Source organism: Nicotiana sylvestris, chromosome 3 (genome assembly GCF_000393655.2).
Source record: "Nicotiana sylvestris chromosome 3, ASM39365v2, whole genome shotgun sequence".
In the NCBI taxonomy this organism is placed as follows: Eukaryota; Viridiplantae; Streptophyta; class Magnoliopsida; order Solanales; family Solanaceae; genus Nicotiana; species Nicotiana sylvestris.
In genome coordinates this window covers 212364048-212436136 of record NC_091059.1, presented here as the reverse complement: position 1 = coordinate 212436136, position 72089 = coordinate 212364048, and the positions used below count along the sequence as shown (strand labels likewise).

Sequence of the window (72089 nt, the reverse complement as noted above, 5' to 3'; positions counted from 1 at the left end):
CAAGGTCCAGCACAATGATGCCAGATATATGACTATTGGTGATGACGGTGTATTGAGGATGTAGGGTCAGATTTGTGTACCCAATGTTGATGGGATTTGGGAGTTGATTCTGGAGGAGGCCCATAGTTTGCAGTATTCTATTCATCCGGGTGCCGCGAAGATGTATCAGGATTTAAGGCAGCACTATTGGTGGAGGCGGATGAAGAAAGATATAGTTGGATTTGTAGCTCGGTGCCTCAACTGTCAGCAGGTGAAGTATGAGCACCAGAGACTGGGTGGGTTGCTTCAGCAGATAGAGATTCTGGAGTGGAAGTGGGAGTGGATCACCATGGACTTTGTAGTTGGGCTCCCACGGACTTTGAGAAAGTTCGATGCTATTTGGGTGATTGTGGATCGACTGACCAAGTTCGCGCACTTCATTCCTGTGTGTACTACCTATTCTTCGGAGCGCCTAGCGGAAATTTATATCCAGGAGATTGTTCGTCTGCATGGTATTCCAGTTTCTATCATTTCAGATAGAGGTACTCAGTTCACATCACGATTCTGGAGGGTCGTTCAGCATGAGTTGGGTACTCGAGTGGAGTTGAGTATGATATTTCACCCTCAGATAGACGAACAGTCCGAGCGCACTGTTCAGATTCTTGAGGATATGCTCTGTGTGTGTGTGATTGAGTTTGGAGGGTCTTAGGATCAATTCTTGTCATTGGCGGAGTTTGCTTACAATAACAACTAATAGTCCATCATTCAAATAGCACCGTATGAGGCTTTATATGGTAGGCGGTGTAGATCCCCGATGGGTTGGTTTGAGCCGGGTGAGGCCAAATTATTGGGCACAGACTTGGTCCAGGATACTTTGGAGAAGGTTAAGGTGATTCAGGATAGACTCCGTACAGCCCAGTCCAGACTGAAGAGCTACGCGGACCGGAAGGTTCGTGATGTTTCCTATATGGTTGGAGAGCGGGTTCTACTTCGGGTTTCACCTATGAAGGCGTTATGAGATTTGGGAAGAAAGAGAAGTTGAGTCCGAGGTTTATTGGCCATTTTGAGATATTGAGGCATGTTTGGGAGGTTGATTATGAGCTTGCCTTACCTCCCAGCTTGGTAGGAGTTCATCCGGTATTTCATGTTTCGATGCTCTGGAGGTATCACGGTGATCTGTCGCACGTGTTGGATTTCAGTTCAGTCCAGTTGGAAAAGGATATATCCTATGTTGAGCAGTCAGTGGCAATATTGGACAGACAGATTAGAAAGCTGAGGTCAAAGAACATTGCATCAGTGAAGGTTCAGTGGCGGGGTTAGTCGGTCGTGGAGGCGACCTGGGAGACCGAGCAGGATATGCATAGCCGTTACCCTCATCTTTTCACTACTTTAGGTATGTCTCTATGCTCGTTCGAGGATGAACGAATGTTTAAGTGTAGGAGGATCTTAAGAATTAATACCCCGATCCCCTATTAACTGCTTTTCCATGTTTATTTCTGCTATTATGATTTGTCGGGATGTTCGGTTTTGAGTTTCGGAGAGTTTTGGGACACTTAGTCCCTAAATGAGAGCTTAAGTGTTGGAAATTTAACCGTAGTCAGAACAATGTGAAGATGACCTCAAAATGGAATTCCGATGGTTTCGTTAGCTCCGTTGGGTAATTTCGGGCTTAGGGACGGGTTCGGATTGTGTTTTGGAGGTCTGTAGCTAATTTAGGCTTGAAATGCCGAAAGTTCAAATTTTGAAGTTTTCGGTTCGATAGTGAGATTTTGATCTGAAGGTCGGAATGGAATTCCGGAAGTTGGAGTAGCTCCGTAGTGTTGAATGTGACGTGTGTGCAAATTTTTAGGTCATTCGGACGAGGGTTGGTAGAATTTTTGATCGAAAGTGTATTTTTAGAGTTTTGGAGTTCTTAGGCTTGAATTAGTGGTTGATTCATCGTTTCAATGTTGTTTTAGGTGTTTTAAGGATTGGTATAAATTTGGACAGGGGTGGACTTGTTGGTGCCTTTGGTTGAGGTCTCGGGATGATTTCGGATGGGTGACGGAAAGATTTTGAGTTTGGAGTTGCAGTTGAAGCTGTTGATCCACCCGCAGGTGCGTAGCCGCAGAAGAGGCATTTGTCATCGCAAAAGTGGAATTGGGCAGGAGCAGCAGGTTCCGCAGATGCGGGAAATTTACCGCAGAAGCGATACTGCATCTGCGAATGGGGAATCGCAGGTGCGGAAACAAGATGGGTTAGTAATGGTCACATATGTGACCGTTGGTCCACAAAAGCGGGACCGCAGGTGCGGTCCCATGACCGCAGAAGTGGATTAACTGGGCAGAAACATTTAAATTCTTGCCTTCGCGAATTTGAGCTATTTTTCACTTCTTTTCAAACGGGAAGAAGGTTTGGGGGAGTATTTTCAAGAGAGATTTTCAGAGGAGTTCATTTGGGGTAAGGTCTTTGGTCCCTAAACTCGTTATTTGAGTGATTTTATCATTATAAGCATGAAAATTTAAGGAAATCAGTGGTAATTTGGGGGTTAGGGCTTGATTAATTATAGACTTTTGAGTGATGATTTGAGGGACTATTTCAGGTTCGATTTTGGTACTTTGGTATGACTGAACTCGTGAGAGTGTGAGGATTCTGTAAATATAAATTTTACTTGATTCCGAAATGTGGGCTCGAGGGGCATTTTGGTCATTTTACCTAATTTTGCGTACTAGCTTAGAATTTCTTTGTAGAATCAATTACTTGAAGTGTTATTTACATTATGAAATTGAATTGAATAGATTTGGGTCATTTGGAGTCGAGTACTCGTGGCAAGAACGTGGTCTCGGGTTGATTTTTGAGCCGGTTCGAGGTAAGTGACTTGCCTAACCTTGTGTCTGGGACCTTCCCCTTAGGATTTGGTATTACTGTTAATTGAAATGCCTTGTACGTGAGGTGATAAGTGCGTACTTGTGCTAATTGTTGAAAAATCTGATTTTTCATTAAGTAATTACTAGTATGTTTCTTTTCCTGTTTATATTACCTGCACTTAAAGCCTGTTGTTAGCTTAGGAAATCATGTCTAAGTTTTTAATTGCCTTATTTGTTCAAACTACTTTACGTGAATTCCGTGCAGCATGCTAGGCTAGAATTACTTGTTTGCCTTGTAAGCACGTGATTTTTGCCCTATATGAGAATTACTCCCAAGAAATCCAAAATAAAACAATTTTCCTTTGTGTGCAATTTTAGAATTTTTGTGACATTTTTGATAATTATTTGTATTTCTGTCTGTGCATGTTTATTTGTTAAATTAATAAAAAAATACAAAAATATGTCGCATTTTGCATGTAGGATTTTATTCTACAATTGTTAGTAATTAAGTTTGTTTTACAAAAATTGAAAATTACAAAAAAACAGGCATCTTTTGCATTTTTAGCATTTAATGTCCAATTGTACAATTTTATGCTTAATTATTACTTAATTGTGCGTTAATTGTTATTGGGAGTTAATTTGAGCTTTTATAACTTAATTTACTTCTATATAATAATTTAAGAATTTTTAGAATTTAGTTTTAGAAAATAAAAGAAGAAAAAAGAGTAAAAATATAAAGAAAATCGGAATTGGGCCTCTTCTTCAATTTCAAACCACAAGCCCAAAAAATTGCCCAACCTTCCCCATGACCCGGTCCATTTTAAACCGGGTCGACCCGGTCCATAACCCAAATACCCAACACCCCATATCTTACATTTGACAAAAAAACAAACAAAACAAAAAAAAGAAAACAAAACCCTAAACCTACACTACCCATCTGTCCCCTTCCTCTCTTTCCTTCTTCTTCCTCAAGCTTCAAGCAAGCAACCATGGCTTCCCCCCCCCCCTTGTTGCTACCCTGCTGCCCAACGTCGACCACCCTCACACGATCTCCCCCTCCTCATCGTCCAAACAAACCCTCGAGACTCCAGCTTCACCATCGCCCAACGACAGCCATGAACGACCCCAAGAACCATGGTTGCTGCTGCATCGTCTATTTTTGGTTCTTGCTGCTGCCCGCAGCTGCTCCATCCAAACGACCAGCTGCTACTTCTTCTTCGCTATGTCCAAACAGACCCCATAGTTGCTACTGTTTCGTCGAGCTCGAACCTGAGCTAACATGGCTGCTGCCCGCGTCCAGCATGACGAGCAGCAATGTCACCAACGTTGCTGCCTCACTTCATCGTATACACGACCAGCTGCTTCTGCCTTCTGCTTCATCTTCTCCATAGCTGTTGCGTTTTCACTGTCCGCCATGGATGTCGTCGCTGCTGCATCGTCCAGCTGAGTCTAAAACAAACCTTCATCGCTGCCATGACTATGTTCTTCTGCTTCACCTCCTTCGTTTGCTTCTTAGGTTCGTCTTCGTCGTCGTTTGTTCGAGTTTTGGTTGGGGTCGTCAAAACAGTCCATACAAGTTCGTCGTTGGTCAATCATTGTTCGTCGTTTCAATCCGGTTAGTGGGTTTTGAGTTTTATTTTGTCCGTATTTCGTTTTGATATTCTCGAATCTAAAAACGGTAAATGTTTGATTTTTGTTTTGTTCGTGTTCATTGTTTTGTTACTTTTTCAGTTTGTTCATGTGAAATTGTTAGTTTAATGTTTGTTAGATTCAAATTGAAATTTAATTAATTATTTCTTCAGTTTGTTTCATGTGTTTTATGTATTTTTTAGAAATTGTTTATGTTGTTAGATTCAAGTTTAAATTCATAATTGTTTCTTCTTAGGTTTTGTTTTGTTATTTGCCTAAAAGAATTTAGTTGTAATAGGGAAATATGTTGGTTTAATCATTTGAATCCGTCATGTTTTGTTGTTTAAAATAGATTTAATTCATGTTCATCTTTGTTTGAAGTTCGTTTTTAATCCAGTGATTTTATGTGAGTTTGTTTGGGTTTTTTGATTTGTTGATTTAGTTTGAATCATGTTGTTAATATTGTTGTCTCTTTTGCTCATTCATTTTTGGTTTAAGTTAACCAGGATTGGTTCCCAATATGGTTAATTCATTCACATTAATTTGATGTTGTTCATCTGTGTTCATATGAGTTGTTGTTGAATGCGTTTAGAAATTGGTCATATTGGATATATTTTGGTTAAGATTGATTAGTTGAATTGGTTATAGTTGATGGGGTAGTTTGGTAAAATGCAGTACGTTCAGGGGTAAAATGGTAATTGTAATAAGGTCGGAGGGGTAGTTTTGGAATTGAACATTTTGAATAATTCTTTATGTTTGGCATGAGGGACAAAATGTAATGGGGTGTGAGTGATATAATTGTTTAATATAATGGGGGACAAGACATAATGTGGTGGAGGGGAATATGGTAATTGTTTATGTTAGGCATGGGGGACAAGATATAATGGGGTGGGGTTGATATATTTGTTTAATGTAGTGGGGGATGAGTGAGAAGGTAGTGGGGTTGGTAGGAGAAAGTGGTTGATTTATTAATTGATTAAAGGGTTTTGGGATGGGATATAAATAAAAGAACTTGATCAGATTTTTGGGGGGCACAGAGAGAGAAACAGAATACTGAAGAAAATTTTAAGAGAGAGGAAATTCCGAAAAATACTAAGACTTCAGAAAATAAAAAGAAAAACATTCTGGAAATTCAAAAGAAGAATAGTATACACCTGATATACAATCCAAATATTCTGATATACGGATTCAGAAATTAAGGGTTAAACACTAACTAGTCTTTCAAAATCTGAAAAGATTCCCTTTGCTTCTGTCCGTTGATTGTTGTTGGTGTTTCTGGATTTTTGTCTTGATTTTAAAATCTGTCACTAAGTTTCTCGTTGCTGGTTGTTACTGGTTGCTGGGGTTGCTGTTGTTGTGTGCTACTGAATTTCTGCTGATCTCCCTTTTCTTTTGCTTCCAATATCAGGTACACGACTGTAACACTAGCTATTGCAAGCTAATAATGTGGAAGCATGAATACATATGAAGAATTGAATTTTGAAGTTTTAATGTCGCTTTTCTTTGTTCCTTTTACTGATTGTATTTAGGCTATTTCATGTATTACTGAATAATAATTGGAATAAGAGAAAATAACGTAAGTTAGTCTTTAATGAATCAGTTTGGCAAAACGGGTTAATTCACTAGTTATGAAGATTTTAAGATTATCAACAGTAGGTTAATCGTGAACAAGTAGCTAAATTTAGCTAAGGTATGAATTTAAATTGAATTTCGTGAATTAGGCATTAAGACACGATTTGAGTTCAAACAAGATTAGAAGAACGTTTAAGTTTAATAAACTTTCTAATAAGCATTAATAATTATGGTTAAATCTAGTTTCAAATGGTTGTGAATAATTAATCTCAATAGTTTTTATATATATAATAATGAGAGTTTTAATCTAGCTATATTTGATTCTTTTGAATATTATTTGTCGAATTTTTATTTTATTTATAATTTCGAATTTTTGAGTAAAATTCCTTTTCATCAATATTTGTATTAATCTAGCAATTAGTATGCCATGCTTTTCTTAAATAAATAAATAAAATAAAAAGCTCGTAATTAATTAGGATTTTCTTTCTTTATTTTAGAGACTAATTTTAATAGAAAAATGTAGTCGCTTTAAGATTTGTCCATTTAAAAATAAATGAGACGAGCCTCGCCAAATAAAACGCACAGATTGCGGGGCCCTCACAAAATGTATGCTTTAATTATTTAGAACTCGGGATCGGTCGCTTAGCGAACTCCACGGCCTTACCCAAAATAATAAATACGCTAATCGCTTTTGGCGCGCACTTTAATAATCTTACCTTCTTAAACTCGGGTGTGCATTTCATGCGACCCAAATCCAAATCCCAAAACATTGAATAAAAATGTGTTCCGGATTGTGGGTGCATTTCATGTGACGCAATCCAAAGACATGTTTTTAAACGATGTTCACATTCTTTTAAAAATATAATGATAAAAGCGGTAAAGAGTTAAAACTTGCACATGAGCGCATAATTGTATAAAATCAGATAAACAAGCCGAATATGACAGTTGAGCGACCGTGCTAGAACCACAGAACTCGGGAATGCCTAACACCTTCTCCCGGGTTAATAGAACTCCTTATCCGGATTTCTGGTTCGCGGACAGTAATACAGAGTCATTCTTTTCGTCGATTCAGGATTAAAATAGGTGACTTGGGACACCCTAAATCTCCCAAGTGGCGACTCTGAAATAAACAAACAAATCCCGATTCGATTGTCCTTTAATTGGAAAAAACTCCCTAGGCCCCTCGCGGGGGCGGAAAAAGGAGGTGTGACAGCTCTGGCGACTTTGCTGGGGATAAAACCCATAATCTCTGGTTCAGGGTTCAAGAATTCGAGCTTAAAATAACTGTTATAGTTGGCTTTATTTATTATCTGATTTTTACATGTTTATGCTTAATGTGCTAAATGTTGCTTTTTACCGCTTTAATATTATCTGAATTGTGTATATAAAACTGCTACGAAACCCTTCTTCTTTCTGAGTCTTCTGAATTTATGGTGCACACGTGCGCGTGGCCCACCTTTCTATTAGACGTCATACCAAATAGAACGAAGTTAGGACAAGTAACTAGGCCGGGTTGACTTTCGTGCTCCCGGTACGTTGCCCCCACTTCGGCTCAAGCTGTCCACTTGGGTAAGCCAGGGCTAGAACAGTATACCACAGGTTTTTCACTTAGAATAACTCAGCTTCATGCTGGATCCCTAGTAGGAACGTTTGTTTGCATCATGTGCATTTGACTTAGGAGACTCAACACAGGGGTTGGGTCCGTCTAGGACTAGCAACCTGAAATGAAAAGACCCTCCTGATGCATCCTATCTGTTTTCCGTGCATTTATTTATCTCACGCCTGCATGCTGACTAGTTTTTGAATATCAGGAATATTGTGAAATTGAAAAAAAAAAGAAATAGCGGTTAGGGAGTTATTAGTTTATTTTTGAAAAACCCAATGCCCAAATACTGCCGAAACCCTGCCGAAATTTTGAGAAAATGAAAAAAAAAATGGTTTTATTAGTTTGTTTTACTAAAATCAAAGGAAAAATAAAATAATAAAAAAAAAGTCGTTGTTGTGTCTCGTTTTCAAAAATAGAAAAGGAAAATAGTTTGCCTTCCCATGAAAAATGAAAATGAAAAATGGTCTTGTTTTTTTTTTTTAAAAAAAAAATATAGTTTGTTTTATGTCCGAACTACGCAAGGTCTGATTCATGCGGGGTCATGATACGTAGGCAATCTCCATAAGATTCGACCACAAAAAAAATTGAAAAAAAAATCGAAAAAAGGGAAAAAGATGTTGCTAGTAATAAGAACTGACTGAGTCCATTCTAACATGTTTTATTTTGAATTGTGAAGAAAGTTGAGTTGGTCGGTTTGTGGTAAGATGAAAACACAAGATCCCAAGAAAATGATAACTGACATCAAAGTTGTTACAAATGCTCAAGAGACTCAGAGTTAGAGGGTTCAACAAGAGTCTATTGTGCCGGAGAAAAATAGAATACTGAAACAGCAAATGATCGGAGTGTGTCAAGCATGGGCCAGTGGGCAAGGACAACCTCGTCATGAGTCACAATTTGCGACACAACAAGAGCAGTACCACTCTCCTAAGTACCACTCGTACTCGTTTGATCTTCCTGCAAAGATTGAAGAGCCTGCCCGAAAGATGGTACAAGAAGAAATGACCCAAAGTGTGAAAAACTTAGAACAATGGTTGAAAAACAGGCAAGGGTTGTCTGGTCAAAAGAGTGTTGCCTTCAAAGATCTATGTATGTTCCCCGATGTCCACTTGCCGCCTGGTTTCAAGACTCCCAAATTTGAAAAGTACGATGGACATGGAGATCCCATTGCCCACCTGAAAAGGTATTGCAATCAACTGAGAGGTGCGGGAAGAAATGAAGAATTGTTGATGGCTTATTTTGTGGAAAGCCTTACGGGAGTAGCTTCCGAATGGTTTATGGATCAAGACACGTCTCGCTGGTATGTCTGGGACGACATGGCACAAGCATTTGTCAAACAGTTCCAATACAGCATCGACATTGCCCCAGACCGCATTTCCCTTTCAAACCTGAAGAAGAAACCAAGTGAAAGTTTCAGGGAATATGCCATTAAATGGAGAGAGCAAGCAGCTCGAGTTAAGCCACCCATGGATGACCACGAGCTAATAACTGTCTTCCTTCAAGCGCAAGAGCCAGATTACTTTCAGAACATGATGTCCGCAGTTGGCAAATCCTTCTCGGAAGCAATCAAAATGGGAGAAATGATAGAGAATGGTCTTAAGACAGGAAAAATTATAAGTCAAGCAGTTTTTAAAGCTGCAACTCACGCTGTCCGGGTTGAGTCTGATAATTTTTGCGACACAAATGAGAAGATTGAAGAAATCATGATGACATCAGGGTCAAGAAGAGGTCCTAGGAGAACATCTCGAAGGTATGAGCAGCCTCCTTAAGTTTTCTATGAATCCCCTGAGCAATATTATCCCCCTCATAACCCACAACACTCTATTGTTCCACCTCAGTATGTTGCCCGGCCACCAAAACACCCTATAAGGCAAGCACGAGCGTCACAAAATCTCCAGAAGCCTCCACATAACTTTCAGGTGCCCTATAACCCACATCCAAGCCAGAGGTATAAAGGGGAACGAAGGTTGAAAGATAATTTTACACCAATAGGAGAGTCCTATGAAAGCTTATTTGAGAGGTTAAAGCATCACGACATGATTGCATCTATTCCTCCAAATCATGTGGACCCACGTGCAAGAAGCTTTGACCCTTCTAAAAGGTGTGAATACCATTCCAATGCCCAGGGGCACAATGTTGAAAGTTGTTCGGGATTTGAAAAGAGAAATAGAAAGGATGATCCAGGAAAATCTGATTGTGATCCAAGATAGTGACACCCAGAATATCGCGCAAAATCCTTTACCTGCACATCATGATGCACACTTTATGGGGAGGATGCCTGGTGACATGGAGTTTGAGAGTCATCCCGGGAAGCTGATAACTGATGATAATGATATTGAAGTTGGTAATGGTCTTGGCAATGATGATGCAGAACTCAATGGCTAAAACACCGTGTTTGGCAATTAGAAAGGCGCTCCATCTCCTGGTCAGCCAGAGAGGAGTTTTGGTGGTTTATTTTGTTGTCATTTCTGTCGTCCGGATTATTTCAGGGTTGTAATCCGGATATTGTCTTGTGGTCAAACCCCATTATCCTTTTATTTGTCTAGTCCCTAATGTGGTGTTATCTGGTTTGGTTTTAGGGTTGTAACTATTTATTTTGTTGTTTAAACAGTTCTACCGTTTGTCTAAATGCAAATTCCGGTCTTTTATTTTCTCCAGTCATCTTCTTTGTTTAGTTTTCTTTACCCTTTTGTTTTGCTTTTGTTCAACGCCGATTCTAGTGACATGACATGCACGCACAGTTTAGGCCTAATCTTAAAAGTTGATCGTAAAGCCATTTGGGGATGATCGGGACCCCTTTGAAAATAAGAACAGTTTGAGATCATTTGAAGCCCGAATCGTGTGAAACTGGGGTGAGGTAAAACATAAAGAAAATCGTAAAAGCAAATTATCCATATTGACAAGGGGCCGTTCGTGGTGATGAAAGTGAGAGTATTGCCCGGCGTTGTTTTAAAAATGACAAATAAAAAGGTGAATTCGTGGATATTTAATGTTGCGATGTTTAATTGTGTTGTTTGCACTTGGCATGTTTTGAAGACTGGAATGACGAAGGCATTTTGTTCTGCTACCTAAACACTTTATCCTTCGTTACCCCTTTTGAGCTTTATTTATTTTTCTTTCATACCCCTCATTCAGAATCGGTAACAACAGGTTAGAAACACAAAACATGGAAGATAAAAAGAAGAAAAAAGAGAAAGAAAAGAAAACAACAAAACGAAAAAATAGAAAAGAGAAAAAAGAGAAAAGAAAAGAAAAATGCTAACAAAAAACAAAAACAAAAGAAAGTTAGAAGAAAACAGAGGAATTGGGAACTATGTTTGACCTAATTCCTCAAAGAGGATACGTAGGCGCTTCACGGCTCGGTCATAGGGTGCATAGTATGCATAGTGTGCATGGTGTGCATGGTGTAATAAAAAGTAAAATAATAATAATAATAATAAATAAATAATCCCCAAGCAAGAAACTGGGGCAAGGGTTGCGCTTGTTGTAAACAAATATGGTTCCGAAGGTTGTAATTTTGAACCCCAAATTGATTTGTTTTTTGAGCCTTTAATACCCTTTCTTTCTAGTCTATCCAAAAAACCACATTACGGTCCAAAGAAAGACCTTCTGATCAGTCTTCAAAAGATGCCAAGTCAGATAAATGAAAGTCTTACCGGTGAACATAACACTCTGTTCCACAGCAGAAAGGACTCTAATCCCCAACAGAAAGAGTCATACCGACAACACTCCAAATCCCCAGCTGGAAAGTGATACAAATGAGAGAGTCTTATCGGTGAAAGTCTTTACGGACACCATAAGGCGATGAAAACTGAGAGAAAAAAACAAAATGAGAGAGGCTTGATAGTGAAAACCCTTCGGGCACTACAAGTCGAATAAAATTAAAAATCAGATGGGGAATCTCCAAGTGAAGATTGAAAGACGATTGACGACAGAGGATAGGCCACATGTGCATGTCATGATTATTAGAGTCGGTATCGGCGTTTGATATGCTTTTATTTATAGTTTCTTTTGTTAAAGAGTCATCTTTTTCCTTTGTCTTTTATTCGGTTCCCCTTTTGTTTATCTTTCTCCTTTCATGGAAAAATTCCCCAGTAGAGTCTGTTTGGTCAGAACCAGTGGGAAATGACTTCAAAATAGGCCATCAACTTTCCAATTATGCAAGATGAGATCTAACTAGTACATCCAAGTGGTATAGTCAGCAAGGAACAAGCCTGCCAGTAGTCATATGCTTGTCTCAAAGATTAAGCCATGCATGTGTAATGTTACGCAACGCCTTCCTGATGATCTTTGGAAGGGCAACGTAAGGCTAAGCAACCGATGTCAGTGCGGTTGCTGTCCGCCAATGAGGTCCTCGCCGCACGCTAGACTAGATTGTCAGTGCCGTGCGGGAAAACCAATGTCGTGAGCAATTGCGGAAGCTGAGAGAGAATTGGGTTTTGAATGCTGATGATGATTTTATTGATGACTGAAAATGATGATTACAATGATGTGGTGTCGAGGGGGAGAGACACCAGAAAATGCTGATTGAAATGTTTGATTGTTTGGTCCCCCTTAATAATGCTTAAAAAAAATAAACCAACATTACAAGACTAGTCCTAATAAAGCTGTAGAAGCACACTGAAATGAAAATGATGAAAACTAGTCTATGATTACAATGAAAAGGACTTAGATTATTACAAGGTAAAACTAAGTCCGATGGCAGCATCTTTGTCTTGCGGGTCAGGGTCTGCGCGCGCGTTGTTGTGGGCGCGCGCGACACTTGATGTGCTGGCCTGAGGCTGGGCACTGGTGCTTGGCATCAGGGTCTGGCGAGCCGCTGTTGGAATGGGCCTGCAGCTTGGCGCTAGCGAGGCATCAGGATCTGCGTGCGCGACATTGTCAAGGCGCGCGGCGCTGTTGTCATTGGCCAGCCCTTAGGCGCTGGCGAGAGGCATCAGTGGGGCGACAGGGGCGCATGCGCGCTTGTCACTTGGCGCATCCAAGACCACGGGGCCGACCATGGCGCTAGGCATTGTGAGGCTTGCTAGGCCGCCATGGGGCGCGGCCAAGGGGTCATGGGGCGTGTCTGGAAAGCAGCCCATGACATTCTCCCCCACCTGAGTTGGCGCCGTCCTCGGAGCCTTATGATGATGATGATGATGATGATGATGATGATTGTTGGATGGGAGGTCTGCGCCCCTCTGCTCTGTGAGCTTGATGTTATGGCGACGCAATGATTTCATGCGGCTGACATGGAAGACTGGATGGATCTTCCACCAGGATGGAGTTTTTACCTGGTATGTGGACTTCCCAATGCGTTTTTCAATGGGCAGGGGCCCGATGTATTTTTGTTGCAGGCGAGGGTCATGGGTCCTTTCTGCAAACAAGTACCGCTTTGGGATGCATAGCATTACTTTGTCCCCTGGTTGATGTTGGGCAAAGCAAAGCTTTTGTTCGGTGAACCTTTTTGCCCGCTCTTGGGCCCTGATGAGATAGCTCCGCACTATCTCCATGTTGCGCTCCCATTCGCTCGAGAAGTTGGCAGCTCGAGGAGATTTCGGCATGGTTGATGCATTCACCGTTTGCGGGAGAAGCGGTTGCTGTCCGGTAACAATTTCAAAAGGGCTCTTTGTTTGTATGATGGCTCTTTTGAGAATTGAAACACAGTTGAGCAGCATCCAGGAGCTTCACCCAATGCTTCTGTGATCCGGTTGCGAAGTTGCGGAGATATTCCTCCAGCATGTCATCGAACCGGTCTGTCTGGCCATCCGATGGTGGATGGATGTCTGAGTTGTGACTCAATGTTGACCCAAAGCACCTGAAGAGATGGGTCCAAAAGTTGCTAGTGAAGCGTGAGTCGCGCCTACTAACAATGTTTTTGGGCAGGCCCCAATGTTTGACAATGTGCGAGAAGAAGAGTCGAGCTGTATCTTCTGCTGAGATGTTTTGCGGGGCTGCTATGAAAGTTGCATAGTCTGAGAACTGATCTATGACAACCATGATGGATGCAAGATTGCCGACTTGGGGCAATCCCGTGATGAATCTGAGGGAAACACTTTCCCATGGTCTCTGAGGGACATGTAATGGCTGCGAGGGTCCCGGCTGTGATGAGTGATCCGACTTGTCCTTGTGGCATGGCTGACAAGTCTTCACACGATGATGAGCGTCACCAGTCTTTTGAGGCCGATGACATGATGACTGATTGTTGCTGCGAAGGGTAGCCTGAACCTGAGGTTCATGTCTGTTGACTACCTTCTCCAACTGCATGGCCGAGATGTTTTCAGCGGCCATCTTTATGGGAAAGCATGGTATGGTGCAGGGCTTGGCCCCGTTTTCTCCCATCATCAGGAGCATGTTGGCAAATGGTACTGGAATGGTGTTGGTTTGCCTCATGAACTCCAAATCCACTATGATGTCGAAGTCATCTATGATTGCGATGCGCAGGTCGATGCTTCCTTCGTATGGGCCAAGTTTCACTGGGACATTTTTAGTTGTTCCACCCAATGTCTGGGGTGGTGAGTTGATAGCCTTGACGCGGCCTTTGCTCTTTTGCACAACAAGACCTAGGCGCTCTACTTGCGTTGATGACAAGTAGTTGTGGGTGGCACCCGTGTCTATCAAGGCGTGAAGGGGCTTGCCGTTCACTTTCAATTCGACGAACATTAGGGTCCTCGCTTATTTAGGAGGTCTCTCGTCCATCTTTTCTTTCCCTTTCTTGGTGATAGGGACTGATGTTTTCTTAGGAGGACATGCACTGGTCCTCGCTAAGGCATGTGGGATAGAGCCAACAATTGCATTGAAGGCGCCTACCTGGTCGTCTTCTGATGTGTCTGATGCGTCTAACTCATCCTCGACCGTCTGATAAGCATTGACCTTGATGTTTGGGCATTCATTGTTCCAATGTGCCCCGCCGCAATGACGGCATTCTGAAGGAGGCTTTCTCCCCTGATTGTTGTTGATGGATGCAGCACTGTTGCTGTTGGAGGGAGGAGTCTTAGTTTTGGATGCACTCCGATCTCCCCCACTTTTGCTTGGGCCACCATTGCTGGGATGGTGCCCGTTGAATCCCCCTCGGACAGACGGCTGGGGCCTGTCGTTCTGAGTTCCCAAATGATAATCGCCAAGGCATTCTGCAGCTTGAATGGCCTTGGGCAGGGTGTCTACCCGTTGTCGCTGTAGTTCCATACGGGCATGAGGTTTCAAACCTTCTATGAATGCGAAGAGTTTGTCTTTGTCCCCCATGTCGCGTATGTTTAGCATGAGTGCGGAGAATTCGCGCACGTACTCCCTCACTGATCTGGTGTGGCGGAGGTCCCGTAGCTTTCTCCTTGCATTGTATTCCACATTTTCGGGGAAGAATTGCAGGTGTATGGCTACCTTCAATTCGTCCCATATCTGAAGAGTATCTTCACCGGCCTTGATGGCTTCGTATTTGACCCGCCACCAAAGTTTGGCATCGCCCTGAAGATACATGGCAGCAGTCGCTACCTTTTTGGATTCCTCCAAATGGCCCACGGCATCGAAGTATTGTTCGATGTCGAAGATGAAGTTTTCCACTTCTTTAGCATCCCGGGATCCGTCGTATGGCTTTGGCTCCGGTATCTTAAGCTTTTGTGGAATGGGGGTGAGGTTTGCTGCACCCCTGATGTGATGGTCGCCTTCTCGAAGTAGGCTCTGTAAGGCAGCATTGACAACGTTGAGCTTGTCTGTCAAGTCGTTTATGGTATGCTGCATGGCAGTTAGTTTGTCTGCCTCCTGTTGCTGATGGGCTAAATCGTCGGCACGCTCCTGTTGGAGGTCCTCAAATTTGCCATGAATATTAGCAGTTTCGATGGCTGCCGTTTGTCGGTCGTCGTCAGAGTCACGACTGATGTTTGCAATGTCATTTTCGGCCTGCCGCATTCGGCGGTCCAGGTCGTCCAACCTTTGCACTAGGTTGTTGTTTTGATCAGGCACCGTATCCACGATGGGTCGTAATCGGTCAACCGTCTCTTCTAGGGATGCTAGACGCTCCCCATGATTCACCATGGTCAGAAATGGTGATGATGACAAATGTTCCCTCGTCCGATGTCGAGCCTAAGCTCTGATACCAACTGTTACGCAACGCCTTCCTGATGATCTTTGGAAGGGCAACGTAAGGCTAAGCAACCGATGTCAGTGCGGTTGCTGTCCGCCAATGAGGTCCTCGCCGCACGCTAGACTAGATTGTCAGTGCCGTGCGGGAAAACCAATGTCGTGGGCAATTGCGGAAGCTTGAGAGAGAATTGGGTTTTGAATGATGATGATGATTTTATTGATGAATGAAAATGCTGATTACAATGATGCGGTGTCGAGGGGGAGAGACACCAGAAAATGCTTGCTTGAAAATGTTTGATTGTTTGGTCCCCCTTAATAATGCTTAAAAAAAATAAACCAACATTACAAGACTAGTCCTAATAAAGCTGTAGAAGCACACTGAAATGAAAATGATGAAAACTAGTCTATGATTACAATGAAAAGGACTTAGATTATTACAAGGAAAAACTAAGTCCGATGGCAGCATCTTTGTCTTGCGGGTCAGGGTCTGCGCGCGCGTTGCTGTGGGCGCGCGCGACACTTGATGTGCTGGCCTGAGGCTGGGCACTGGTGCTTGGCATCAGGGTCTGTGCGCGAGGCGCTGTTGGAATGGGCCTGCAGCTGGGCGCTGGCGAGGCATCAGGATCTGCGCGCGCGGCATTGTCAGGGCGCGCGGCGCTGTTGTCAATGACCAGCCCTTGGGCGCTGGCGAGAGGCATCGGTGGGGCGACAGAGGCACATGCGCGCTTGTCACTTGGCGCAGCCAAGACCACGGGGCCGACCATGGCGCTAGGCATTGTGAGGCTTGCTAGGCCGCCATGGGGCGCGGCCAAGGGGTCATGGGGCATGTCTGGAAAGCAGCCCATGACATTACACATGCATGGCTTAATCTTTGAGACAAGCATATGACTACTGGCAGGATCAACCAGGTAGCATTCCTTATTGACGCCGGCATCGCATGAGCATGGCCGACCCAAAGGGCACCGCCAAGTCCAAGACGAGCACGACCGTCATTCGTAAGGAGCATTCTTTGGGCAAATAGGAGCCAATGAAGGCCCCATGCCCATTGCGTTTACCGAATCCGAGAGTCCGAGCATACTAGTCATGGACCAAGCCATCGCAAGGCAAAGCAAGGACAACCTGGGACACAACTACAGCTTTTGGTTCACCCCGCACGTCGAACGCGAGGGGTGAAAGGCAACCGATTGCGCTTGATAATGCCTTGGCATTAGGTATGCAACACAGAAAACCGACACCGAACAAGCCTAATTTGCGCTTGTGCCATGATTGAGATGGCATGCGGGCAAGGACGTCGCTGTTCAAGCAGGGATCCAACCTAGCCACACAAACCGAACACCACTCATGTGCCGCACGTACACTTGCCTCGCCGATACAAGCCAACAACAGCCCCAACACGCGACGCGCAGCCATGTGTTATTGCCGATGCCAACATTGCAAAGCCAAGACAAGCCCCGCAAAGCACGAATAGGGGGTTGGAGCAATGCCAAACACAACCCACAACAACCGATGGCAATTGGCAAAGGAAAAAGAAAAGAAAAGAAGAAATTACAAAGGTAAGTTTCTCAAATCATTGATCTTTACATTTTCCTCTTAGGATAAAAAGTCCTAATCTGATGAATTTCCCTCCCGATACAATCTTAGTCCGATGAAATTTTCTCCTAAGATATCAAATCTTAGTCCGATGAATTTTTCTCCAAAGATATCAAATCTTAGTCCGATGAATTTTTCTCCTAAGATAGAAAACTTAGTCCGATGAAATTTTCTCCTAAGATACCAAATATTAGTCCGATGAATTTTTCTCTTAAGATACCAAATCTTAGTCCGATGAAATTTTCTCCTAAGATACCAAATCTTAGTCCGATGAATTTTCTCCTAAGATACCAAATCTTAGTCCGATGAATTTTTCTCCTAAGATAGAAATTTTAGTCCGATGAAATTTTCTCCTAAGACATCAAATCTTAGTCCGATGAATCTTTCTCCTAAGATATCAAATCTTAGTCCGATGAATTTTTCTCCTAAGATAGAAATTTTAGTCCGATGAAATTTTCTCCTAAGATATCAAATCTTAGTCCGATGAATCTTTCTCCTAAGATCACAACAAAATGGACCTAGTTTGACGATTTATCTCCTAGAGTCAAAATCTTGGTCCGATGGAATTTTTCTCCCAAGATAATATAATAAAATCTTAGTCGGATGAATCTTCTCCTAGGATCAAAATCTAGTCTGATGAATTTTCTCCTAGGATAATTTGAAAAAAGAAGAAGTTTGAATTTGAAAAAAGGGAGTCATTTTTTTAGCTTTCTTAAGATTATCAATGTTCAGTTGTTGTTGAGGTCAGGAGCCCGCCTGAAGAGAGGAAAGGCGTTTTATTTTTAAAAGTTGTTGAAATCTCGCCAACCTAAAGAAAGGAATGACATTTTATTTTTAAAGTTGTTGTTGAAGTCAGGAGCCCGCCTGAAGAGAGGAATGACGTTTATTTTAAAAGTTGTTTGTTTGAAGTCAGGAGCCCGCCTGAAGAGAGGAATGGCGTTTTATTTTTAAAAGTTGTTGAAATCAGGAGCCCGCCTGAAGAGAGGAAAGGCGTTTTATTTTTAAAAGTTGTTGAAATCTCGCCAACCTAAAGAAAGGAATGACATTTTATTTTTAAAGTTGTTGTTGAAGTCAGGAGCCCGCCTGAAGAGAGGAAAGGCGTTTTATTTTTTAAAGTTGTTGAAATCTCGCCAACCTAAAGAAAGGAATGACATTTTATTTTTAAAGTTGTTGTTGAAGTCAGGAGCCCGCTTGAAGAGAGGAATGACGTTTATTTTAAAAGTTGTTTGTTTGAAGTCAGGAGCCCGCCTAAAGAGAGGAATGGCGTTTATTTTTAAAAGTTGTTTTTGAAATCAAGAGCCCGCCTGAAGAGAAGAATGACGTTTTATTTTTCAAAGTTGTTTGTTGAAGTCAGGCGCCCACCTGTATAACGAGAGGAATACTTTTTAGTCTTGTACTTCAGATTTTGAAATCAGTAACCCCGCCGGAAGGCAGAAGGTTACAACAGGAATCCCTAGCAGGAAACAATAAAAATCCCCAGCACCGGGAAGCAGAAGGTTGCAACAAGAGGTCCCAGCACAAACTCAAGTGCATGTGTCAAAAGGAAGAAAAGACGCATTTTGAAAGAAGTGGCATGTGAACATTAAATTATGCCCAGCATATCAAATCTGATGAAGAAAGCCGTATCTCCAGAGGAACTGCCGAAAAGCTTAATGAAGGAAGTCATGTCCCCAGCGGACCGAACAAAATGATGAAAACTGGTATTCAGAAAAGCAAAGGGCCAGTGTCATCCCCAAATTCACGAAAGAAAAGCACCGGAGGAAACACAAGCCGACAAGAAAGCAAGGCAACAAGAACAAGTTGCAGTTTAGCCTAGCTTCTTATTTTCTTTTAAGCACGGTGTAACAAGGAGATCGGTAAGTAGTGGTAATAGCATGCAACAGCAGTAACCTTGCAATCCCACGGTAGTCCCAGCTACCAAAACTTCCCGAACTACATTGACCCTATTCCTGTTTAGCCCATGATATGTAGGAAACCTCTGAAGCAAAGGTTCGGTCAAATCTTTTTCAAAAAATGCTTCACACGGAGTACTCGGATGGGCAAAAATCGCTCACTTTATCTTTGCACGAAAACCCTTCGTGTCTTCGAGCAAAGAGGGGCAGCTGTAAGCACGTGATTTTTGCCCTATATGAGAATTACTCCCAAAAAATCCAAAATAAAACAATTTTCCTTTGTGTGCAATTTTAGAATTTTTGTGACATTTTTGATAATTATTTATATTTCTGTCTGTGCATGTTTATTTGTTAAATTAATAAAAAAATACAAAAATATATCGCATTTTGCTTGTAGGATTTTATTCTAAAATTGTTAGTAATTAAGTTTGTTTTACAAAAATTGAAAATTACAAAAAAAACAGGCATCTTTTGCATTTTTAGCATTTAATGTCCAATTGTACAATTTTATGCTTAATTATTACATAATTGTGCGTTAATTATTATTGGGAGTTAATTTGCGCTTTTATAACTTAATTTACTTCTATATAATAATTTAAGGATTTTTAGAATTTAGTTTTAGAAAATAAAAGAAGAAAAAAGAGCAAAAATATAAAGAAAATCGGAATTGGGCCTCTTCTTCAATTTCAAACCACAAGCCCGAAAAATTGCCCAACCTTCCCCATGACCCGGTCCATTTTAAACCGGGTCGACCCGGTCCATAACCCAAATACCCAACACCCCATATCTTACATTTGACAAAAAACAAACAAAACAAAAAAAAAAAGAAAACAAAACCCTAAACCTACACTACCCATCTGCCCCCCTCCTCTCTTTTCTTCTTCTTCCTCAAGCTTCAAGCAAGCAACCATGGCTTCCCCCCCTTGCTGCTACCCTGCTGCCCAACGTCGACCACCTTCACACGACCTCCCCCCCTCATCGTCCAAACAAACCCTCGAGACTCCAGCTTCACCATCGCCCAACGACAGCCATGAACGACCCCAAGAACCATGGTTGTTGCTGCATCGTCTATTTTTGGTTCTTGCTACTGCCCGCAGCTGCTCCATCCAAACGACCAGCTGCTACTTCTTCTTCACTACGTCCAAACAGACCCCATAGTTGCTACTATTTCGTCGAGCTCGAACCTGAGCTAACATGGCTGCTACCCGCGTCCAGCATGACGAGCAACAATGTCACCAATGTTGCTGCCTCACTTTATCGTATACACAACCAGCTGCTTCTGCCTTCTGCTTCATCTTCTCCATAGCTGCTGCGTTTTCACTGTCCGCCATGGATGTTGTCGCTGCTGCATCGTCCAGCTGAGTCTGAAACAAACCTTCATCGCTGCCATGACTATGTTCTTCTGCTTCACCTCCTTCGTTTGCTTCTTAGGTTCGTCTTCGTTTTCGTTTGTTCGAGTTTTGGTTGGGGTCGTCAAAACAGTCCATACGAGTTCGTCGTTGGTCAATCATTGTTCGTCATTTCAATCCGGTTAGTGGGTTTTGAGTTTTATTTTGTCCGTATTTTGTTTTGATATTCTCGAATCTAAAAACGGTAAATGTTTGATTTTTGTTTTGTTCGTGTTCATTGTTTTGTTAATTTTTCTGTTTGTTCATGTGAAATTGTTAGTTTAATGTTTGTTAGATTCAAATTGAAATTTAATTAATTATTTCTTCAGTTTGTTTCATGTGTTTTATGTATTTTTCAGAAATTGTTAATGTTGTTAGATTCAAGTTTAAATTCATAATTGTTTCTTCTTAGGTTTTGTTTTGTTATTTGCCTAAAAGAATTTAGTTGTAATAGGGAAATATGTTGGTTTAATCATTTGAATCTGTCATGTTTTGTTGTTTAAAATAGATTTAATTCATGTTCATCTTTGTTTGAAGTTCGTTTTTAATCTAGTGATTTTATGTGAGTTTGTTTTGGTTTTTTGATTTGTTGATTTAGTTTGAATCATGTTGTTAATATTGTTGTCTCTTTTGCTCATTCATTTTTAGTTTAAGTTAACCAGGATTGGTTCCCAATATGGTTAATTCATTCACATTAATTTGATGTTGTTTATCTGTGTTCATATGAGTTGTTGTTGAATGCGTTTAGAAATTGGTCATATTGGATATATTTTGGTTAAGATTGATTAGTTGAATTGGTTATAGTTGATGGGGTAGTTTGGTAAAATGCAGTACGTTCAGGGTAAAATGGTAATTGTAATAAGGTCGGAGGGGTAGTTTTGGAATTGAACATTTTGAATAATTCTTTATGTTAGGCATGGGGGACAAAATGTAATGGGGTGTGAGTGATATAATTGTTTAATATAATGGGGGACAAGACATAATGTAGTGGAGGGGAATATGGTAATTGTTTATGTTAGGCATGAGGGACAAGATGTAATGGGGTGGAGTTGATATATTTGTTTAATGTAGTGGGGGATGAGTGGGAAGGTAGTGGGTTTGGTAGGAGAAAGTGGTTGATTTATTAATTGATTAAAGGGTTTTGGGATGAGATATAAATAAAAGAACTTGATCAGATTTTTGGGGGGCACAGAGAGAGAAACAGAATACAGAAGAAAATTTTAAGAGAGAGGAAATTCCGAAAAATACTAAGACTTCAGAAAATAAAAAGAAAAACATTCTGGAAATTCAAAAGAAGAATAGTATACACCTGATATACAATCCAAATATTCTGATATACGGATTCAGAAATTAAGGGTTAAACACTAACTAGTCTTTCAAAATCTGAAAAGATTCCCTTTGCTTCTGTCCGTTGATTGTTGTTGGTGTTTCTGGATTTTTGTCTTGATTTTAAAATCTGTCACTAAGTTTCTCGTTGCTGGTTGTTACTGGTTGCTGGGGTTGCTATTGTTGTGTGCTACTGAATTTCTGCTGATCTCCCTTTTCTTTTGCTTCCAATATCAGGTACACGACTGTAACACTAGCTATTGCAAGCTAATAATGTGGAAGCATGAATACATATGAAGAATTGAATTTTGAAGTTTTAATGTCGCTTTTCTTTGTTCCTTTTATTGATTGTATTTAGGCTATTTCATGTATTACTGAATAATAATTGGAATAAGAGAAAATAACGTAAGTTAGTCTTTAATGAATCAGTTTGACAAAACGGGTTAATTCACTAGTTATGAAGGTTTTAAGATTATCAACAGTAGGTTAATCGTGAACAAGTAGCTAAATTTAGCTAAGGTATGAATTTAAACTGAATTTCGTGAATTAGGCATTAATGCACGATTTGAGTTCAAACAAGATTAGAAGAACGTTTAAGTTTAATAAACTTTCTAATAAGCATTAATAATTATGGTTAAATCTAGTTTCAAATGGTTGTGAATAATTAATCTCAATAGTTTTTTTTATTATAATAATGAGAGTTTTAATCTAGCTATATTTGATTCTTTTAAATATTATTTGTCGAATTTTTATTTTATTTATAATTTCGAATTTTTGAGTAAAATTACTTTTCATCAATATTTGTATTAATCTAGCAATTAGTATGCCATGCTTTTCTTAAATAAATAAATAAAATAAAAAACTCGTAATTAATTAGGATTTTTTTTCTTTATTTTAGAGACTAATTTTAATAGAAAAATGTAGTCGCTTTAAGATTTGTCCATTTAAAAATAAATGAGACGAGCCTCGCCAAATAAAACACACAGATTGCGGGGCCCTCACAAAATGTATGCTTTAATTATTTAGAACTCGGGATCGGTCGCTTAGCGAACTCCACGGCCTTACCCAAAATAATAAATACGCTAATCGCTTTAGGCGCGCACTTTAATAATCTTACCTTCTTAAACTCGGGTGTGCATTTCATGCGACCCAAATCCAAATCCCAAAACATTGAATAAAAATGTGTTCCGGATTGCGGGTGCATTTCATGTGACGCAATCCAAAGACATGTTTTTAAACGATGTTCACATTCTTTTAAAAATATAATGATAAAAGCGGTAAAGAGTTAAAACTTGCATATGAGCGCATAATTGTATAAAATCAGATAAACAAGCCGAATATGACAGTTGAGCGACCGTGCTAGAACCATGGAACTCGGGAATGCCTAACACCTTCTCCCGGGTGTAAGCACGTGATTTTTGACCCTCCCCGAGAATTTTCACATTTTTAGCGTGAATATGTGAAATTGGGTATAATATAGCCATTTTAACTATTTTTACTTTATTTCGTTGCAAAAAGAAAAAAAAATCACAAAAAATACATATATAAATTTTAGTTTATGCATTTCTCATAAACGTGGAAAAAATACAAAAATTGTACTTTATTTTGGTACTTTATATAAATTCGAAAATTACAAAATATATAATTCTATTAATGTTTGCAGTCATTATAATTTTGAAAAATACAAAAAAAATATATTACTTCATATTTTTGTCTTTATTAAAAACGAAAATTACAAAAAAAAAATAGTTTTATTAATATTTTGTAGCTATTTTAAATCTTGAAAAATATTTAAAAAAAGATATAGTTTTGTTTAAATACTAGTCTTATTTTTGGTAGTTATTTTGCTTACATAGGACTAGTTAAGCAACGTGTTCCTATTTCTCGGGTCCGGGCAAAAGAATAATATTCGGGTTCAAACTACCCGGTTTTAGGCCTAATTTCGGACCTAACCCATAATAAACCGTGTCCAGGACACATGGGGAACCCCACCACGCATGGGGGACACAAACCTTGAACCCCACCACGCGTGGGCTCATTTTTTGGGGCAAACCCATTATAATACACGGATGAAACATTTGGAAAGGGGGGCTTTTTTTTGAAATTTTTTGGAAGGAGGGCACTGTTCCTCCGTCTTCTTCCTCAAGAAAAATGAACAAAACCCTACAAGAAACCCACGATCCTCTCATCAACAGACCAACTCCCTCCATCGTCGACCCTACGTCCAAAATGCCATGACCAGTCCGTCACCTTCCCCCAACTAACGACCCCACGTCCAAACCCACCGGCAAAAAACCAACTCCTTCTCCCACTTCACCACCGAGCAAACAGCTCCCCCCCCCCCCCCCGTCGTCATTTCCAGACGACCACCAAACAACCACACCACCCAGAAACCTCCATCGACACCGACCAAACAGGCCCATCGAACCACCGTCAACCACCTGCCCGACGCCATAACCACCAACCTTCAACGAAAACCCACCAGCTCATCCAGTCGCACCCCCACGTCCAAACGACTGCCGGCATCGTCCAAACACCACCTTCAACCAACAACCTCCCATCGAACACCCTCCTCCTCACGTCCAGCAAAACCACCAGCCCCATCACCCACCCTCACACCCCGGCAACGAACCACGACCACCTCCATAACTGCCCCTTCCCCACATCCAAACGACCCTTCTGCTGCAGCTTCATGCACCAGTTGCTGCGTCGGAGATACAGCAGCAACCAACAATCTTGGGGCGTCGACAGTTGTGGGGTCCAAGCTTTCCATCGAGGTCGTCTTTGGTTCGTCGAGGTGTTTGTCCGAGGTTTCGTCGTTGTTCCGCGTCCAGTGAGGTCTGGCTTGAATTCCGTCGGGTCGTGTTTGTCGTCCTAAGTTTGCCGAGGTTCAAAGGTTAGTAAACCTCAAGCATTAAATAAGGAGATGTTATGTCAAAAGTTCAAAAAATGCAATATAGAAATTGGTATGATAATCTCTTGCTTATGTTTTTACCATATGCATTTTGTTCATTTGTGGTGTTATGTATTTTTGTTTATTTGATATCATTTAATTAAGTAGGGTTAGTTGTTCTATGACACAGTTTAACGTCAATTTGTTCGTCCTTTCCCGTGCTTAGTTCATTCGGACAAAACTAGCATTACTTGTTGTTATTACTTCCAAAACACTCATTTTGCTAGATTCCTTTTATTAAATTTGTAACGAGTTATGAGATTTCAGTTGTAAATAGGCTATAAGGTTTAGTATTGTTAAAGGCGTAAAAATGGCATCCTTTTAAAAAATATATATAAAAATAAAAAAAAGTAAATAAAAAACAAATAAATAAATAAACAAAAAGAAAAAAAACGAGACTAGCTTCGCCAAAAAATAAAAATGTACAGATTGCGGAGCCCTCACAAAATATATGTATTAAATACTTAGATTCCGGGACGGGCCATTTAGCAAAATTCACGGCCCTACCCAACATAATAATGTGCTAGTTGCTTTAGGCGCGCCTTTAATAATGTTATCTCCCTAAACTCGGGTGCACATTTATGTGACCCAAATCCAAATCTCAACGAAATCGAAATGTGTCTCTAATCACGGGTATATTGATTATGGCGTGGCCCGAGATGCATTTCCACGACGTTGTAAATTCCCTTTAATAATAAATGAGATGAGCCTCGTCGAATAAAAAATATAAATTACGGGGCCCTCAGTAAATACTTGTTTTAAATTTACTTAGAATTCAGGAGGGACCGTTTAGTGAATTTCACTGCCTTCCCTAAAGATAATAACGCGTTAGCCTCTTTAGACGCGATTTAATTAAATTACTTTCTTAAACTCGGGTGTGCATTTCATGCGACCCAAATCCAAATCCTAAAACATCAAATAAAATATGTTTCGGATTGTGGGTGCATTTCATGTGACACAGTCCAAAGATATGTTTTAAGCGATGTTCACATTCCTAAAAAATAATGATAATAAAGCGGTAAAAGATAAAATTTGCACATGGTTCATAATTGTATTAAAAATCAGATAAATAAGCCGAATATAACAGTTGAGCGACCGTGCTAGAACCACGGAACTCGGGAATGCCTAACACCTTCTCCCGGGTTAACAGAATTCCTTATCCGGATTTCTGGTACGCAGACTGTAATATGGAGTCATTCTTTTTCCTCGATTCGGGATTAAAATTGGTGACTTGGGACACCCTAAATCTCCCAAGTGGCGACTCTGAAATAATTAAACCAATCCCGTCTCGATTGTCCTTTAATTGGAAAAAACTCCCCTCGCGCCCCCTCGGGTGCGGAAAAAGGAGGTGTGACAGCTCTGGCGACTCCACTGGGGATTAGACCCAGAACCACTGGTTCAGGGTTAAGAATTCGAGCTTAAAATAATTGTTATTATTTGGCTTTATCTATTATCTGATTTTTACATGTTTGAGCCTAATGTGTTAAATGCTGCTTTTACCGCTTTGATATTATTTGAACTGTATATAAACTGTGCCGAAACCCATATCCTTTCTGAGTCTTCTGAATCATGAAGAAGGGTGTACTTCGTACGACTTCTTTTCTGTATAGTGTCAAATCCCAATTTAGAACGAGGTTCGGACAAGTTGCTAAGCCGGTGAAGCTTCTGTATTCCCGGTACGCTGCCCCCCCTCGGCTCGAGCTGTCCGCTCGGGTAAGCCAGGTCTAGAACAAACACCCAGGTTCTGAACCTAGTATAACAAAGCCACATGTCGGATCCCTAGTAGGAACGTTTATTTGCATCATGTGCATTTGACTTAGGGGACTCAACACAGGGGTTGGGTCCGTCTAGGACAAGCAACCTGAAAATAATAGACCATCTTATGGCATCCTATGTGCTACATGTTGTATTCAGTCAAGGGCGAATGGGTCATTTGGTCATTTCCAGCATGATGTTATTTTAATCAAAGCATGGGGAACATTTGTGGAATCCAAGAAGCCTTGGAATTCCCTATGTCCCCCACGCTTGCTTTTTGGGAAAGCACATGGGGAACATTTGTGGAATCCAAGAAGTTTTGGAATTCCCTATGTCCCCCACGCTTCATTTTTGGGAAAAGCACATGGGGAACATTTGCGGAATCCAAGAAATCTTGAAATTCCCTATGTCCCCCATGCCAAATTTTGAAAATATAATAAATATAAAAAATAAAATATATATGTATATGTATATATATAAAAAAACATTGAAAATTCGAAAAAAAAGATTGTGTATGTTTTCATCATCATCCACAAATTAGAAAATAGTGGAAAATAGGAGAAAATAACAGTGTAGAGATATAACTACTTATTGTTAGAAAAAAAAACAAATGTCCAAGTAGTGTCGAAACTCTGCCGAAATTTTGAGGATATAAAATAAAATATATATATATATGTCTTATTAGTTTGTTTTATTAAAGCAAAGGAAAAGTAGAAAAAATAATCATTGTTTTGTCTTATTTTTTTCTTTTTTTTTTTAAAAAAAAACATTAATAGAAAAGAAAATAGTTTGTCTTGCCATAAAAATGAAAAAAAGAGTCTTGTTTTTAAAAATTTGTGTTATTTATTTGTTTATGAAAATGACAAAATTAAAATAATCCAAAAATATTTTCTCCATTATTGACTTCTTTAGGAAGTCTTTCTAATTGTTTTCAAAAAATAATATAATATATAAAAGCAAATTTTGAGAAACATTTCTTTTATTAAAAGCAAATTTCCGAAAAATATTTTCTTCTTCTTCTTTAGAATAAAGAAAAAAAAGAGCAAATGAAAATTCAAAAATATATCTTAGAAGTGTTTCTTGTAAAAAGAAAATCAATCAAAAAATGCTTCCTTTTTTCTTTTAAAGTAGTTCTTTGGCCCGAACTACGCGGGTTTGATTCTCACCTGATGTGAGATACGTAGGCAACCCTCATCGGGTCCAACCCCACCTTTTGCTAAAAAAGCCAAAAAAAACAAATAATAATAATAAAAAAAATACATGTCAAATTTTAGTTTTTGTCATAAAGAAGTCGGGTGACGCTGTTTTATCAAGACATAGCCGAATGTTCCCGAAAGGGACGCCGGAAGGCTGACTTTGCATAAACAGCCACCTTTGGGTCATTTTAAGATTTGGTCCGATTGACCCACACAGCCTTAAAAATCTTCGTCCCCGAGACGTTGATAGGCCGTGTTTGCAGTATTGAGTTTCCTATTTTCGGAAAACAATAAAAGAGTCATAACTAAGTCAGGAGATGCTGTTTGTCATAAATAGCCGAATGTTCCTGAAAGGGACGCCGGAAGGCTGACTTTGCGTAAACAGCCACCTTTGGGTCATTTTGAGATATGGACCCACACAGCCTTAAAAATCTTCGTCCCCGAGGCGCTGAAGGGCCGTGTTTGCAACACTAAGTTTTCATTATAATTTGAAAAAAAAAACAAAGAGTCAGCGGTCAGGTGAATACCGTTTGAATTTTGTCATAATAAGCCGAGCCAGCTTCGGCCGCGTCTTAAACCGTTCTTGCCGAAATAGCCTTAGAGTATCTTTCAGTTGTCAAAAGGTTATTTTCGTAAAAGAACAGACAAGTTTGTAAAGTGTCATAAATAATCCTCCCCGGCCTCAAAATTCATGTGAAATTTGGAAGGGGCCACATTTGCAAAAAATAACCATTTGGTTGCATTTGTCGAACGGAGAAAGGGAGCTGGAATTTTGTTTTTGAGTCTACCAATCTTTTGATTAGAACATGCGGGTTGTTTGATTTTCAAGTTTGCGGGTCATCTGTAAATCCTTGAAACCCAGTTTGTTTCAATATGAAAATTGGAAAAAAAATGTTCATTATTGTTTATCTTTTATTGGTCCGAACTACGCAAGGTCTGATTCATGCGGGGTCATGATACGTAGGCAATCTCCATAAGATTCGACCAAACAAAAATAAGGAAAAAAAGAGAATGAAAAAAAAAGAATGAAAAAACGAAACGAAAAAAAATGAAAAAGAGAAAAAAAGAAAAAGAAAAAACAAAGGTAATAAATAAATAAATAAATAAATATATATATATATTGATAACAATAAGGACCGACTGAGTCCATTCTAACATATTTGGTTTTGAATTGTGAAGAAAGTTGAGGTGGTTGGTTTGTGCCTCAAAGAAAAATGACAACTAACGTCGAAGCTGTTACAAGTGCTCCAGAGACTCAGAGTCGGAGGGTTCCTCGTCATGAGTCACAATTTGCGACACAACAAGAGCAGTACCACTCTCCTGAGTACCACTCGTACTCGTTTGATCTTGCTGCAAAAACTGAGAAGCCTGCCCGAAAGATGGTACAGGAAGAAATGACCCAAAGAGTGAAAAGCTTAGAACAATGGTTGGAAAACATGCAAGGGTTGGCAGGCCAAAAGAGTGTTGCCTTCAAAGATCTATGTATGTTCCCCGATGTCCACTTGCCGCCTGGTTTCAAGACTCCAAAATTTGAAAAGTACGATGGACATGGAGATCCCATAGCCCACCTGAAAAGGTATTGCAATCAACTGAGAGGTGCAGGAAGAAATGAAAAATTGTTGATGGCTTATTTTGTGGAAAGCCTTACGGGAGTAGCCTCCGAATGGTTTATGGATCAAGACACGTCTCGCTGGTATGTCTGGGATGACATGGCACAGGCCTTTGTCAGACAGTTCCAATACAACATCGACATTCCCCCAGACCGCATTTCCCTTTCAAACCTGAAGAAGAAACCAAGTGAAAGTTTCAGGGAATATGCCATAAAATGGAGAGAGCAAGCAGCTCGAGTTAAGCCACCCATGGATGACCACGAGCTAATTACTGTCTTCCTTCAAGCGCAAGAGCCAGATTACTTTCAAAACATGGTGTCCGCAGTTGGCAAAACCTTCTCGGAAGCAATCAAAATTGGAGAAATGGTAGAGAATGGTCTTAAGACAGGCAAAATTATAAGTCAAGCTGTTCTTAAAGCCGCAACTCAGGCTGTCCGGGTTGAGTCAGATAATCTTAGCGACACAAATGAGGAGATTGAAGAAATCATGATGACATCAGGGTCTAGAAGAGGTCCCAGGAGAACATCTCGAAGGTATGAGCAGCCTCCTCAGATTTTCTATGGCTCCCCTGAGCAGTATTATCCACCTCAGGACGCTCAATACTCTGTCGCTCCACCTCAGTATGTTGTCCAGCCACCAAAACACCCCAGGAGGCGAGCACGAGCATCACAAAATCTCCAGAAGTCTCCACAAAATTTTCAGGTGCCCTATAACCCACAGCCAAGCCAGTGGTATAAAGGGGAACAAATGTTGAAAGATAATTTTACACCAATAGGAGAGTCCTATGAAAGCTTATTTGAGAAATTAAAGAATCATGACATGATTGCACATATTCCTCCAAATCGTGTGGACCCACGTGCAAGAAGCTTTGACCCTTCTAAAAGATGTGAATACCATTCCAATGCCCAGGGGCACAATGTTGAAAGCTGTCGGGATTTGAAAAGAGAAATAGAAAAAATGATCCAAGAAGGGCGGATTGTGATCAATAACAGTGACATGGAGCACTCGAACCCTATCAAGAACTTGTTGACAGAGGGTGACGATGTTGAAGCGGGTAATGGTCTTGGCAGTATTGATGCAAAGCTCAGTGGCTAAGATGCCAATTTTTTGATAAAGTGGGAGGACGCTTCGTTCCTTGGTCAGCAAGAGAGAAGCTTGTGGTGGCTTATTTTGTGGTCATTTCTGTTGTTCGGATTATTAAGGTTGTAATTGGGATTTTGTCCTGTGTCAAACCTTCTTATCTTTCCATTTTGTCATAGCAGTTTGTTTAAATTTTGTCCAGTTTGTGTTAGGATTTTATTCTGGTTGTTTTGTTTGTTTTATTATTTCAAACCATTTCGCCGGTAGTCTAATACAAAGTCGGTCTTTTGTTAGTTCCAGTCGTCTTTTGTTTAGTCCTTTTATCATTTCGTTCAATGCCGATTCTAGGGACATGACATGCGCACACACTTTGGGCCTAGTCTTTAAAGTTAATCATAAAACCCTGGAAAGGCGATCAGACCATTTAAAGAAAATAAGGACGGTTTGAGATTATTCAGAGCTCGAGTCATGTGGAACTGGGGCAAGTTAAGCACAAAGAAAACCGTTAAAAGCAAGATTCGCCAAATTGGCATGAGGGTCGGTCATGATAATGAGAGTGTCGCCCAACGGTGCTTAGAAATGACAAAGGAAAAATAAAATGTTTAACATAATTGTCAAGTCCAGCACCATCAGAAGAGACTACAAATTTAAAGTGTGTTGTTTGCACTTGGCATGTTTTGAAGACTGAAATGACGAAGGCATTTTGTTCTGCTACCTAAACACTTTATCCTTCGTTACCCCTTTTGAGCCTTATTTATTTTTCTTTCATACCCCTCGTTCGGAATCAGTAACAACGAAAAAAAGAGAAAGAAAGAAAACAACAACGAAAAAAAGAGAAAAAAAAGAAAAGAAAAGAAAAGAAAATTGATAACAAAGAAAAAAAGAATCAAATGAAAAAGAGGAATTGGGAACTACGTTTGACCTGATTCCTCAAAGAGGATACGTAGGTGCTTCACGGCTCGATCATAGTTTTGAAAAATGAAAAAAAATATTAAAATATCCCCAAGCAAGAAACTGGGGCAGAGGTTGCGGTCGTTGTAAATCTAATTCCAAAGGTTGTAACTAATAACCCAAAACTAATGCATTTTTTTGAGCCTTTAATACCCTTTTTTCTAGCCCTATCCAAAAACCCACATTACGGTCCAAAGAAAGACCTTCTGATCAGTTTTCAAAAAATGCCAAGTCAGACAAATGAAGAGTCTTACCGGCGAACATAATATTCTGTTCCACAGCAGAAAGGACTCTAATCTCCAACAGAAAGAGTCATACCGGCAACACTCCAAATCCCCAGCTGGAGAGAGATATAAAACGAGAGAGTCTTATTGGTGAAAACCTTCACAGGCACCATAAGGCGATGAAAGCTGAGAGAAGAACCCAAAAATGAGAGAGACTTGATAGTGAAAACCCTTCGGGCACTACAAGTCGAATAAGATTGAGAATCAGAGGGGGAATCGCCAATTGAAGATCTTAAAAGATGATTGACGGCAGAGGATAGGCCACATACGCATGTCATGGCCATTAGAGTCGGTATCTGCGTTTGATAGATTTTTATTTATAGTTTCTTTTGTAAAAGAGTCATTCGTTTCCTTTGTCTTTTATTTTGTTTCTTTTATCTTTCTCCTTTCATAGAAAAATTCCCCAATAGAGTCTGTCGGGCCAGAACAAGTATGAAATGACTTCAAATATGCCATCAGCTTTTCAAGATGAGATCTGACTAGTACATCCAAATGGTATAGTCAGCAAGGAACAAGCGCGAGGCCAGTGTCAATAAAGATATCCCCAGCAAAAGGGAATTGACAAAAGGATTGACGAGCGTCAAGAGGGATATCCTTGCCAAAACCAAGGTTATAAACCTCAAAGACAAGGCCCGTGAACAAAGCAAGGAGAGCAGTGAGCATGATTCGGCGAAATCCATACTAGACTAAAAGGTCGGGGAAATGCCAGTTTCCAAGCTATGCCACAAAAGAAGAGGGATATCCCCAGCAGGAAGGGATTATCCCCAGCACATAATATCATCCCCAACAAGTCGTGGAGCACAGCGCAATGAAGGAGAAAGGGAAAGCAATCTCAGTAGGAGTATCACAACCAACCACCATATTTTAAACTAACAAAATTTTGTTTGATTTGAAGCAGGTAACGGAAATGGCATTGATGCCAGAACTGCATGCCACAAGGGACATTATCAAACTGGGGCAAAAAAATTTCCTTCCATTTAGAAAATTTTCTGGAAGTCAGGTACCCCCAGCTGATAACATTTTACCCCCAACAGGTAAGTAAATAATTCCCCAACAATGTTATCCCTAGCAGTTGCGAGGAGTCCAACACAAGGTTGGAAAGACGGTATCCTCAGCGGTTCCTTTCGGGGAAAGGCAAAACGACTCTCAAGGGAGGTAGTCTTCGAAGGAAGAGGCTATGCAAAAACATAAAAAAAAAAGAATAATAAAAAGAAAAACAAAAAGAATAAAAAGATTAAAAAAAACAAAAGAAAAAGAAAAGGAAAGTCATCCCCGTCTAAATAATCCCCAACAGTTTCGAGGGAAGACAACACAGGTAAGTAAATAATTCAAAAAAAAAAAGAGAAAGCGAAGGTTTCATTAATAGGAGACGCACTTCCTAGTTTGAAATCATTAGAGTTTTACCCATAGGAGATGCATTTCCTCCTAATATTGTTTTAGTTTCACCCCATAGGAGATGTATTTCCTCCTAAGGTTGTTTTGGTTTTTACCCATCGGAGATGCATTTCCTCCTAAGTTTAAGTTTACCCATAGGAGACGCATTTCCTCCTAAGTTTAAGTTTCACCCATAGGAGATGCATTTCCTCCTAAGTTCGTTTTTACCCATAGGAGACGCATTTCCTCCTAAGTTTATGTTTTACCCATAGGAGATGCATTTACTCCTAAGTGGTTGTTAAAGATATAAAGATAAAAAAAAAAAAGAAAAAAAAAGACCTAGTCTGATGAACCTTCTCCTAGGATCAAAATCTTAGTCCGATGAATCTTTCTCCTAAGATAGAGACCTAGTCTGATGAACCTTCTCCTAGGATCAAAATCTTAGTCTGATGAATCTTTCTCCTAAGATACCAAAAAAACAAGACCTAGTCTGATGAACCTTCTCCTAGGATCAAAATCTTAGTCTGATGAATCTTTCTCCTAAGATAACCAAAAAACAAAAAATGACCTAGTCTGATGAACCTTCTCCTAGGATCAAAATCTTAGTCTGATGAATTTTTCTCCTAAGATAGAGACCTAGTCTGACGAACCTTCTCCTAGGATCAAAATCTTAGTCTGATGAATCTTTCTCCTAAGATACCAAAAAAAAACAAGAGACCTAGTCTGATGAACCTTCTCCTAGGATCAAAATCTTAGTCTGATGAATCTTTCTCATAAGATAACAAAAAGAAAAGACCTAGTCTGATGAACCTTCTCCTAGGATCAAAATCTTAGTCTGATGAATTTTCTCCTAAGATAGAGACCTAGTCTGATGAACCTTCTCCTAGGATCAAAATCTTAGTCTGATGAATCTTTCTCCTAAGATACCAAAAAGAAAAGACCTAGTCTGATGAACCTTCTCCTAGGATCAAAATCTTAGTCTGACGAATTTTTCTCCTAAGATAGAGACCTAGTCTGACGAACCTTCTCCTAGGATCAAAATCTTAGTCTGATGAATCTTTCTCCTAAGATACCAAAAAAAAAAGGAAAAGAAGAAAAGAAAAAAAAAGAAAAGAAAAACGTTTGAAAAAAAAAGAGTCATTTTCCTAAAACCAGGCGCCCACCTGTATAACGAGAGGAATACATTTTGTTGAACCCAGGCGCCCACCTGAATAACGAGAGGAATACATTTCAGTATTTGCATTTCAAGTTCCAGGCGCCCACCTGTATAACGAGAGGAATACATTTCAGTCTTTACTTTCAGGTGTTGAAATTGGGAGCCCGCCCATAATAACAGAGGCATACATTCAGTTTTTACTTTCAAGTATCGAAATGGGGAGCCTGCCCATAATAACAGAGGCATACATTCAGTTTTTACTATCAAGTGTTGAAATTGGGAGCCCGCCCATAATAAAAGAGGCATACATTTCAGTCTTTACTTTTCAGGTGTTGAAATTGGGAGCCCGCCCATAATAACAGAGGAATACATTCAGTCTTTAAATTTCTTGCCAGGCGCCCACCTGTATAACGAGAGGAATACATTTCAGTCTTTTTCATTACAAGTGTTGAAGTTGGGAGCCCGCCCATAGAACAGAGGAATACATTTCAGTCCATACATTTCAAGCATTGAAGTTAGGCGCCCACCTGTATAACAAGGGAATACATCCTAATCTAGTGTTTAGTTCACTCTCAGCACTGCATCAGTAGTATCAGTGGGCTACGATTTTGCTAACGACTCACAAACCTCCCCAGTGCAAACTGGGTTAGGAAATTTTGTTTGTTTCGTTTGTTTTGATTGTCAGGGACCCGCCTGTAGAACGGAGTTTGTGGTATGTCAAAGATCGAAGAAGTCAGGAGTCCGCCTGTCAAAGATCAAGCAGTAACCCACTGGAAAGCAGAAGGATTACAACAGAAATCCCCAGCATTCAATCCAAGTTAGAAGCTCGCCTCAAGAACGCGAATCAATAGTCTGGGACGATCAACAGAAGCTGGTCACAAAAACAAAAAAAAACAAAAAAAAACAAGAAAAAAAGAAGAAGAACAAGAAAAGAGAAAAACAAAAAAGAGAAAAATACGGAAGTGGAGAACAGATGTGGTCTGCTCAAGAACTAACACCTACAACTAGCAAGTATCAAGGTTCAAATCCAAAGTCTGTATGAAGCACCATTCAAGACTCAAGATCAAGTTTCAGAAGACTTAGAGATAGGAATCCTTGTAACTAGTAGCTGATAGGTTTAGTTAGTCTTTTTCAGTTTTCATTTTTGTTGTAATGACAGGACCGCGGACCGGAACCTCAACGGAACGGCACCTCGATCGGCTCTTCACCTCGGTACACTTCACTATCTCTCTCATATCCGAACTACACGTGGCCTGATTCCTGTAAAACCAAGGATATGTAGGCAGCTCAGATACCAGGGCTCGGTCACATTCCCTCCCTTTCCTTAAGTGTAGTCCGTCCAAGTAATGGTCGGGTCAAAAACACGTCTAGTCGTTCTTTGTCGGAAAACTCTTCGTGTTTCCAGTCAAAGAGGGGCAGCTGTAAGCACGTGATTTTTGACCCTCCCCGAGAATTTTCACATTTTTAGCGTGAATATGTGAAATTGGGTCTAGTATAGCTATTTTAACTATTTTACCTTATTTTGTTGCAAAAAGAAAAAATCACAAAATATATATATAAATTTTAGTTTATGTATTTCTCATAAACGTGGAAAAAATACAAAAATTGTACTTTATTTTGGTACTTTATATAAATTCAAAAATTACAAAATATATAGTTCTATTAATGTTTGCAGTCATTATAATTTTGAAAAATACAAAAAAAATATATTACTTCATATTTTTGTCTTTATTAAAAACGAAAATTACAAAAAAAATAGTTTTATTAATATTTTGTAGCTATTTTAAATCTTGAAAAATATTTAAAAAAAGATATAGTTTTGTTTAAATACTAGTCTTATTTTTGGTAGTTATTTTGCTTACATAGGACTAGTTAAGCAACGTGTTCCTATTTCTCGGGTCCGAGCAAAAGAATAATATTCGGGTTCAAACTACCCGGTTTTAGGCCTAATTTCGGACCTAACCCATAATAAACCGTGTCCAGGACACATGGGGAACCCCACCACGCATGGGGGACACAAACCTTGAACCCCACCACGCGTGGGCTCATTTTTTGGGGCAAACCCATTATAATACACGGATGAAACATTTGGAAAGGGGGGCTTTTTTTTGAAAATTTTTGGAAGGAGGGCATTGTTCCTCCGTCTTCTTCCTCAAGAAAAATGAACAAAACCCTACAAGAAACCCACGATCCTCTCATCAACAGACCAACTCCCTCCATCGTCGACCCTACGTCCAAAATGCCATAACCAGTCCGTCACCTTCCCCCAGCTAACGACCCCGCGTCCAAACCCACCGGCAAAAAACCAACTCCTCCTCCCACCTTCACCACCGAGCAAACAGCTCCCCCCCCTGTCGTCATTTCCAGACGACCACCAAACAACCACACCACCCAGAAACCTCCATCGACACAGACCAAACAGGCCCGTCGAACCACCGTCAACCACCTGCCCGACGCCATAACCACCAACCTTCAACGAAAACCCACCAGCTCATCCAGTCGCACCCCCACGTCCAAACGACTGCCGGCATCGTCCAAACACCACCTTCAACCAACAACCTCCCATCGAACCCCCTCCTCCTCACGTCCAGCAAAACCACCAGCCCCATCACCCACCCTCGCACCCCGGCAACGAACCACGACCACCTCCATAACTGCCCCTTCCTCACATCCAAACGACCCTTCTGATGCAACTTCATGCACCAGTTGCTGCGTCGGAGATACAGCAGCAACCAACAATCTTGGGGCGTCGACAGTTGTGGGGTCCAAGCTTTCCATCGAGGTCGTCTTTGGTTCGTCGAGGTGTTTGTCCGAGGTTTCGTCGTTGTTCCGCGTCCAGTGAGGTCTGGCTTAAATTCCGTCGGGTCGTGTTTGTCGTCCTAAGTTTGCCGAGGTTCAAAGGTTAGTAAACCTCAAGCATTAAATAAGGAGATGTTATGTCAAAAGTTCAAAAAATGTAATATAGAAATTGGTATGATAATCTCTTGCTTATGTTTTCACCATATGCATTTTGTTCATTTGTGGTGTTATGTATTTTTGTTTATTTGATATCATTTAATTAAGTAGGGTTAGTTGTTCTATGACACAGTTTAACGTCAATTTGTTCGTCCTTTCCCGTGCTTAGTTCATTCGGACAAAACTAGCATTACTTGTTGTTATTACTTCCAAAACACTCATTTTGCTAGATTCCTTTTATTAAATTTGTAACGAGTTATGAGATTTCAGTTGTAAATAGGCTATAAGGTTTAGTATTGTTAAAGGCGTAAAAATGGCATCCTTTTAAAAAATATATATAAAAATAAAAATAAAAAGTAAATAAAAAAACAAATAAATAAATAAACAAAAAGAAAAAAAACGAGACTAGCTTCGCCAAAAAATAAAAATGTACAGATTGCGGAGCCCTCACAAAATATATGTATTAAATACTTAGATTCCGGGACGGGCCGTTTAGCAAAATTCACGGCCCTACCCAACATAATAATGTGCTAGTTGCTTTAGGCGCGCCTTTAATAATGTTATCTCCCTAAACTCGGGTGCACATTTATGTGACCCAAATCCAAATCTCAACGAAATCGAAATGTGTCTCTAATCACGGGTATATTGATTATGGCGTGGCCCGAGATGCATTTCCACGACGTTGTAAATTCCCTTTAATAATAAATGAAATGAGCCTCGTCGAATAAAAAATATAAATTACGGGGCCCTCAGTAAATACTTAGTCATAATAAATACTTAGAATTTGGGATGGACCGTTTAGTGAATTTCACTGTCTTCCCTAAAGATAATAACGCGTTAGCCTCTTTAGACGCGATTTAATTAAATTACTTTCTTAAACTCGGGTGTGCATTTCATGCGACCCAAATCCAAATCCTAAAACATCAAATAAAATATGTTTCGGATTGTGGGTGCATTTCATGTGACACAGTCCAAAGATATGTTTTAAGCGATGTTCACATTCCTAAAAAATAATGATAATAAAGCGGTAAAAGATAAAATTTGCACATGGTTCATAATTGTATTAAAAATCAGATAAATAAGCCGAATATAACAGTTGAGCGACCGTGCTAGAACCACGGAACTCGGGAATGCCTAACACCTTCTCCCGGGTTAACAGAATTCCTTATCCGGATTTCTGGTACGCAGACTGTAATATAGAGTCATTCTTTTCCTCGATTCGGGATTAAAATTGGTGACTTGGGACACCCTAAATCTCCCAAGTGGCGACTCTGAAATAATTAAACCAATCCCGTTTCGACTGTCCTTTAATTGGAAAAAACTCCCTACGCACCTCGCGGTGCCGGAAAAAGGAGGTGTGACAGCTCTGGCGACTCTGCTGGGGACTTAACCCAGAACCAGTGGTTCAGGGTTAGAAATTCGAGGTGACTTCGGACACCCTAAATCTCCCAAGTGGCGACTCTGAAATAAACAAACAAATCCCGTTTCGATTGTCCTTTAATTGGAAAAAACTCCCTACGCCCCTCGCGGGGGCGGAAAAAGGAGGTGTGACATGCCTTATTATGAAATTTGACATTTTCTAAATATTTTCCTGATGCTGTTGTGTAATTATATTTGGGACTACGGATGTGGGATTCCGGTAGCTCCCCTATGTCTGTTTATTTGGGACTATGGATGTGGGATTCTGGTAGATCCCCCTGCACAATTATATGGAACTACGGGACTACACCCGGTAGATTCTCCCAGTACTATGTATTTATATTTGGAACTACGGAACGGGATTCCGGTAGATCCTCGCGCACTATGAGTTGGACTACGGGACGGGATCCCGGGAGATCCATTGAATATGTATATTTGGGACTACAGGACGGTATCCTAGGAGATCCTCGATTGTTATTTTGGTGCTGAGCCGTATTTCTTTCTGTGTTTACCTTACCTCTGTAATAATTGTTATTGCCCTTTTATATCTTGTATTACTTTTACTGTTGTTCTTACTTATAATGTTCTATTCTACAATGTCGAACTTTGTATTTTATTTAACCTCAGTAGGGCCATGACCTTCCTCGTCACTACCTGACCGAGGTTAGGCTTGGCACTTACTGAGTAACGATGTGGTGTACTCATGCCCTTTCTGCGCATGTTTTTCATCTGCAGATCCAGGTACTTTGACTCATTCCTATCACCCTTGAGGCGAGGCGACTGGTCCCGAGATTTCGAGGTATATCTACCGCGTTCGCAGACCGAGGAGTCCCTTTCCATTCTATCTTGTAGTGATAGCCCTTCTATTTTCTTCTGTTAATGTAGACATTCCTGAGTTAGAGCATTTTTATTATATTCGTAGCTTGTGATTCATGGGTTTACGGGTTTTGGAAAAAATGTATTGGTTTTAAGAGTTAATATTGTGCATGCCGAGCAACACTTTTAAATGCTGTTTTTATTACTTTATTCATGTTTTAAATTGTTTTTTTCCGCAAATTTGGTTTATCTTCCACATTTTAGGCTTACCTAGTCGTAGAGACTAGTTGCCATCACGATAGTTCACAGAGGGCGAACCGAGGTCGTGATAGTTCATCCACTTAATATGAAATTTTTCCACAAGACTTTTCCCATAACTTTTATTGTTTGTACCAAATTCCAAGCATTTGAGACAGTGTGGGATCAACAGGGCATAATTTCTAACATGTTCAAGCGTACGATCATATGTTACATTGCCCATGGAATCATACACATATATAGTTTTATCTTTAAACACCATAATTCCAAAAAAGTAGTGCGTAGATATTTGGCCCGACAGTGGATTAAGTCGAAATGGAATGAATACTTTTTCAGCATATGCCCACGTGATACCACAGGATAGGTCGAGGCCTTTTACATAGTTGGCTACCTTTTCATTCGTTGATTCTTCAACAAACCAACTAAAGTCGGTAAGTGGCTCAATAACCGTTTCTTCTTGTTCTTCATAATCCTCAAGTTCCTGTTTTTTGGATGTCCTCTTTCTCTTTGATTTGCTCTTTTTTTACCGTCCATTCTCTTTTCCTTCCTTCTTTTATTTTTCTCCATCTGCTATTTTGAAGGATGAATACTAGCCAACTTGGTCATATACTGATCAAAAACTAAATTTGTTACTACACTTCTTAATTTTGGATAACTTAGAAGGTAATAGCAATATTTTTTGCGCAAGAAATATATGCCCACTTCTATATGCTGCAAATGAACAACAACAAATGAAAACATGTGAAACAAAAACTTCAGCATGCATACGTATGAAGTTTAGAAAAAACGCATTACAAAACGACAAACAACATGACAAAAACCTAAGCATATTCAGTTTGAAGTGTTAGGAAATAATCTAAAAAACTTCAGCATGTTTGATTTAAAAGTTTACAAAAAAACTAGAGAATGCATGTCAAAAACTTCAACAAGATTATGTTGAAGTTGTAGCAAATAAGCTAAAAGACTTCAACAATTCACTATAAATAAAGCCGAAGTTTGCCAAATTACAGTACAAAAACTTTACTATAAAAATAAGCTGAAGTTTTGGGAAATACAGTAGAAAACCAATTAAAAAACAAACTTAATAACTTACTTCATCCGAAAGATCAGAGGTAGGATCCACAAGCTCAGTAAAAAATGATTTTGGAATATCAATTCCAGCTAATCTGAATGGGTTGGAATCATATTCACCGGCATCCATCTCTAACCACTCTGAAAATATTTGCATCAATCCACTGTCTTGATTAACATAATGGAAGGGACACCTTCGTGTAGTCTTTCCTACTTTCCAATCTTGCCCCCTTGTCTTTTTTTAGGAATGACATAAGGAGATCTCAACCAAATACTCTCCACACGAATCATTTTTCCTTTTTTATCTGGTTTTGTTTTTGCTTGCTTTTCCTGCTGTTCCGTCACAACTAACTACTGTTGTTCAGCAGCAGGGGGGAAAACCATAGCCATTGTGACAGATACTTGACCAACTCCCTATTGTTCACGACGTTCTTGTCTTTCTTCACCACCACCACCAACAGCAGAATTAGCTTATGAATCAGTCCCTTGTATACTACCCAGCGAAAATAAACATAAATTGAAGTTAGGGATATCACTAGTGTCACACATAGGAGAACTGGAAATCTTCCTTCTCTTAGGATTTTGAAGAAGTTACGATGCATCAGATGAGATCTGCAAAAGCAAGGAAAATATAAATATAAATACAACTCATACAAAAACACAGTAGACAAAAAAACAGTCTGTAATCGAATTGCAGAAAATAACTACCTGGTCTAAGTGTTGAGACACATATGATGTTTGCATTCCAACAAATCCACTTCCTTTACCTTCAGATATGCCTATATCTTCATGCAAAAAAAACTACATAATACTGACTAAATTTTATAAAATAATACCAACACACTTCATACCTGTCTGTGAGCCAACATGTGTGAATAAATGTATTTCTCCTTTTTGATATAGCTGCATAAGCTCACCGAATTCTTTTTGAGCTGCATCGAGTCTTTCTGAAAAATCATTCAAAAACATAACAAAGAAAATAAAGTATGTAAAATTTCAAACTGTAAAAAATATACTTGGATCAAATGTAATAAATTCATGATATATAGAATACCTTGACGTTTGTCTTCCGCTGTGGTTTCCCCAGGCTCCATGCCTTTGTCGATATCATCAGTTCCAGCTTCATTCGATTGTGCACCAACGTCGAGGAGCATTGGAGTATTCTCTGCAAGGTTTTTCTCAACTCTATCTTCATTCAATTCAACATCATTAGAGAGTTTTTGAGTTGTGTCAATCGAAGCACAACTAGTTTCAACTTCCACTGCATATTCATAAAGAGGGGGAATAGATCAATGACCTATATATATAATATAGAAAAAATTTATACCTGTAGTGAAAATTTCACTAGAGGATATTATCAAAAAAATTAGTTAAAACTTCAACTCTAAGAAGGCTGAAGTTCGCCAGTTACAAACAAAAACTTTAGCTCTAGAGCTGAAGTTACAAAAACAAAAACTTCAGCTCCTAAAGCTGAAGTTCACCAGTTACAAAACAAAACATTCAGCAAAAAACAAAACATAAATTCAAATTCAAAAATAATGCTGAAGTTCATAAAAAATATAACAAAAAAATGAAATAAAACTTTAGCTCCTATCTAAGGTATTATTGAATTATTATAAATTTCACACTTTATACCTGTAGTGGAAATTTCCTGTGTATCTTCACCTACAAGTTCCTTGCAAATAGCTAGTGTTTTTGCATACCGATAGTCTTTCCTAATAGTCCTAGACACATCACTCGATGTCAGTTCTAAAGTACCAACAAGTGTTTGATCTCCATTACGAAACAAATTGCCTTTTGCAATATCACTTCCCAAAGCACAACTCGGTGCATGATTTTTCAGTATCAACAACTTGATCATCTGCACCTTTCTCAGTTGTTAACTTTTCATCATTTCCATCTTTCTCTCCAACTTGTTGTTGAACATGTTCATCGCCTTCAACAGCCGCTTCCTTACGTGTAGCATTATCATCTGTGACTTTATGCGATGCATCATGAGCAACATATTCTTCAGTATCAACAACTTGATTATCTGTACCTTGCTTGCTTCCAACATTCTCAGTTGATAATTGTTCTTCATTATTTCCATCTCTGTTCAATCTACCAATACTGGAACGTTCCTCTTCAACTTGTTCTTGAATATGTTGATCGCCTTCAAAAGCCGCTTCGCCACGTATAGCATTTACATCTGCGACTTTATGCGATGCATCATCAACAACATTAATATCTGATAGATGTTCATAACAGTCGTTCATCCTATCATATTGTCGATGGTTACTCAAATCAAAATTGCCATCGTCCATTCCATTTGATTTGTCGACAATCTTAAACAACTGTTCAAACTTCTCATCGAAATATTCCTAGAAAAAAAATTACTAACAATGATTGATATGAAGAACATTAGCAGAAATAAAAAGACTTCTCTATAAATTAGCTTACCTTCACTTTTACAAAAATCGCATCCACAATAGCAGATCGCTCATCCTGTTTAAACTTATCGAAAACTTCTTTCACGATCGTGTTTCTTTCTTTTCCTGCATGCTTTTGAACCTCCATAGTTACCCTCTAGTATAGATACACAACAAAAATTCAGATATAAAAGAAAACTTCAACTCAAAAACATGTTGTACTTTTACAAAAAACTTCAGATTAAAACTTACAGAACATATTGTGTCGAGTAATTCATTCTCATCTAACTCCGTTGTAGAATAGTTAGAATGACTCTGGGTACGAGATGATTCGTCAATAAAAGGAGTCCGATTCGCTTCTTTTGATCGATTCCGACTACGTGATGATTTGCCAATAACAGGAGTTCAATTCGCTTCTTCTGATCGACTCAGACTACGTTGTGATTCACCAATAACAGGAGTTCGATTCGCTTCTTTTGATCGACTCAGACTACATAGTGATTCACCAGTTGAAGGAACCGCATTAAGTACCTTTGAACGAATCCGGCTGCATGGTAATTATCCAATTAAAGCCATTGAATTCAATTCCTCTTCTGTAGAAATTATATCCAATACCCTAAAGTTGCGATAATTCTGTTTAATACAAAAAAGTATATTGTGAGGGGAAAAAAACTAATACATCAACATATAAACACAAAGACAATTTTTTTTAACTTACATCATGACTACTGAAGAAATCAAAAAGTTCGTTATATTTAGGCTCTCCCACACATACGTAACGTAACATCCTAAGAACCTGAGGGGTATCAAGGTACTCATCCTCTCTTATGTACTTCTCCCGAATATCTGGGAAGCGCTTATAGAACCAAGCACATAATGGATATGGAAATCCACCAACTTTATACTTAGTTGAACGAAATTTGTTCTGCTTGTCCAATGCATGTTTCGGTGAGTAAATGAGCTTCTCATAAGTCACATTGCCCCAAGGATATTTAGCACAAACCTTATCATCTTCAACAATAGATGCATACTCCTCTAGCACAGATGACTCAGTCTTTTTCCCAAACAAAATAGACTCTACAACAAGAATTTCCATAAGCTTCACAGCATCATCATCACTCTCGCATACATGACTGTGATTCACAACATTCTTTGGAATTTCATTTCGAGTCATAAAATCTCGAATATCCTTCAAGGTCACACCCTTGGACTTACCAAAATAGCGTTTCAGGATATTGCTCTCTCGATTAATTATTTTTTCAACAGTATGTGTTGTGATCCGCAAACCGCACATAATGTAAAAATCTTCAAGGGTGAAAGAAACATCATGGGCAAAAATCTTGAAACTAATGGAGTCTCGATCATTGGTGAATATTCGAGAAAGACACAAACAATGAACCAACTTCATGCTGCATTGGAAATTCTCTATAGCCATAATGTATCAAAATGTACCATTATTAAGCTTATCCCGTTGTGTAGGAATCAAGAAACTTGCAATTAAACTCTTCAAATCGTGGTTCCCCTTCTAATAACCCTTACAGTTAAACCAATCTCAAAACTCAAAATATCTTTGCCCGGGTCTTGTAGGTGGAGGAGCAGGGACATAAGAACTTGGGGGTATTATAGGTTGTTTAGGTGCATTAGCTGCATTAGGATCTTTAGGTGCTTTAGGTGCCATCTGTTTAAAAAAAGTAAAATATACAAAAAATAACATTAGGATATTATCAAAAAGATCAGTTAAAACTTCAACTCTAAGAAGGCTGAAGTTCCACAGTTACAAAACAAAAACTTTAGCTTTAGAGCTGAAGTTCGACAGTTACAAAACAAAAACTTCAGCTCTAGAGCTGAAGTTTACCAATTACAAAAACAAAAACTTCAGCTCTAGAGCTGAAGTTCAGCAATTGCAAAAACAAAAACTGCAACTCCTAAAACTGAAGTTCACCAGTTACAAAACAAAACTTTCAACAAAAACACATGCTGTAGTTTTTACAAAAAACAAAACACAAATTTAAATCCAAAAATAATGCTGAAGTTCATAAAATATATAACAAAAAAAAAACCACAAAACATGAAACAAAACTTCAGTTCCTATCTAAGGTATCATTGAACTATTATAAACTTCACACTTTAATAGTATCATCTATTTAACTCTCAATTTTTTTTAAAATTTTGACGTCTAATCACTGGAGAATTTATAGAATTTTCATCAACAACACAAACACACGTTCAAAAAACTTAAAAACATAATCGTAAAAGTAAAATTGATGCACTTATCAAACTAAACCCTAAGAAACTATTTTATCATAAATACATGACTATCAAAACCAAAACCAGAAAGTAAATCGTAAAAATTAATACTAAAATAAAAACCAGAAAGTTAATGCAATGTACTCGTGATTAAATCGTAATGTTATTGGGGAACAATAAGAACGACGACTAGCAGTTGAAAAATAAAAAACAACGACGAAAACCGTTTGATTTCAGAGAGAACAAATAAAAAAACGCGAATAACGGGAGAGAGAGACACAGACAGTAGAGGACTAGCGTATACTTGGAGAGAAAGTAGTCTTTTAATAAAGAAGGGCAAAATAATCTTTTTAAAAGGCTTTTAACAAAAAAACGGGTACGGGTGCAAACAGAAAAATAAAGCGGACACAGGTTAAAAAGGGGCACCCAAATAGGGCGTCCCATGCAATTTTTACCTTTTTAACATGTCAAAACTTGTTCTAAAATTTATGTCAAACCACATTTTCAATTTCACTTTAAACTTAACCGAAATCAGTTTTTTCCAAAAAATATTTGGAAATATATGTCCAAATGTGTCTTTAATTTTCGATATCCCGAGCTAGCTAACTTGATAATAGGAAACAAAGTAGAAAAAATTTAAATACAAAATCGAATCAAACGAAAAATTGAAACTGAAAAATCAACTAGTCTAATTTGGTTGGTTTTTCGATTTTAAGAATAGAATGCTAACATATTTAAGATCAATAGTATGAAAAAAAATTTATTCAGTTAAATATGTTTACATAAAATAAAAGGAAGGAAAAATTACATATTTAAGTTCAAAAAGTGAAGTTTAATTAGCCCTTTGTCCGTTCGTTAACGTAGCGTGTGATTGGACAGCCACCCGCATTTACTGTCTCTGTAGGGTTTGGATTTTACCCAAGTCTCAGTTTCCGCATAAAAAAAATACTACAACACCACAAAGGGTTTAAGCTTAAGCTTACCACTCCAATATTCATTCCAAGAGTCAAAGCTTGACGCTCTCCCACGCCGCCCCCAAATCCCAACATCTCTTTTCAGCCAAGGTTAGTCTTATGGTCGCATTTTCTCTTCCCAAATCCCAATTTCTTTTGTTCTTCTATTTTGTTAGTATTTAGAAGGCCTTGTAATTTTAGATTTTTTGCAGCTATATCTGTTTTGTACGTTTCACTATCTCTTAAAACATGTTCTATGCTTCCTTGTACACTTTAAGCTGCTGACACATTAAGCTTACAGTACTCGAATATAGTCTGATGTCTCTGTACAAAAAGCAAATGATAGATGTAGTTTGACAGTTTCAACATTTCAACACTATTTTATGTGATTGCTAAATCTTGGTAATTTGATTTCGTTTTTATTGTTTGGATTACTCGTAAAAACCTAGGCTTTTTTTATTGAAATATTGTAATTTTTGTCTGTTTTGTTTGTGTAATGCTTCTCTGTATGCCCGCATTTGTCAGATGCACCATTTATATTGCTGTTTATACTAATATCAGGATAAAAGATATTCAAGTTCTAATCGTCTTACGTAGTAGACCGATTTTATTAGTTGTATCTTTGTTCATATCAAAATGCTTATCTTTTATTCTTACAACAGTTTTTTAAATTATATGAACTACAAATACGGGGAAAAAATTAACTCATTGTAGCACCTTGTTGAAACCTTGTTTTCCTGCATTGGCTGTTTCTATTGTTGCAGCTAGCAGGTTTGTGTATTTCTTGTTTGTGTATGAGACATTATAATTAAATGTTGGAGTAATTTAGTACTTAAAAAGAAGTATTAAAGTAGTTTGGAGGGCAAAGTAAAAAAGGGGGGGGGGTTGCTATCTTCTTGGGGTGCTGATCAAGTAAATACAGTAAGAAAAGAGAAATAGCTGATGATTATCATTTCACTGGTTGATCGTTGAACTTTCATTTATGAAGAAGCTATCTTTGGCTATTGGTAGGGTGTATCCTTAATTTGGAAGCTTGCTATCATGGCCAGTAAAGATTCAAATAGTAAGTATTCATGCTCCGTCATATCCCTTAAAAAAAAAAACTTGCTACTCTATTTGATTTGTCTAATACATCTTTGTTTTTTGTCTCTCTTCAGAAGGAAAAAAGAAAGAAGTCAAGAAAGAGACAGGTCTTGGTCAGGGGAAAAAGAAAGAAGTCAAGAAAGAGACAGGTCTTGGTCTCTCTTACAAAAAGGATGAAAATTTTGGAGAGTGGTATTCTGAGGTATGCTTGGAAAATTCAAGTATATGAGCTATCAAATTTGATAATATATACCTGTTCATTATTGGACATGGTATCTGCGGTAATCTGCTTTGGTGCAACAAGAAAGATGGAACAATATGATTGAGTTGCGAGGCCACCAACTTCCTCGTTTCGTTCTTTTCTAATATTTTTGTTTTCCTTATATTTGTCTACTGTTTGTCATTGGGCACTTAACAAGTTCGGATTGATAGGGGCCTTGTTCAATTGGTTGGGCATGGGGGGCTTTGTTTAGCCAAACATCTTTCTTTTTCGTCGTTATTTCATTGTTGATCACCCTACTATCTTGTTATTTTTATTCTGCTTTTATATTGCTTTTTGGTACTGTCCCTTTTTGTCTATATTTTCATTAATGTGGTGCGTATGCTTTCCTGAGCCGAGTTTCTATTAGAAACAGTCTCTTTATCCTCACAAGGTAGGGGTAAGGTCTGCGTACACACTACCCTCCCCATACCCCACGGTGTGGGATAATACCGGGTACATTGTTGTTGTTCTTGTCCGGTTTCACACATTCACCAATTTTCTTCTGTTACTGAATGCTTTTCTCAATTTCTTTTGTTTAACCGAACTTCTATGTTTTTCCTTGTCATTTCATTTTTCGTCCTTTTTCCTTATAATTTTGGCCCAGGGGGATTTCTCGGTTCTCAATTCTTTCCTTTTTTCTTATTGGTAGCCGAGAAATCCCCAAGGGCGCACAGTTCGAAACTCAATGGATAATGGGCCCGCCCCTCTACCCTACTCCACTTGAATGGCAGGCTTTTGTCTATTCGAACCCGTGGCGTGCTCTTACCCACACATCAAACTAGCAAAGCCGATACACGCCTTTTCAACAGCTGCTTTCCGTTTCGTTGATACATTTTGTTTAAATTTCTGCTCTCTATATAGATGCTTTATGTATTCTATTTTATATGAAAAAGTCTGTTCTCATCATATATGAAAATTTTGACTTTAAACATATGAACATAGGTTGTCGTTAGTGGTGAAATGATCGAGTACTACGATATATCTGGCTGTTATATTCTACGGCCATGGGCAATGTCTATCTGGGAGATATTGCAGGTAAGCTTGACCATAAAATGATTTTCTTTTTCTCGTGCTGCTTATTATTTGAGGACATTTACAATGGATTCTTAGCTCTGTACGTGCAGGCGTTTTTTGATGCTGAAATTAAGAAAATGAAGATAAAGAACTCTTACTTTCCTCTGTTTGTGTCCCCTGGTGTTCTACAAAAGGAAAAGGACCACATAGAGGGATTTGCTCCTGAGGTGTGACTTTGGCACTTTTTTAACTTAAAGCGTCATAGAGTCAAGTTTATATGCTTTTAGCCTGTGAAGCATATAAGAAGTTTGTATAATGTCTTCTAAATATATGTTGATTCCACATTTTCCTCACGTTCCTGCTTTTGTACCTTGATTGCTGAAGTTTCCTGAAGCTTTCAAAAGTATCTACAATTGGAAAATTTTGCTCCTGTTACTCATCTCGCCTATTGCTGATCATAGCACCTAAGTGGCGGGGCTTTGCCTTTCTTTTTAAATTTCATCATCATAAAGTTTAGGAAGTCATCATTAAGTTGGGCCACCTAGGATTCTGAGAAGCGATTTTTTTTAATTATCTTTAGTCTTGGATTTAACTTCAGCAATAACTTCATTGTGGTATCAAGTATCATACCATGGTGTTAAGTTGGTATCATCACTTGTGCAATGTGTTGTTCCGTTGCATTTTGATAACTGTGCTAAGTTGCTTATCATGGGCTGTGATCATTCTTCAGTGTGCTTCTGTTACAAAATATGGGAGTGGATTGTCTTATAGACTTATTATTCGTTATGCCAATAATGGGTTTATATCATTCTTCAGGTTGCTTGGGTTACGAAATCTGGTGAATCTGATTTGGAAGTACCCATTGCAATTCGACCAACTAGTGAAACAGTGATGTATCCATACTTCTCTAAGTGGATAAGGGGACATCGTGACTTGCCCTTGAGACTCAACCAGTGGTGCAATGTTGTACGATGGGAGTTTAGCAACCCTACCCCCTTCATCAGGTGCCCTTTTGAGTTTATTTTTGTCTTACAGCTTTTACATTTCCTTTGTGGACATGTTAATGTGTTTCAAGTGCAAGCGAATGCTTGCAGCTTATATGACAGAAACCACATGTTAATCCCAAATCGAGTGAGGCCTTCGAGATGGTCTGGTAATGTTTTGCTTATGTTCCTTGTTCAGGAGTCGTGAGTTTCTCTGGCAAGAAGGACACACTGCTTTTGCAACAAAGGAGGAAGCAGATACAGAGGTATACGGGTATTTTTGGAGGATGCATATCAGCCACTAAAGCTCTTTTAAAACAAAAACTGTACCTCTTATCGAGCTTCATCTAAATACCACAGTGTAGTGCCTAGCTTGAGTGCATCTGATGTAGATAGCGATATATTAACTCTTTAAGAGAGTTTTACAGTGAATCCACTTCAAGAAAAGATAGGTTTACAGTGAATCTTCCAATTCAATCTTTGTCTGTGTTATATTTGCTGCATGATGCCAAATTAGTCTTCTCAGTGTTAATATTATCCATTTAATATTAATTTTTTGTCTATTGTTTTTTGTTTTATGAGGAGAATTATAGTTGATTTTTTTATCAAGACAGAACTAGGCGCTTCTAGGACAAACAACTCAGCATTTCGTCCAAGTTACAAGGACTGACCTCTAACGTGTTTTCACATAAGATGATCTCAGTGCCAGTTTCCAGGAAATGAAGATGATACCTAAGTTACTCGGACTCTCCAATTTCAGTGCCGCACCCGTGTTGACACGACATGTGTGGGGTGTGGGATGCAGGATCCGTACCAGATATTTTGGGTACTTTGACTAAAATCGACGGAGAAATTCTGGATAGATACAATGATTTCTTAAATCAAAACAAAAGCTAGGGTGAAATTGAAGAAAATAGAATACCTTGTATGTAGAAATATGTCAGTCCTTTTCCTTTTATCTCCTTCTTGGATCTCCTCTTAATCAATATTTTCTCTCTCCCAGAGTACATTGTAAGTTATCCAACATAATATCTCATAATTTAGACATATTTTTATTACTTTGTTTTTAGATATTTGAATTATTTTTAGCTGAATCCTCGCACCCGTATCTGTACCTGGATTCATACCCCCGAATCTTAAAATTTGGATTATGAATGATCTAACCTTTAGATCCGAGCCCGTATCGGACACCCGCACCCGAGTCTGAGCAACTTAGGATGATACTAATGCCGGAGCAAGGAACTAAAGGAACATGGCATTTTGCTTCTTTTTTTCCGGAGTGAGAGGAGAGAGTGAGGTTTGGGAGATCGGAATTCTACAGCTGCTTTGGGTGATTAGTAATGGGGCTATATAGTTTTCTTCTCTTCAATGATTAAATTTGTAATTGGGATATTGATGAGCTTTGACATTTATTTACCTCATACTATCAGTTAGGCCTTTGGAAGGACTGGAAGTTAATATGTGAATCATATGGTTTTCTGCTTCATATCAAAGATATTTTGAAATAATCCTTTGGAAGGACTGGAAGTTAATATGTGAATCATATGGTTTTCTGCTTCATATCAAAGATATTTTGAAATAATCCTACAACTATAAGAAAAAACTGACAATGTGTATGGTTTAGTTTCAAAGAGGAGAACATGGATAAATCATATTTTTGCTCTTTTATTTATTAGGGTTAATTGGTGAAAATTATATTAAAGTGAAAAATGGATCAGAATGCAGCTTTCTCAGAAAGTGAGATTATTTGTCTGATTGCATAAGGAAAGGGAGTGGTGAATCTGTAAATAAACGGGTGAATCACTTGATTGAATTATGGGACATTTTCAGTGCAGATATGAACTATTACTTTAGAATATTAGGGCTTAGTATCACAACTTGCAAATAAGCTACTTTCATTTATTATATGCTTCCCTGGAACTGGTGTCAAATTTTGGGTCAGGTCGGCTATCAGATGAGTTTTGGAAATTGTCTGTTCCTACATTTGCAGATCTACATTGATACATTATTGTCCCGTGGATAAAGTATTTCGTGACTTGTATTTCATTGCCTGCCACTTAAACATTAGTTGAGACTACTTTATGTTTCTCTGTGGCTTATCCTTCCCTATTTGCAGTCGTTTTCTTCTAGTAGTCTTCTTATCTTGTATTATTGTTGAATAATTATATGAGCAAATTGGTGGACAAGCTTCTGTGAGAATTAGTTGCTTGGAACTGAGGTTCCTTGATTCAGCCCAGAAAAGACTTGCTGCTATCAGCTTCCCACATCTTTGTTCAAGTTCATAGACTTTTTTTGCTTGTACAGATACGGTCTTTTTCGGAAATGGTGATCTTGCGTCTATATTTGATTCAGGTTCTTGATATCTTGGAATTGTATAGACGTATATATGAAGAATTTTTAGCCGTTCCAGTCAGTAAGGGAAAGAAAAGTGAGCTCGAGAAGTTTGCCGGTGGACTCTACACGACTACAGTTGAGGTATCCAAGAGCACATCTGTGTAGACATTGTTTGGCGGTTCCTAACAGTTTTTTCTTTGAAAATTGTTGGTGAAATTCTCCTATCTGCCATTTATTCATATTATTCCCGGATTTATTTGCCAGGCATTTATCCCTAATACTGGCCGTGGTATCCAAGGTGCAACTTCACACTGTTTGGGCCAGAATTTTGCAAAAATGTTTGAGATAAATTTTGAAAATGAGAAGGGAGAGAAGGCTATGGTCTGGCAGAACTCATGGGCCTATACTACTAGAACAGTGAGACTTCAAAGCCATTTAGCTACTGTTTCGTCGCCTTTTTACTTTGGAGGTCAAGTTAACCCTTTTATTTTTTTATTTTTGTGTGTGCTATGACAGATCGGTGTTATGATCATGGTTCATGGGGATGACAAAGGCCTGGTCTTACCTCCTAAAGTAGCATCAACTCAAGTAATTGTTATTCCTGTGCCATACAAGGATGCAAATACTCAAGGCATCTTTGATGCCTGTGCTGCTACCGTTGAGAAGTTGAATGAATCAGGTATTCGTGCTGAGGCAGACTTCAGAGATAACTATTCACCTGGCTGGAAATATTCTCATTGGGAAATGAAGGGGGTTCCTCTTAGGATTGAAATAGGACCAAAAGACCTTGCAAATAACCAGGTAAAAATTCAACTTCTTGACTTTTCTTGCTAGTAGTCAGTTGTTTATGAAGTTAAAAAGGACTGAGTACTATTTGTCCTATGGAGCTAAACTGTGTGTGGAAGCCAAAATACACTTGTATGTTTAACTATGTTGTTTGATTCAAAGTTCTGATATAACTCCTAGGTACGAGCTGTTCGACGTGACAACGGAACCAAAACAGATATTCCCATGGATAATCTTGTTGAACAACTAAAAGATCTGCTCGCCACTATCCAACAAAATCTATTTGATGTTGCAAAACAAAAGAGAGATGCCTGCGTTCAGATTGTAAGAACTTGGGATGAATTTACGGTAGCACTGGGCCAAAAGAAATTGGTCTTGGCTCCTTGGTGTGATGAGGAGGTATTTATCCTTTCTAACCTCTTAGTGGTTGTATCTGAGTTAAATCTTTTATTCCATTCGTGGGCTGGAAAACTGAAATCTCGCAGTTTACATCTCTGCATCTGGCGTGTCAGTGATGTGAAATGCTGCAGATTGTGGTTTATCAGGATGTTTATGGGTTGTCGTCATGACTCGTCGGTGAATCAATTTCTAGGGAGTCAACTGATCTAGTTTAGGGACGTGATACATGACTATTAGAACTAAGGCTTTATAGGTTTTTACTTTTTTGATAACTAGCTTTTCCTTGAATGTTTTTCATGTATAATGCACAATATTTTTTAAGCTGTCACACATTCTTATCTTTAGATAAGTGAAACACCCTTCAAATTCTTGTTTTAGGTGAAGTGAACACCGATTAAATTCTGATGAACTGGGGTTAATAAATGAAAAAATTAATCACACTGTCAAAATTAATGAAATTCTGACTTCTAATGTTTGCTTTGTCCTTTTGACAAATCACACTGTCACTTACTGAAATATGGAAAGATAATGTCCTTTGTATATTAATTATTTGTACCCTTGAAGTTTGAGAACTCTAATTGGCTACCCCATAAAATTTGCATCGTCTTTATTGTCGGGTATTCTCTCTGCAATAATAATATGAATTTGCACATTCTATAAATAATCCCTGATGCACTATGTGTGGTTTATGGTTATGCATTCAATTGCCAGCTTTGGTTTGATTTCATGTTTTCATTAGTTTCACATAATTGCTTTCTGGTAGGATGTCGAGAAAGATGTCAAGGCACGCACGAAAGGGGAGATGGGTGCGGCAAAGACTCTTTGCTCTCCATTTGACCAGCCTGAGCTGCCTGAAGGTACTATTTACTTGCAGGTTGTTTAAGAGTAATACATCAAAAACAATGAAGAAAAAATTAATCTTACAAATACAGACATGCAGCATTGTCAGTATTTATTATTGTTTCTGATATTGCAAGGACTTGGTGTTATTGCCATCATCTAATATGTCATTTTCTTCTGCTGTAGGTACATTGTGCTTCGCATCAGGTAAACCTGCTAAGAAGTGGACATACTGGGGCCGCAGCTATTGATGTTCCATTTTGAAGCTTTTCAACTTTTCTTCCTTTTTTAATTTGAGAGAAATTCATATTTGATAATTATACAAGGAAATTATATTCTTAAAGAAGTGATTTTGATTTAAGTTGCAAGATTTGGTGAAGTTGCTAAACAGATTTTGAGTTCCTAACTTCTGCGCAATCAGATAACTCAGCCATTTTAATATTCTAGTACTCCATTAATTTATTGTTTCTTAACCTATGTGGATGTTTTTCCTGCCGCAGCAACTTTAGTTGATTTCAGAGTATTCGTTTTGATTTGCTCGAAAATTGAAAGGGCTTGCCTGATTATCCAATTTGGCCATTCATAAAAAGTGGAAAAATGACATTGTATAGCCACTGTAAAATAATAGCCGAAAAAGTATAAAATTTGTATATTTTTTTGTATATATGTACATTCTGAATGTTATATACAAAAAATTTACAAAGATTTATACACTTTTTCGGCTACCAGATGTAAACACTTTCCTAAAAGTGATGATACCCCCCGCCCCCCCCAAAAAAAGAAAATTGTATACACTTTTGTCATAATTTTTTTCCCACGGTACACCAATCTGCTATCTAATTTTCTGAGAAAAGTTCCTGCTTGTGATAAAGTGAAGTGCAGAATGCTTGTCAACCAGATACCATAAGTATATTAAAAGTGTGCAAATGATGGGTTTTAGTAGTTCATGGCAAACAATACTTTTACTTTCCTAGTTCTAAGTTGAAGATCAAATAAACGAAACGAAGTTATTCAATTACTACAATTGGATATAAAGCCATTTCTCGCTTGACCTTCCACATCAACAAATCAGTAACTTCATTGGTGATGTTTTTTTTTTTTTTTTGGGTTTAAAAGATGCTATATTGTATAAAGATTAAGGTAGAGCGTTACAAGGAGCATGAGACATCAAACACAACATCCTAGGGGGACGACCTCTGGATGAGTCGTAACAAAAAGGGAGTTCCGGGGATAAACTAGTAGTTGGGGTCGTTCCAGAAGGATAACCAAAAATACAGTGCTGGGGTAGTTTTCTAACAAAAAGAGTTTCCGAACGGTCATCGTCAAACATCTGCTGTACAAAAGGCGGAGGTTGAGCAAAAACGGTGATGGTTGGAGAAGCCTCCATCTACAAACCATGTTTAGCTAAGGAGTCAGCTACCTGATTTTGCTCCCTATAGGTATGGATGATAGCCGGATCATGCAGCGGAGCGATCAGATACCTGCAATCAAAGATGATGTTAGCATAAAGTGGGTGGGAGGTACTAAGTATAGGAAGAAGGGCCTTAGCATCTAAATTGACTTCCAAAGGTGTGTAGCCATGGGGGAAGGCCAGATTCAGGCCGTGATATAAAGCTAATAGCTCAGCTTCCATGCTTCCATGTACTAATCGATGATCCGCAAAGCCCATAAGCCATTGACCCTGGTGGTCCCGGATGACTCCACCAAGTCCCACATGCATAGTGTGCTGTGAGGCAGAACCATCAGTATTAAGTTTAAAGTAAGCTGGACGAGGGGGGTGCCACTTGATGTGCATAGGGATATGTGGAGCTGGAGTGCGGGACAGGGTAACTATATAATAGAATTCTGCAGCCCTACGAAGGATAAGAGACACGGATAGTGGCTGATAACGGTGTCAAAAAAGCGTATCATTACGGGACAGCCAGATGTGCCAAAGAGCAAAGGGAATAAATATGTCATTAGGGATATTTAGGGGATTCGGTATGTGAGTATCGAAAAGGAAAAGGTGAAGCCAAGTGAGTGGAGATTCAATGTTGTTCAGAAGTGTCGTAATTGTTGGTAGCATGTTTTTTGTGACCAAATATGGACCGCAACCGAGCACTAGAGGAATAAGTGGATCGTTGTTTCAGGGAGGGTGAGGCATAGGGCGCAATTGTCGGTTGGGAGAAAGCCTATGTGGTGGTAATGGCTAGCAGTAGGGAGGCGGTTATGGCTAAACAACCAGAGGAAGTGTTTAATTTTTGGCGGTAATCGGAGCTTCCAAAGCAAACTAAAGAAGGGACCGATGTAAGTGGGGAGGAGTTGATGATATAGTGATTTTGTGGTGAAGATGCCTTTGGAATCTAGAGTCCAGACAAAAGAGTCGAGGGTTGTAGTGTGAGAGGGAATATATGTGTTAAGGATCTGTTGTAGGAGATCTGCGAGTAGTTCAAAAGGGACGTTGGTGAAGTCCCATTGACATCGTGTAAGATAAGTGGCTACTGTATCGGTAAGAGCGTGGCGTGGTAGGGGCCCAATGAGACATTGTCTCAATGGTCGATTAGGGCTGATCCAGGCATCATACCAAAAGTTGATGAGTGTGTCGTTACCTATAAGCCATTTGATGCCTGTTTGACAGAGGTGCTAACCTGCGAGTAGGTTTTTCCAAATAAAAGAGCCACTAGTATGTGGATTGGTAGTGTGATAAAAATATTTGTGGAGGAGGGTCGCAACCCAAAGGGCGGAGGGATTGCCAAGCATGCGCTAGGCTTGACTAGCGAGTAAAGTTTCGTTTTTTTGGGATAGACATTGAATACCAAGTCCACCATGTATTTTAGGCAGGGTGACAGTACTCCATTTGATTAGGTGAATTTTCTTTTTATTGGAAGTGGTGCCCCAGAGGAAGTTGCGCTGGCAGCGCTCTAATTGGGACAGAATAGTGCGAGGAATTTTAATATATTGCATGACGTGATTCGGGAGACTATTTAGTGTAGAGTTAATAAGGGTTGTGCACCCCGTCATAGTAAGCAAATTTGTTTTCCAACCCGCAAGCCGTTGTTTAAAGTTATCAAGGATGAACTGGAAGTGTCGCTTGGTGGGTCGCTCAATAAAGATCGGGAACCCCAAATATTTACCAAAAGATGTTCCTTCGGTCATATTAAAAGAAGATAGGACAAAAGTTTTATCCTGGGAGGTAACATTTTTTGAGATTTTTTTTTTGATTTTTGGAAGTTTATTTTTTGATCCGAGACACGATTGAAGTCATTGAGGGTGTCGATGATAGTATGACAACTACGGGTTGACTGGTAGAAGTGAGTATAATGTCGTCCGCAAAAAAACACGTGAGAGATGGTGGGGCCGCGTGCAGAAAGACGAACGGGTTTCCAAAGTTGATAGTCAACAACCATTTCGATTTTACGAGTAAGTAATACTATGAAAAGGTAAGGGGACAAGGGGTTTTCCTGTCGAATGCCACGTGAAGGTGAAAAGAAAGGGGTGCGAGTACCATTGATAAGGATGGAAAGGGAGGAAGTAGTGACACATGACATAATTAATTGAATGATGGGAGAGGGAAAGTTGAAGTATTGGAGAGCTTGTCGAACAAAAGACCATTCTAGTCGGTCGAAAGCTTTTTCTAGATCCAACTTAAGAAGCATGAGACTAGTTTTATCTAATTTCTTCTGAAAGTGATGGAGAATTTTCTGTACAATGATAGCATTATCAACCGCTCGTCTGTGTTGTTGGAAGCTAGATTGGGTAGGGCTGATAAGTGTAGGCAATAGAGGTTTAATACTAAAAGCTTAGTAATAATTTTATAGATTGTGGAGCACAGGCCAATAGGGCTATATTGAGTAATCATGGACGCATTGCGAACTTTTGGAATGAGACACACATAAGTCTGGTTAATGGATTCAGGAATTTGAAAAGTTGAGAATATTTGTTGACAGAAAGCATTGACTTTCGATCCCACATCCGTCCAGTAATGTTGATAGAAGAAAAGGTGTAGTCCATCGGGCCTGGGTTCTTTGAAGGGTTTAAAAGAATTAACGGCTGAAAGGATTTCGCTTGTTGATAATGGGTGGAGTAGTTCCGCACCGACAACTGGAGTGATGGGTGAGGAACTGTGGGGGGTGGATTGTAGTTGAGTGTGTGGAGTCAGTGGTGTAAAGTGATGTGCTACAAGCTAAACTCTCTTAGATATATTATATATATCATATATAGGCCAGAAACATCTATTGTATCATAAATTTAATACGATTTTTCATTTAGACACCTAATCTTACCTAGTGAACACCTAAGATTATCCAAACTATGCCCCATTTATATATCTTCCTCGTGACAATTATAGAATAACACAATTTCACGATTATAGCTATTATGAATTTCATTAAATTATCCACAAACAAAAAAATTATAGTGTGCTATAATGGGTTCTGCATATGGAAATATAACAGTTAATATAACTAGGAATGTCCCATCGTCATAACTACCTTCGGATCTTTGCATAAAATAAAACAATAATGGTAATAAAACATGTAAAATCATGGAAATAATCTCATTGATACACACACACACTAATCATCCATGGGTGGCTTTCTCCTTCTGCACACCACAAAGATAAAATTACTAAGCAAACTTCCTAACTAAAATCACCCAAACTCCATATTACAGAAATCCCAATAAAGTAAAGGAAATTGGTGTAAGAAGTAAGAACCCAAAAAAATCCATCTTTCACCATTATAATTTTCATAAAAAAAATTAGAGAAATTTAAGTTGGTTTCATATTCTGAAACATTTCATCCCACCTGATCTCTTCAACTGCAGAGGATGTCCAATAATCTGCCCCCATCTTTTCATCAGCAGGGAAATCATCATACAACATCGGACTTAAAAAACCGTTCATTCTTGAATCAGACATGAAAACAGGACTCCCATTTGTTAGCAACAACGTTGTCTGCTTAGCTGCAGCCACTCTCTTGTTCCTCTTCAACATACCATTTTTCCATCTCGAACTGCAATTTCTTTTTGGGACTAAAGCAAGAGCTAATTCCTCTCTATAACCCAAATTCCTTATATACTTGGACAAACGCCTCTTTGTACGGTTAATCAGTTGGAGAAATCTTGACATGGAATTTGGTATGGCTCCTCTTTCTTTCTTGGCAAGTTTGAGAATTTCTAGCCTGTGTTTACCTATAGAAATTCCTATGCTTTGGAGAAATTCATGGTTGAAGTAAGTGATGTCTTCGTATTGGAGCTCATTATGAGCAAAAGCTAGGCCATATTCATAAACTAGAGAGGGCTCTAACCCTGTTTTGCATAGCCAAGAATACCAGTCCATGGCCTTTTTTGGCTCTGATTTTAGGTGTGTGCTTGAATTGAAAATGAAGGTTCTTGCAGTTATTTATAATATGGTTGGAGAGAGATTGATCCAACGGTAAGTGAAGTGAGCAGCCTCTTAGAGATTTAAAAAAATTATGTAATTTTTCTATTTGCCTAAATATGATGAATAGAATTATCCAATATATTCGTTCCGTTTTAATTTACGCGAACCTATTTAATTGGGCACATAATTTAAAAAAGAAAAAAAAGAAGGCTTTTAAATTTATGGTGTTATATTTTGTGTGACTATAAATTCTTGCGCAAAGGTAAATTTATTTCAAATATGAAAAGAGGCCTTTCTTTTTTTGCACGAATTAAAAAGAAAATAAGTTCACGTAACTTGAAATAGAGAGTATTTCTTAATTAAAAATAGTCAAGGTGCCACAAATTGATCCAAATACCTCCAAAATAAATAATAAAATAAAAAATGAAGTTGGATTTTAAGAAATTATATATAGGAAAGAAAAGTTTAAAGGAGTAAAGAATGGTGAATTTTGGTTGCTGAAATATTGGACTTAATTTTTATTCAATGTGTAGCTTTGCTTTACTAGGTGGTAGTTGAAACTTTAGAGTGACTAAAAGAAAAAGATAAGGGGGGTATGCATTTGTTTTCTGTGGGGACATTCACTCTTCTAGCCCATGTTCCATCCAAGAATTGGCCAAAAATGTTAATTAGGACTCTTCCAAAAGAGTGTGAAATAAGAAATCTTGGAATTTTATTGCCCATCAATCACGCCTTGGAAAATACTTTAGTCTATGGGGTCACTCTCACCCCCCCCCCCAAACCACTAGGCATACCCTACTTTTGCTCAGAGTTATTGCAATTTGAGACATAAACATCTAAGTAACATTCTGTATAGTCAAACCTCTCTATAACAACCTCGTTTGTTCTGATATTATTTGGCTGTTATAGTGAAGTGTTGTTAGAGAAAGACATATATTATAACACAACATAATAATCGGCCTGAAATTTTTGTTGATTTTTATAATAAATGATTGTCATATGAAGATGCCGTTATAGAGAAGTCTGACTGCTGTTAGTTTTCATGCTTTAAACTACTTCTTTTTAAACATCTTAATTAGTCAATCTTTATTATAATTCGGGCAATTGCAAAAATTAAAAAGCTTTTAACCTTAAGATAGTACAATAGGATAGGCATTGGAAAATATTTTTAATAAGGTTTGACTTGATTTTAATTTGCAAATTACTAGTGTTTTCCGGCTTTTTTAAATATCCAATGTATATGACTAATAAACTCAGATAATACTCAACGATTAAGTTGATCTGTCACTATCTATGGTGTAGACCAGTTCTATATGTCTTTTTCATTTTTAATTTGGTTTACTTTTCAAAATCTGAAACGAAGAAAAACTTTTAGAAAGGAATTTGGATCTAATTACATTTTAAACTAAATTTCAACGAAGTGGAATGAGAAGATAGTCCTTGAGTTCTTGATACATTATTATCTAAGGTTGTAATAGGTATAAAGTTATTCCTTTATCATTAATCAAAGGTTTCAGATTCAAATCTTTAAAATAGAGCCGCTTTAACTCCAAATTGAAAATTTTTAACACTAATTCAGGTTCAGAGCCTCTAAAGCGAGTACGGGGCACTAAATTGGAAATAAAGAAAAAATATACACATAATATCCCTTTGAACTTAATCAAAGATTAACGACTTTACCTATGATGTGAATTCTTGAAAGATTCCAACAAACAAGTATGCTTTTCAAAATGTAAAAATGTTAATGATTTTGCAATGTGTTTGTGTGCATGCATGAATATCATTATCTTAGCTTGGAATTTTGAGAATAAAACTCACGGACCCGGCAAGAACTAGAATCAACTAGTGTTATCCATGTGAAAAAGCAATGGTGGGATTGTCCTTCAATTTGGAGTTTTTGTTACAAACAAAAGCTTGTGTCTCCTAATCTATTACATCTTGCCTTAATATCCTCAATGCCCCATGTCGGAATATTTTTCTATTTTATCTTTTTATACTTTAAAGTTGTTGTCATGTGATCAGAAGGTTACGGGTTCAAGCCATGAAAACTGCCTCTTGCAAAAATGCAGGGTAAAGCTGCGTACAATAGACCCTTGTGATCTGACCCTTCCCCCAATCCCGCACATAATGAGAGCTTAGTACATTGGACTTCCCTTTTATACTTCATAAATTTTGCGTGGATGTCGAATTTGAACCCGAAACGTAAAGTAATTTTCGAATTTTAGGACATGAAAATTAATGTATGGTTTACTTTTAAATCTTTCCTTAATTAATTGTGTAAAAAATCCTAATTTATATTTACATTATAGAATTTGTTTTCTTTTAGAGTATGTAACAAAATTATAAATATATGCAACAAGTTTCACGAATAAACGATCAAATGGTCTCAATTTAAAATACTTGAACATATGAATGTTAATCTGTCGAAGAATGCTTTCAATTTTAAGCCTAATACATTTCCATGTTATAGTTAAACTACTTTTCTACTAAAATAATATTTTTCCATTTGTCAACCTTTTAGTATAATATTTAAAAATTACACTCAATAAATACAATAATTAAATAAGAAAACATTTAAGAATATAAGAGAGAAAAGTAGTTGCTAAGAGTCAAAAACACTAATAATTCTGCAAACACAAATATCTAAAAGTAAATTATAATTTTTATCTTTTAAAAATATATAAAAAGCACGAAGTCCCTTAGCGAAATATCGTTCATCCGTTTTATCTTAAAAAATTACTGAAAAATAGTTATTTAGTTATTTTCATAATATATAGGAATTTGAAATCAACTAAAGTTTTCGTTATTAACTCTTTCCTTATTTAAACCAAGAAATATTAATATTTAAAATTTTAAAATCAATTAAAATTTACTTTAGATTGAATGGGTAAATAACTAAACACAAGAATTTGTCTTATTGTTGAACTAGTGAATTGATCCGCACTTCGCGCGGTAATTATAAAATACCTTATCGATTTATGAAGTAATTTTTTTAATGCTTTAATATTAAAGATATTTAGTTATTTTATAATCCAAATAGATTAGATTTTATTATGTATTTACTTTTATCTTTCTAACTTTTCATCACTTTGTGTACTTTTTGTTTGTCAGGGAATGATTTTATATAATTGCCATAAAGGTGAAACGATATTTGTATTTTTTAAGAAATATGAAAGAGAGAGATGAACTTCAAAAAAAATTATCTCTTTAAATATGCACATAAATTTTAATTATACCTTTTTCTTTGTTCATTTAATATATCAAAAAACTATGTAACTTTTCTTCACCAGCTTTCAAAAATTATATTTTAATGCTTTCACTCTAAATCTATATCTTTCCTTTCTCAAAATCATCAAGGCTATGCTAAAATTTCATAAAATCTAAAAAGAATTGTTCATTTCCTAAAAAGCTTATCCAATAAATTTAACACACAACATCATCAAAAAGGAGAAAGAATTCACAAGAGGACGAAATTTTGCAAGCTTCAGTTTCATTGACATACTACTTTGGACAATTGAAAGTTTATCATATACTAATTCCTTTTATTGAAATAGAAAATAATTGATATCAGAAACTCTAATACCGGGACAAACTTGTTTTCTCAATTCCGATTAGAGACAAAATAGGAATCAAAAATAAAAACTATCACAATCTGCTAAAAACATATCAATACATCACCTGAAAAACAAAATAGGTAAAATTACACTTCAATGTTGTGCATTCTAATTCATATGAAAATACAAAAATATGCATGTTTTAAGTTTTGAAGTGGGGAGCCCGCCCCTATAACAAGGGAATACATTTCAGTTTTTAAATTTTAAGTTTTGAAGTGGGGAGCCCGCCCCTATAACAAGGGAATACATTTCAGTTTTTAAATTTTAAGTTTCGAAGTGGGGAACACGCCCCTATAACAGAGGAATACATTTCAGTCTTTAAATTTTAAAGTTACACTTCATTCTTATCGCAATTCAAGTTTTAGTTTTCAATTCTTATTAGTATATGGTAACATGTACCCAGTTTTCCAAAATGGGGCAGAAAGTTTTCTTTGTTTGGTTCATTTTGTGAAATCAGGAGCCCGCCTGGATAACAGAGGAATACATACGGTTCAAGTTTCAGTAATCGGGAGCCCACCCGTACAATAAGGGAATACATTCAAGTTCAGCAATTTGAAGAAAGGAGCAACACCTCAGTTTGTAGTTTGCAATGGCAACAAGGGATTTTACCAAGAAAACACAAGACAACAAGGCAGCGAGGAAGTACAACAACAAGTTTGAAGAATTTAGATTGGATTTTGTAATTCATAGGTGATAGTTTAGTTTAGCTCCTTTTATTTTGCCATGGTGTAATAAGGAAGGTCAGCAAGCAGTAGCAACAGGAATCGCAGTAAAACCACAGTTCCTGGTAGTCCCAACTACCAGACACTCCTGAACTACACTGACCTGATTCCTGTTTAGCCCAAGATATGTAGGCAGCTTCCAAAGCAGGGTGCAGTCAACTCTTTCAAAAAATTCTTCACACGGAATATTCAAACGGGCAAAAATCGCCCATATTTGCTCACTTATCTTTGCCCGAAAACTTTTCATGTTTCCGAGCAAAGAGGGGCAGCTGTGAGCATGTGATTTTTGCCCAAAAGCAAATTATTCCCAGAAATTCAAACAAAACAATTTCTTTATTATTTTATAATTTTAGGGAATTTTGGTGACATTTTCTACTAATTGTCGCATTTATATGTGCATTCTAATTCATATGAAAATACAAAAATATGTATTTGCATTTAGGATTTAATTTCATATTTTTAGTATTTATTAGGGGTTAATTTGTTTTAGGACAAAATATGAAGAAAATAACAAAAATAGTTCACTTTTGCATTTTTAATCGTTTAATTGTGAATTCGTCCCGAAATAGTTTTTAAAATAATTTTAGAAATCAATTAGTGAGATATTAGGACTTTATTTTTAATTGTTGCAATTTTATAAAATCAGAAAAAAATACAAAAATATACAAAAAATATAGATAAAAGAAACAAATGAAAAGGAAAAGAAAACAAAAAGAAATAGAGAAAGGGCTGCCCACATTTGGGCCATGCCAATTCATTTCACTCAGGCCCAAATACCCAATATAGTTCGACCCAGTCCAAGTCCTTCCCACCGGTCCAATTCATTAATCCTCCAAACGACGTCGTTTGGAGGACAGTAAATCCTGGCTATTAAAGCTTCTGATCTGACGGGAACCCCCTTCCCCATTTTGATATAATTATCCGAAAATTTCCCAAACCCTAAAAAACATTGTTCATCTTCCTCGTACCCTCTGCTACTTCGCCGGAATCCCACCGCCGGCGAACACCACTTACGCCATCGACCACCAAAATAACACCACGAAACCTCCTTTTCTCCCTCGTCATGAATCCACCACCCGTTTCCTTCAAATTCAGCCCTAGCTCGTCGAATCTTCGATTAAAGGTTTCCGGCCAAAACACAAAGTAACCCAATCACCACCAAATTAACACCATGTGACCGCCTGGGCCTCCTCTACCCAACCCCATGGCCTTGTCTCTCGAATCTGTCTGGAAAAGCTCGAATATCAAATCGAAGGTTTCCGACCAAAACCCTAAGGCAAGATCTCCATGATTTCGGACCCTAACAACCCTAACCAGGTGTTTTCTTATGGAAACACATGGTTAGGGATGTTACAGGTCAGAAATTTCGGGGAATTTAGAGAAGCAACCACTGGCCGGATTTTAGTGAGTCCTTTTTTTGTGTTTTGTTATTTAGTTTTGCATGTCATTAAATAAGGTTTAGAAGTTAATTTCCGTTTCTTTCTTGGTTTTAATTGTTTCCGAATCCTTTCTGCTTTTTAGTTATCGACGGTGTTTAGTTAAAATCAGTTGATTCCTGTTCGATATTTGTTATTTGGGTTCATATATTCAGTGTTGGGATTGCTAGTTGTTAATTGCAAATGCTTGATTAGTTTTTATTAATTGCTTTCATTAGTTTATAACTTTGGTTCAGTTTAAGAATATCAGGCAGAGTTTAATGTTCAGGTCAAGTTTAGTTAAGTTGTAAAAATCAGTATAGTATATGGTTAGTTTAGGGATTTCAATAATATAGAATCCCCTAGGAACTTCTAGATGGGGGCTTCTAGGTAATTCGTAAAGAATAGTAGTGTTTACTTGCATGACAAGTTAATAAATGAGGGGGTAAAACTTAATTTGAGGGAGGGACTAAGAGGAAAGGAAATTTGATTAAGTGCCTATAAAAGGCAAGCATTTTGCCTTGTTGAGGGGTCTCTTTTTTGGAACTAAAATTTCCCCTCAATAGTTTTATTTCCGGATCTGATATAGGATTCGAATCTCAAAAAAAAAAAATCAACAATGCTACTGTTCCATTGATTCTCACTCTGTTGTGGTTTGTTTGCTGAAGCTTCTGGAGTGTCACTGGATTGATTTCGAGCCTTTTTTGGGTCAGCCATAGGGTGCTAGGTTCTGGGTTGTGTTCTATGTTGAATCTCTTGGTTTTGAAGTGATTTTGGTCCAAAATTGTTCCTGATTGTTGCTACCCGTGACTGTTGGTTACCACTGGCTGTTACAATTGCTATTGCTGACCTTTTCTTCTTCTTACTTCACTTCAAAATACAGGTACATGTTCTGAACCTCAGCATCATGTAGAATTTCAGCTGAAATGAGAATGAAATTGAAGCTTTCTATAGATCTGCTGTTGAATAGCCTTATTGCGTTAAGTAGATGTGCTTTCTATGATTTGGTTGGTTATTCAGTGTAGTCAGAATTTGGACTGTAATTAGGACTGTTTCTTCGGAGTTGATTATTTGTTAGGTGTTGTAATATTTAAACCGTTGAGTTGAACCCTCAAATGTTGAAAGGTAGTTAGTTCAACAGGCTCGTGGAATTAGAGGGTTGAAGTGATTTGAAGGTTCATTGCCTTACATGAATTCAGTAGTGATCTTATAGTGAAATTTCAATTCATGAACTGGTTGGATCATTTTTCCTAATTACTAGTAACTTTGTCATTAGTCATACTAGTGTAATGAAAATCTGCGTTTGAATAAAGGCATTGAGTTCAATTAGTGTAAACTTGGCTTATTGTTAGAAAATTAACGTTGAAATCGGTTTAAAGGTTAAGAAACCAAGGTTCATCTACATTGAATCAACTCATTAAGATCGTTAGTTCATGTTAGCTGATTAACATAATAAACTGATTTAGAAAGTCTGGAGCTCAAGTCCATCGGTTAAAATAAGGGTGAGTTTTGTCATTTGTGTCCTGTTGTGGCTACTGCGTGATTTGTTGTAGTTAGAATCGTAGCAGCCCCTGGGATTCGATCCCTCATTTTTCTTGTGCGGTCGGCTGGCTTTGGACTTGGGCCAGTTTCAGGCCCAGTTTTGAGATTTTTCGGAAGTTTCTGCCTGCGACGTGTGATTGGGCTCCTTGGGACCATTTTTTTTAAAAAAAATAACCATTGGTCCATTAGTTTTTTTAATGACACGTTTTGGCTTCGAGTTAGATAGCGGGCTCAAACTAAAGGGTTCCAACCTTAGAATTTTCTTTATTTTAGAGACAAATAATATAGAAAATCATAGTTTACTTCAGGGTGGACTTTTAAATAAAAATATTGAGACGAGCCTTGCTGAATAAAATGCATAAAACTGCGGGACCCTCAGTAAAAGTTAAAAATACTTAGAATTCGGGATGAGCCGTTTAGTGAATTTCATGGCCCTCTCTAAAGATAATAACACGTTAGACTCTTTAGACGCGATTTAATTAAACTATTCTCTTAAACTCAGGTGTGCATTGATGCGACCCAAATCCAAATCTCAATGGAGTCAAAATGTGTTGACAATCATGGGTGCATTGATTGCGACGTGATTCGAGATGCACTTTCACGACGTTGCAATTCTTTTAAAATAATAATAAAAGTGGTTTACGAATAAAAGGTACATAAGCTATCATGTATTAAAAGTAGATAAAATCAAATACAATAGTTGACCGACCGTGCTAGAACCACAGAACCCGGGAATGCCTAACACCTTCTCCCGGGTTAACAGAATTCATTACTCGAATTTCTGGTTCGCGGACTGTTAATAGAGTCATAAATTTCCTCGGTTCGGGAGTCAACCGGTGACTTGGGACACCATTAATATCCCAAGTGGCGACTCTGAATAATTAATAATTAAATCCCGTTCCGATTGTCCTTTAATTGGAAAAACTCCTTTATGCCCTTACGGGGTGTAGGTGAAAAAGGAGGTGTGACACATATAACCTATTACACACCCATTTTTAATTTGCTAAAAGAATCACAACCATGTATCAAAAGTAACAATGTTCGAAAAGAAGTTGAACACGGAAGGAAATAGTTCAAAGATGATATGCAAGCCAATTTTTTTGAGTTTATAATTCAACTAATTTATGAGTGTATGTCTAACGGTCATAGCTAATGAATTTAAATAGGCGTACATGGGGAAAACAAAGGGTGTCGAAAAGTTACACATTAAACAATATTTGAAAGCTATAGACATAAATAACAGAGGATTTATAGGGGGAGAGGAAAAGTTTGAAAGAAGATAAATAGAGATCAAAATATCCAATAAAGAGACTGTTATAGAGACTTTTTTAACTAATAAAAATAAGATAATGTATAAATAAGGTGAAAAAAGCCCCCACAAAAGAAGAAAAAAGATAAGTGACTTTCTTAGCCAAAGTTTCTATTAATAAGCATATCGATTTTTTTATTTGTCCAAATCTAAATAGTAGCGAAAATCAACCATACCAAAAAATATGTAAGAACCGACTGCAGCTTAACATAATGAAGATATGTGCCTATCTACGACTATATTTTTATAGTCTAGTTGAGAAAAAAATAAAAATATTTTACAGTTCATCATAAGGATCTCCATCATCTTCTTCTGAATTTGCTCAACTGATTCTCTACGTTCTTCCTCTGCTTCGTTCTTCATCCCGATTCATAAGATGACTCTTAAATACCTGTAATTTTTATGTGACCCTAAAAAAAAGGGAGAAAAGGAGAAAATATTCTTATGGTTTAAGTAATCACTATGTACCACTTTTATGTGATCTAAAATTAAATAAGAAAAAAAAGAGAATAGTCTTAGAGTTTAATTAATCATACCTTGATAGAAAATGTGAATTATTGGTCTTCATTTGCTGTAAAATTGCGATGGAGTATGAGTGTTTCTTAGAATTAGTCTGCAAAAATAGACATTAAAGAAATATTTTTATGTAGAGTATGTCTGATCAAACACATCTAAAATTGAAAAAAATAAAGAAAAACATTCCTACCATGGGTTCTTAGCAGCTTGTCCACACGATGCAGTGATATTGCTCCATTTTTTGTCCCACTATTACCTACTCTGCAAAGGTAAAAACTTCACCGAATAAGGATTGTTATAAATGAGATTATTTAGGCATTAAGCAAAACACGTATATGTAATAATAACAGTGGAGCTGAAAATAGAAAATCATGAAATCCACTAACAGATACAAAATTAAGCTAAAGATGAGTCTCTATATATAGTGATGTACTATTGTTTTATGTTAAATGAGGAAGAACCCTTTCAATTCCCCTATTAAGTGATGATGGAGGGCTTTAGTTTTCAAATTGATTGTAGAATTTGTTTAGTCATTCGTTTTAGATATGAAACGTTGTGGTGATAAATATGAATTGAATCAGTTGAAGAATGTGTGCTTTTGTTTTGTGAAACGTTGGAGTAATTATTAGACTTTAACTACTTCTTACAATAAAATAATTAGGAAATAGAAAAAGTGTTGAAAAATTCAAAAAAGGAGAAAAAAGATAAATATTTTTCTTGGCTTGAGAGAGGTGCCACCTCACTTTCTTAATGTCCTCTTATATATATGTATATATATAAACCCGAATGTTGGGTTAAAAAGGAGTGTATGCCTCCTTTTAAGAGCTCTAATATCTATTTCTTTTATTTTTAACAGTACCTTAAATTAAAATTATTTTATAAATTCATTGATCCACAAATACAAGACAAAAAAGTCTAAAAGATTTCAAAGCAAAATATCTTTATTTGAGAAGTAAAAAATGAATATTAACACTAATTTTTATAATATATTAAATTACTAAAGAAAAATTAGTTATTAAATTATTTTTCTAATATTTAGGACATAAAGATTAATTAAAATTTTAGTTATTAAAGTTTTCTTTATTTGGAATAGATATGAAATCGTTGTATTTAAAACTTTAGAGCAATTAAAAATTTACCATGTATAAAATATTTTTGTTTACTTGAACTATTTAAATATAGGTTTTGAGTTAAATAAGGAATTCTTTTAGGGCATAATTTTGTTTTTCCATTGAAGGGTCCTTTAAAAGCTCCTTTTCTTCTCACTAAGTAGATATTTTTTGGGTGTTCATGACCCAAACTTCAAGCATATGTTAGGTAAGTTTTTACATTTTATGTCACTTTACCGTTTATTTACATTAAAAGTTATTCCCTATGTAGTTTACTAGCATAGCTGTATGTAAATGTTCTAATATTTACATACGTTTATAATCCAAACAGGTCAATATAGTTTTTAAGTCATAAAGTATTATTTTACTACTGTTTAAAAAGGGCATGAATCTGATTTCTATTATGATGATAGTCAAGAATTCACTCGCGATGTTCAGGTATAAACTATATAACATAATTATAATTTCTTACCAAAAAATTATTAGAAATTTAAGAGTACAATATTCTTCTAATGACCTTACTATTGAAAATAATCAGCCTTCACCAGAGGCGAATCCAGGATTTGATTACTATAGGTACCATTATTTTTAATGCAAACCTACTAATATTGAAGTACATTGAATTAGGGCATACATTTTGTCGGTTAAACCCATATTGATTTAGTTCGGTTCGGTTCGATCCATTTTGAAATAATTCAATTTAATTTACCAGATTTTTGGTGCATATAAATACGTGATCACCAAACAGAATAAATTTTGTCCAGCTCGATCTAATTCTCTCAATTCAAATTCTATTGAATATGAATAAAAACATAAAATAAAAATAAAATTTAAGTTAGCAAATACACTTACTTAATCTACATAGAGCTAGATTAATATTATGTTTATCTATGTCATCACTTAAGAAAAAATTGTATAGTAAGGAAAATATAATATTGGATGAATAAAATAACAACAACAATAAATTTAGTATAACCCCACAAGGGAAGGATTAGCGTGTACGCAACCTTACTCTTACCTTGTGAGGTTCTTTTCAATAGACATTCGATTCAATAACCTTCATTCAATACTTCAAAATAATTTTTTGTTCTAAAAAATAAATGAATACATACGCAAAACTACTTTTAAACATAATAGTAGATTTTAGAAGAGAACAAATATAAAAAAATAGTAGATAAAATACAAAAATGAAGAAAAAAAGTAAGAAGTTCAGAAGAGAATAAGATGACAAGGAGGAAACACACCAGCTATGGAATGCATTTAGCCTCGATCCCAAGTCGCGCGTCTAGACATTTGTCAGCTCAACCGGGGCACCCACTATCAATTTGTGACTTTGGGGTGCCACTCTTTTCATATTTACATGTTTTTGAGTAAAATATCAGTACATAAATAAAATTTTACCCGAGCGACCGGGTGCCGTACCACCCCTAATCTCATATGTAGATCCGCCTCTGGCCTTCACACCTACTTTTAATTAGGTTTAACTGAAATTTAAGTAAGGATCTTAGAGTATGATGATTGGATCTGTGTTTGTGCGTGCACCTTAAATTATTTTATTGGGTAAAATATGTTTATATTAAATGATCGCATGAGGAAATGACACGTGGAGCTGAAGACAGAAGATAGTTGAATTCGAAGGCAATGATCCTGTATGTTACCAGAGAGAATGATACTCATAAAGATGAAATAAATGTCTGTCACCCGGTAGCATTTAATGAGAAATATTCTACAGCATTAAGTACACGGTCCGTTACAAGGAATATGACATCCACCGTGTGTCGTTACACATTCTTCAATGGCCCTTATAATTGACATTAAAGAGGGGCTTGATCCAAGGACCTTGTTCCTTAGGTGCATCTATAAATAGTGAGCTCTATTATCGTTGTAAAGGAGAGGAATTTTCTAAAAAAAACCTACACTACACTCTATTCAAAGCTCAATATAATTTTATCTTCTTGTTTACTAATATCATTGCTATTGTCCCCGGAAGCTCTGCTCCCGAAATTACTATTTTCGCTATTTTATCTCCACCTCAAGGCTAAGTATTATATTTTTGTCTAATTCATCTATATTTTAGGATCAAGTTAATTCACTTGTTTATAAAGCACATATAAACTTAACTGTACTATTTTACAGGTAAACAGTTTGGCAGCCACCGTGGGGCTTAGCCAGTTGTGTAATTAAGTTGGTCCTTGCCTCTTTTACTAACACGTTAGATTATTTGTTCATAGCAAAAAATCTTAGAAAATGGCATATAATGGTGTCAACAACACATATAACCTCGAGGCCCAAGGAAATCAGCCTCGGCACGAGGATTCAATCAGTAAGGATCCTGATAATGCCGATAATGCCGAGAGGCGACTCCTGATAATCAGCCTCGACACGAGGAAATCAGCCTCGGCAATAGGCGGTACCCGTGACATGTTCGAG

At 37.8% G+C, this 72089-nt stretch overlaps 3 protein-coding genes across 4 annotated transcripts; 1 reads left to right on the top strand and 2 right to left on the bottom strand.

Moving 5' to 3' along the window:
* Positions 1-41352: 41352 nt before the first annotated feature.
* On the bottom strand, positions 41353-44604 carry LOC138888644 (uncharacterized). Its single transcript, XM_070170545.1, has 8 exons — positions 43966-44604; positions 43201-43326; positions 42571-43121; positions 42397-42485; positions 41816-42022; positions 41613-41708; positions 41470-41546; positions 41353-41373 (listed from the first exon to the last, which is right to left on the bottom strand). The coding sequence occupies exons 1-8, from the start codon at positions 44602-44604 to the stop codon at positions 41353-41355; spliced, it is 1806 nt and encodes a 601-aa protein (XP_070026646.1).
* Positions 44605-46336: 1732 nt separating this feature from the next.
* LOC104226125 (proline--tRNA ligase, cytoplasmic-like) lies at positions 46337-54511 on the top strand. 2 transcript variants are annotated; one of them, XM_009778016.2, is made up of 13 exons: positions 46337-46480; positions 47381-47432; positions 47527-47654; positions 48657-48749; positions 48839-48955; positions 49545-49732; positions 49911-49977; positions 52064-52186; positions 52310-52462; positions 52562-52846; positions 53012-53230; positions 53994-54087; positions 54257-54511. In XM_009778016.2, the coding sequence occupies exons 2-13, from the start codon at positions 47411-47413 to the stop codon at positions 54319-54321; spliced, it is 1554 nt and encodes a 517-aa protein (XP_009776318.1). In that variant the 5' UTR covers positions 46337-46480; positions 47381-47410; the 3' UTR covers positions 54322-54511. The 2 variants fall into 2 exon arrangements, with proteins under 2 accessions (XP_009776318.1, XP_009776317.1); XM_009778015.2 differs by having other exon boundaries at positions 46392-46480; positions 47358-47432.
* Positions 54512-58528: 4017 nt separating this feature from the next.
* Positions 58529-59434, bottom strand: LOC104226126 (uncharacterized). Its single transcript, XM_009778017.2, has one exon. It carries the CDS (start codon positions 59385-59387, stop codon positions 58818-58820), a length of 570 nt encoding a protein of 189 aa, XP_009776319.1. The 5' UTR covers positions 59388-59434; the 3' UTR covers positions 58529-58817.
* Between the last annotated feature and the right edge of the window lie 12655 nt (positions 59435-72089).

Bases quoted from the DNA above. Each gene is read 5' to 3' on its own strand.
- LOC138888644 (XM_070170545.1), bottom strand. From the start codon at position 44,604: ATGGCTATAGAGAATTTCCAATGCAGCATGAAGTTGGTTCATTGTTTG. The intron at 41,709-41,815 runs GTATTCTATATA...ATGATTTTTCAG, and splicing joins AGCGGAAGACAAACGTCAAG to AAAGACTCGATGCAGCTCAA. The intron at 41,374-41,469 runs GTAGTTATTTTC...TTGCTTTTGCAG, and splicing joins TGTCTCAACACTTAGACCAG to ATCTCATCTGATGCATCGTA.
- LOC104226125 (XM_009778016.2), top strand. From the start codon at position 47,411: ATGGCCAGTAAAGATTCAAATA. The intron at 48,750-48,838 runs GTAAGCTTGACC...CTGTACGTGCAG, and splicing joins CTATCTGGGAGATATTGCAG to GCGTTTTTTGATGCTGAAAT. The intron at 52,463-52,561 runs GTGAGACTTCAA...GTGCTATGACAG, and splicing joins GGGCCTATACTACTAGAACA to ATCGGTGTTATGATCATGGT.
- LOC104226126 (XM_009778017.2), bottom strand. From the start codon at position 59,387: ATGGACTGGTATTCTTGGCTATGCAAAACAGGGTTAGAGCCCTCTCTA.